Source organism: Phyllobates terribilis, unplaced genomic scaffold (genome assembly GCF_046119375.1).
Source record: "Phyllobates terribilis strain yellow unplaced genomic scaffold, ASM4611937v1 Scaffold_12__6_contigs__length_324123572, whole genome shotgun sequence".
NCBI classification, from domain to species: domain Eukaryota; kingdom Metazoa; phylum Chordata; class Amphibia; order Anura; family Dendrobatidae; genus Phyllobates; species Phyllobates terribilis.
This window is the reverse complement of record NW_027362772.1, coordinates 39952776-40024864: the sequence shown is the minus strand read 5'-3', so window position 1 is coordinate 40024864 and position 72089 is coordinate 39952776. Positions and strand designations below refer to the sequence as shown.

Below are 72089 nucleotides of genomic sequence, written 5' to 3'. Positions count from 1 at the left end.
TACGTAAAGAACAGTTTGGGATTTGATCTACTTTCCCTAGCAATATGTCTCTCTGTTTCCTCCTTTGCTATTTTTATTTGTTTTTTGCAGGTTCTCATTTTTTCCTTGTAACACATTAGTGCCTCCTTGCTGTTTTCCTGTTTTAATCTCTTGAATGCCTCTTTTTTGCTATTTAACGCCCCTTTTACGTTCTTATTCAACCATATTGGTTTCCTCTTATTTCTGGCCCTTTTATTCCCATACGGTATATACCTCTCGCACTGAGTATTCAGAATTATTTTGAAGGTTTCCCATTTACTATTCGTATTTCCTTGATTAAGAACTTTGTCCCAGTCTATAAACTGAAGGTTTTCTTTTGCGCTAGGCTGGTGTTTTTTGTTATGAAGCGTATACTTTTGTTAGCCAGGCGCGCGCCCCATATTTCTATTGCTACCACTATTGGGAATAAAAATTATTTTCAGTGCTAAATGCAGCTAAAAATTATTATTAATTTCAAAGCTGGTGGAGTTTGGTATAGATGGCCTAATATAATGAGTACCACACACTGCTACAAGCCGAAATATATTTTCAGATCTAGATGCAGAAAAAAATTATATTGAATTTGCAACCTGATGGAGGTCAGTATAGATGGACTAATAGACCAAGTACCACACACTGCTAGAAGCCCAATTTTTTTTTCAGAGCTAGATGCAGAAAAAAATTATATTCAAATTGCAACCTGATGGAGGTCAGTATAGATGGACTAATAGAACAAGTCCCACACACTGCTAGTAGACTATTTTTTTCAGAGCTAGATGCAGAAAAAAATTATATTGAATTTGCAACCTGATGGAGGTCAGTATAGATGGACTAATAGAATGATGCTATGCCCCAAAGGTTTTACTTCACTAGGTGCAGTAAAAAAAATGGTATTCTATACACAGGTGGTGTAGCTTGCAACACAGATAGGCTACTCCACTGACTAACACACTCTGCAATAGGCCAAAAAGGATTAGCTTTGCTAGATTTAGCCAAATGCTGTGAAAAAAACTTGCACAGCACTGGCACAGACCTAGGGCAAGGACATGTGACATACACTGCCAATGACACATGCCCTTGCTTGTGTGAAAAAAAGCACTTCGCTTCGTGTGTGCGCTGCTGATAGGCTGACAGATTGCACCTCCCCACTGTAAATGCGGGAAAGAGAAAAAAAAATGGAGATCTTCATTATTCCTGCAGAGATCCATCCCCTGCCCCTCCCCCCCGCCCTGCTGTACACTCAAACTGCATATTAACATTAATTTTCATCATTACTGAGAAAAAATTCAGTTGTGATTATGGTGCACGAACAGTTATCGAACATGACATCGAACAGCCGAATTTTTTTCAAATCGTTTGTGTTCGCCGAACGGCTATAACACCGCCCAAAACAGCTCAAATTTGAGATTGGCAAACAGTTCGAGTCGAACAACGCTCATCTCTATTTAGCACGAGCAACGGTAATCAGAAGATCTGTCGAGGAACGATCAGGTTATGGTGAGGAACACAGAGGACAGAGACGTGAGAGGTTATTTGAGTATACAGGTTTTTTTTACTTTTATTGTGCAGAGGTCAGGAAAGACCCCAGAACATAAGGAAATTTAAAACTTATGTAGAATAACTTCCCTTTAAAACGAATCTCCAAGAAAAATACGAGCGTTTATGGAAATTCAAATCTTGCACGAGTCAGTCATTTCTACACAATACCATTGTAGACTTTTGATGATGGTATACTTAGTAAGAAAATTCTTGCAAGTACGAATATATAATCCAATCTTAGTTTTTACATTAATAAAGCATTTTATAAGTCATCTGACACCAAGAATATTTCAGATGACCCAAATTCTCCACAAAATAAGTTAATCCTTTTTGGTCTATTGCAGAGTGTGTTAGTAAGTGGAGTAGCCTAACTGTGTTGCAAGCTACACCAACTGTGTATAGAATACCAATTTTTTTACTGCACCTAGTGAAGTAAAACAATTTGGGCATAGCATCATTCTATTAGTCCATCTATACTGACCTCCATCAGGTTGCAAATTAAAAATATTTTTTTTCTGCATCTAGCTCTGAAAAAAATATTTGGGCTTCTAGCAGTGTGTGGGACTTGTTCTATTAGTCCATCTATACTGACCTCCATCAGGTTGCAATTTGAATATAATTTTTTTCTGCATCTAGCTCTGAAAAAATATTTGGGCTTCTACCAGTGTGTGGGACTTGTTCTATTAGTCCATCTATACTGACCTCCATCAGGTTGCAAATTGAATATAATTTTTTTCTGCATCTAGCTCTGAAAAAATATTTGAACTTCTAGCAGTATGTGGGACTTGTTCTATTAGTCCATCTATACTGACCTCCATCAGGTTGCAAATTGAATATAATTTTTTTCTGCATCTAGCTCTGAAAAAATATTTGGGCTTCTACCAGTGTGTGGGACTTGTTCTATTAGTCCATCTATACTGACCTCCATCAGGTTGCAAATTGAATATAATTTTTTTCTTCCTTTAGCTCTGAAAAAATATTTGGGCTTCTAGCAGTGTGTGGGACTTGTTCTATTAGTCCATCTATACTGTCCTCCATCAGGTTGCAAATTGAATAGAATTTTTTTCTGCATCTAGCTCTGAAAAAATATTTGGGATTCTAGCAGTGTGTGGAACTTGGTCTATTAGTCCATCTATACTGACCTCCATCAGGATGCAAATTGAATATAATTTTTTTCATCATCTAGCTCTGAAAAAATATTTGATCTTCTAGCAGTGTGTGGGACTTGTTCTATTAGTCCATCTATACTGACCTTCATCAGGTAGCAAATTGAATATAATTTTTTTCTGCATCTAGCTCTGAAAAAATATTTGGGCTTTTAGCAGTGTGTGGGACTTGGTCTATTAGTCCATCAATACTGACCTCCATCAGGTTGGAAATTGAATATAATTTTTTTCTGCATCTAGCTCTGAAAAAATATTTGGGTTTCTAGCAGTGTGTGGGACTTGGTCTATTAGTCCATCTATACTGGCCTCCATCAGGTTGCAAATTGAATATAATTTTTTTCTTCATCTAACCCAGCCAATAGTTTTGGCCTAATACCACAGTTTGGCCACTCAGCTCTGCTCGGTTCCCATCCATTGTTTTTTATGCAAACAATTCCAGAGTTGTGAATTAGTTAACCACCAAAATGAGTTGGAAAAGGTCTGCTGCTGGTGGAAAGTGGAATAGGCGTGTTGTGAAGGGGAAAAAAGGTTGTGTCCGTGGGGTAGATGTTAAAGCAACAGTAACATCTGCAGAAGAAAGACCATCTTCCAGCCAAACTAAAATGTCTACTTCTTTTAGCGGACAATGTGATAAGATCCCTTTCTTACGGCCACGCCAATCGCTACAAATTCCAGTTGAGTCACAAAAACAGCAGGTGCTTCAATGGATATCAAGTGCTCCTTTAAGTGGGCTCTCCTCCACATCGACTTCAACATCACAAATACTCCAGTCCTCAAAGGTGTCACCCCAATCGCACTTGCTTCCTCACAGCTCCCAAATCTCCAGCTGCCCATCTGAGTTTTGGGTAGATCAGATGGTTGAGTCTGCAGAGCTGTTTACTCATACTATAGCCTATCAATCAGAGGTCGGCTCCAGCGCTTCTGTGAATCCAGATGAGGAAATGATCTGCACTGATGCCCAGAATCTTTATGAATCGGATCCAGGACCAGACGCTGAAGGTTCTGACCATAATGTAGATGCTCATTCCCAAACTGTAACTCCTGTTGCTGGAGACAATGAGGAAGACGATGATGAGACTCAAATACCTGATTGGAGTGACAACTTTAGTTTTTTGTCAGGGCAGGAACATGTTGTCTCTGAGGACGATGGGTGTGATAACGCACAGGGTGATGATGATGAGGTTGGAGATCCCACTTACTGTCAACCCACAGTCAGCCAAGAGATGAGGTCAGCAGAGGAGGTGGAGGAGAATGCTAGTGACGACGAGGTCAGGTTGCGCCTTCCTGGACAGAGACGTAGTACTGGAAGCACGTCAACAACTGCATCCTCAAACACAACTCTGCCTCTCACCACAAGTCGTGGTGGCTCTTCAGGTCGCATTGGTGCTAAGCCTTGCATAGCCTGGGCATTTTTTCAGATTGATAAAGATGACCCAACTTGTGTTATCTGTAACATTTGTCAGCAAAAGCTAAGTAGAGGCCAAAAAATACATAGTTTGAGTACTTCATGCATGAACCGGCACATGGACATGAAGCATAAGTTGCAGTGGGAAGCTCACTGTGCTACAATTCGGCCTAGCCGGCCGGGCCAACCACCGTCTGCCATATCTTGTGCATCCGTGGCCTCTTCATCCTCTGTGACTGGTGGGACAGCAGTCACACCTGTTTTGGGGCGCAGACCTGCCACCTCTTTACCCGCAACAGCCAGTATGATTGGCAGGTCATCATTTTCTTTGGAGGTGGTAACACCAGCTTGTGTTGAGCACTGTCCGACATCGATAGCACCACCTTTGGATCAAGGCAACCTAACATGTCCGCTAGTGTTGAGCCACCCCCGTAGTGTTCGAGTTCGGTTCGGTTCGTCGAACACCCGTGTGTTCGCCGAACTGTTCGTCGAACTGTTCGTCGAACACCTTCGAACACCGTTAAAACCAATGGCAGGCAAACAAAAACACATAGAAACACATAGAAAACACCTTCAAAGGTGTCCAAAAGCTGACAAACTGCTCAGAAGACACAACTAACACATGGAAAAGTGACAAGTAAATATAGTCATGCGAAAAGAAAAGAGGTGGAGGAGTAAAAGGAGGGGGAGACACAGATCTAGGCATGTCATGCCCTTCTAAAATCCAAAAAGTGAGAAGCCGAGACGGCCAGTCCGCTCCTGCCCGTGCCACCTCCGTGTCGCCGGGTTTGTGCCAGAGCCGCGGTGAACCCTGACGGCCAGCCCCCCTCTCCCAATACTGGTGCCTGTCCGCTGGTGGGTCGAGAGAGCCCCCCTGTGGTGGAGGCAGCTCTAAGCTTTTTAATTTAAATTGTCCCTCTAATTTGAATGAATACACTTTAAATCCATTTACAAGGATCTATTGGAGGGCAAGTCTCATGCCAGCAGCCGCGTAATTCCAGCTCCAGTAGCGTCCACTAAAGCTGCTGCAGTTAAAAAGCTTTTATAAGGATCGAGCTCGGCTGTCCACCGCAAGGCATCCTAGTGCCAGTCCCAGCCCCTATGAATTGGGGTGCCTCCTGATGCTCTTCACTAAGTATCCCATGGTCCCGAAGCATTTCCTTTGAAAAAATTAAGTGTCCAAACTACAGGTGGTGTAGCTTGCTTAACAGCCAGGATAATCCGCTGACTAGCAGACACTGCTACTAGGCACAAAGTATTTCCTGGGCTAGATGCAGTTAAAAATTTGTAAGTAGATACTCTCGTTGGATGCTGAGAAAGCATTCCATAGAGTCTCCTGGCACGCCATATATGATTCTCTTAAAAAGCTTGGGGTAGGGGTCTAGGGGACCCTTTTATAGCCAAAATCACGGCCCTGTATCACAATACGTCACCTAGGCTGAAGATAAATGGAACTGTAGCACCGAGGGCTCGGTTGCTACAGACGTATTGCACCTCACCCAGAGGTGTGATATCTCACTCTCAGATAAGGATGGAGTGTGGATCAGGACCCAACACCTGCATGCATTACACCACATTGCCGTGGGGCAGGGCGACCAATATGCCTCTGAGATGGGCACGACAGTCCCTGTCCCTGGCTGGAGTGGGGGGAGGGAACACTGAGGAAGGGGAACCCTGCAGTGCAGGAGCAGGGAGGAAGCAGTTCCTGGGTGCATTGAGAAGGGAGTATAAAAGGTGGGCACCATCTTAGTTCAGTGCAGAGAAGTCTGAGCAGAAGTGGCAGGGAGCAGGGGCTCTGCATGAGCTCTGCTCCGGAGGCGGGCCTAGTAACAGAGGCCCAGGCCTGCAAGAGGGAGAAGGAAGGAAGAGGAGCGGAGAAGGCTCCAGGAACGAGGAATGAAGGGATCCCAGGGGTGCGGACGGGCGAGTCGCCACCGCACGCCCGAATCCACCTGCGTGGAGGGGTCAGGCCAAAGGGGGAGACCGGTCCCCGAACTAGTGGAGGCAGGAAACGACCCTCAGCTAGAAACCGGAGGCTCTGACATTTTATGTGGCGCAGCCCCTTGCTCCACCCGCTAGGAAGGCACCACATAGGGTCAGGGAAACTGGTGCCAAGTTTACCAAGAGGAGGCCCGAGGCAGCCGGACAGAAGTGTTGGTAAGAAAGGCCAGACAAAGGACACACAAAGGGGGTTCTGTGAAGCGCTCCAAAGTTATCTGGGAGTTGTCTGAGCCCCTCACCTGGTGAGCACAGTACGACGTGGGCAGCCGTTACCTGCAGACGTGGTCTGGATAATAAGAACTGTGAGTAAAGGCCCTGAACTGCATCACTGACTCCGTGTCGTTACTGCTGCTGCCCTGCACCATCACCCCCATCCTCCGCATACACTGCCCTGAGGCTATACTCCTCCCGTGGGGAGTTATGCTACGCTCTGCTGCACCCACAACACCAGCCTTAGCGGTCTGCCCTGTAGCGGCGGTTCACTCTAACCGCAATCCACGGGTGGCGTAGTCGGACATTTAAACATCAAAACCACATAAATAGTTCCGCCACTGGTTTGACCGCCCTGAGCCACGGAACCGGATCGCCGCCACGAAGACTACAACCACCAGCATCCACCAAAAAGGGTCCGGCTCCGGGTGTCCCAAGGCCCAGGGGGTGCGTCAGAACATTTTCATCACCTTTCACAATCACCAATGGGACAAGTCAGGGATGTCCTCTGTCCCCTCTCTTATACATCCTAGTGACGGAGCACCTGCTCTCATCAATTCGCCATAACCCCAATATTAGGTGGATTGAGGTGGGAGGCACCGAGTACAAGTGCTCTCTATTTGCTGATGATGTCCTAGTATATATCACTCAATCACATATATCCATCCCTGCTGTTATGGCTGAAATAGATCACTTTGTTATATGGTAAAATTTTAAAATCAATGAAGCGAAGTCTGAGGCCCTCGATGTCTCCCTCCCTAAATCCATATAGGATTCCATCCAGTCCAACTTTCCCTTTGCCTGGCCCTCACAGGGTATCAAATACTTAGGAATTCCTATTCATAGAGACCTCTCCCATCTATGTTATCTTAATTTTGGGCCCTTTATTGAACAATTCCATACAGACCACGGTTGGCAAGTTAGAACTGTAAGATTCACTACGTGAACCACTGGTGTTTTGTGGAAAAGCACATGTACACCGCGTTCCAAATTATTATGCAAAAAGTGTTTAGGAGTGATAAGGGAAGAATTTGTTTGTTTGTCAGTTAAACTCATTGATGGTGATGTGTGTCAGGGCTCTTTATATCACTGTAAGCAATTGCAGACACCTGTGCTAATTAGTTTGGCAGGTGTGTCCAATGAAAGGCAAGACTACTTAAGAAGGCTCTCTCACATTATTAAGCAGCCTACATTTTCTGCCAAAATGGGAAAGAAAAAGGATGTGTCGGCTGCTGAGAAGCAACAAATTGTGGAGTGTTTAGGTCAAGGCATGACTACAATCAACATTGTGCGATGATCAGGATGAAGTGTCTTGGCAAACAAGAAGTATGTAGCTGATTCACAGTACACACGTGTGTGTGCTGATAAGGGCAAATTGAGGACTCTTTCCTACAGGCAATTACGTCAGGTTGAAAGAGCAGCGGCAAAAAAGCCTTGTCATAGCAGCAGACAAGTTTTTGAAGCTGCTTGTGCCTCCAACGTCCCCCGAACAACAAGATGCAGGGTCCTTCAGAGGTTTGCAGCTGTGCATACACCATCCTGTCAACCTCCTCTATCCACTTCACACAAGCAGAAACGGCTCCAGTGGGCCAAACATTACATGAAGACTGATTTCAAAACTGCTTTGTTCACGGATGAGTGCCGTGCAGCGCTCGATGGTCCAGATGAATGGAGTGGAGGATGGCTGGTTGATGGACACCCCACGCAAACACGGCTACAGCGCCAACAAGGAGGAGGTGGAGTAATGTTTTGGGCTGGAATCATGGGGAGAGAGATTGTCGGCCCCTTTAGGATCCTTGAAGGCGCTAAAGATGAACTCCATAATGTATGTGGATTTTCTCAAACAGCACTTCCTGCCATGGTTCAAGAAGAAGAACCGTGTATTTCACAGCAAGATCATTTTTCTGCATGATAATGCACCATCTCATGCTGCACATAAAACATCTGCATCTCTGGCTGATATGGGCATAAAAGGGGACAAACTTATGGTGTGACCCCCATGCTCCCCTGACCTCTACCCCATTCAGAACCTTTGGAGCATCATTAAAAGGAGTGTCTATGATGGCGGGAGGCAGTTCACATCTAAGCAACAGCTCTGGGAGGGTATTCTGTCCTCATGCAAAACAATTGAAGCAGAAACCATCCAAAACCTGACAAATTCAATGGACGAGAGAGTTCAGAAGCTCCTTTCGAACAAGGGGTCCTATGTGAAAATGTAACATCACCTAGAATAAAGTTTTGAGTTGAAAACTGTTTGATTTCAGTTTCTAACAACCTGCTAATGCTTATAATTTCAAAAATGACCATTTTTTTGGTCTTTATTAAAATGAAAAGGTTGATCGAAAAGTTTGGGGGATCTAAGAGTGTGGCAACCCAGTAGTCATGATTACTTCGAATTCTGACAATATGAGGGTCATGCTGCAGGTAGTGCAGCAAGAAGGCACTTATGTGTCTTGCGCATCTCGGAGCCCCAAAATTATTTTCCGGGCTAGATGCAGCTAAAAATTATTTTTAATTTTAAATCTGGTGAAGCTTATTATAGATGGCCTAATAGGATCAGTGCTGCACACTGATACAAAGCCCAAATTATTTTCCAGTCAAGATACAGATAAACATGATTAGTAATTTTAAATCTGGTGGAGCTTATTACAGATGGCCTAATAGGATCAGTGCTGCACATTGCTACAAAGCCCAAATTATTTTCCAGCCAAGATACAGATAAACATGATTAGTAATTTGAAAGCTTAAAACGGTTGGTAGGGTGATTTTAACCAATCATCAAGCTTTTACTCTCCCCAGGATGACACAGGGGTAGAAAAGTCGTTTCGGATCCATGATTTGTTCATCTTTATGAACGTGAGTCTGTCTACATTATCAGTGGAGAGCCGCGTTCGCTTATCTGTCAGCACACCACCAGCAGCGCTGAACACACGTTCAGACAGAATGCAGGCTGCGGGGCATGATAAGATCTCCAAGGTGTAAGTGGCTAGCTCCCGCCATTTATCCAGATTGGAAGCCCAAAAAGAGCAAGGGTCCAGTGACACAGTCATGGCTTCAATGTTTACTTGGAGATACTCCTGTACCATCGTCTCTAGGCGTTGACTATGTGTCAGACTTCTTGTCTCCTGTGGCCTTGCAAAGGATGGGCTAAAAAAGTGGTGAAATTATTCCGCAAAATTGATGTTACCAGCAGATACTGTGGTTCTGTTACGGTTTGAGTGCTGAACACTTGACGGTCCCACGGTTGGCAAGTTGGAACTGTGAGATTCACTACATGCACCACTGGTGTTTTGTGGAAAAGCACATGTAAGATTCTGCAACAGTCTGCTGATACTCCTGCATGCTTGCATCCCTTTCTATGGCAGGAATAATTTCTGCAAATTTACTTTTGTACCGGGGATCTAACAGTGTGGCAACCCAGAAGTCAGGATTATTTCTAATTCTCACAATTCGAGGGTCATGTTGCAGGTAGTGCAGCAAGAAGGCACTCATGTGTGTTGCGCATCCAGGAACACCAAGTCCCTGTTGTGTTGGTGGCGAGGTAACAATCATGCTTCCTTCCTCTGTCCTCTCCCCCCAACCTCGCACAACAGAAATGTGATCAAGGTCTCCCTCATCTGATGAGTCTTCCAACAGTTCGTCCTCCACTCCTTCCTGGGCTCCTGCATCTTCCTCACTAGTTTGGCTGCTACCATGCGCCCTGGTAAAACCATCTCCCCCATCCTCACATGCCTGCCGCCTTGGTGATGCCGACCGTCTGGACCTTGCAGATGTTAGCCCTTCCGCATACAACTCCTCCTCCTCTACTTCCTGGCGACGGGGAAAATGGCTTGGTCTTATAGGGCAAGGACATGTGACATACACTGCTAATGACACATGCCCTTGCTTGTGTGAAAAAAAGCACTTCGCTCCGTGTGTGCGCTGCTGATAGGCTGACAGATTGCACCTCCCTACTGTAAATGCGGGAAAGAGAAAAAAAAATGGAGATCTTCATTATTCCTGCAGAGATCCATCCCCTGCCCCTCCCCCCACCCCGCTGTACACTCAAACTGCGTATTAACATTAATTTTCATCATTACTGAGAAAAAATCCAGTTATGATTTTGGTACACAAACAGGTATCGAACATAACCTCGAACAGTCGAATTTTTCTCAAATCATTCGTGTTCACCGAACGGCTCGAACACCGCCCAAAACAGCTCGAATTTGAGATTGGCGAACAGTTCGAGGCGAACAACGCTCATCTCTATCTTTAACTCTTTTTCCAATAATCCAGGTGCCCCTCCTGCTCCGGTTTCCGCTGATGACGTCTTTGAGGTAGAGAGTATTGTGGCCTCCAAGAGGGTAAGAGGAAAAACCTTTTTTCTCATAGATTGGAAGGGGTTTGGTACTGAGGAGAGAACTTGGGAACCCAGGGAGAACATCAACGCCCCGCTTCTCCTTGAAAAATTTCTTTCTGGCCAAAAAAAGAGGGGGCCTAAAGGGGGGGGTACTGTAGCATCGGTGTCTCTGCCCCGTACTAGGCAGAGACGCCGTCCCTCTCACCTCCCCGCTCCTGGCGCGGCGTCCTCCAGCGCTTCTCTCCCCGCTGCTTCCGGCACGCGCTCCTTCCCCGGCAGTGTGCTTAGGGCGCGCGCGCTCCCCCTCTCTTAAAGGGACCGCGCGCGCCATACTAATGCGTCCCCGGCCAATTGCCAGAGGACCTCCCATATATAAGGCACCTCCTCCAAAATGGAGGTGCCCGAGCAATGTTGTTGCAAAGCCTTCACTCTGCTTCAGCCCTCAGGTCCCGTTACCAGTTACCTGCCAGTCACCTGCCAGATTCCTGCTTTTTACCTGCCAGTCACCTGCCAGATTCCTGCTTGATACCTGCCTGATATCCGCTTACCTGCTTGCAAGCCTGCGGTCCGACGGTCTGCTTTCCGACTCCTGTCAGTCTGTCTATGGACCAGCCTGCCTGCTCACCTGGGAGCGCTCACCTACTACCTGTCTGCTAGCCTACCTGGAGGCTCTGCCGTCACGTGCTGTGACCAACCTGCCTGTCAAGAGACTCTTGCCCGCTCACCTGGGAGCGCTCACCTGCTACCTGCCTGCTAGCCTACCTGGAGGCTCTGCCGTCACGTGCTGTGATCACCTGCCTGTCCAGAGACTCTTGCCCGCTCACCTGGGAGCGTCCACCTGCTACCTGCCTGCTAGCCTACCTGTAGGCTCTGCCGTCACTTGCTGTGACCACCCGCCTGTCAAGAGACTGTACCCGTCACTTGCCGTGACCACCTGCCCATTTACCCAGAGACTGTTCCGGTCACTTGCCGTGACCACCTGCCCATTTACCCAGAGACTGTCCCGGTCACTAGCCGTGACTACCTGCCCGCCTTCCCTGGGAGCCACCCGCTCCCTTGCAAGGAATGCCCCCTTGTATAGTTGCTCAGAGGTTCCACCTCCCAGACCCGTTACACTCATCATCTTCACCATTTATGTTAAAATTTTCTTTAAACTGAGAGAAAGTAAGATATCTGAGAGATCTCAGAGATCCTCCAGGATCATCACCGCTGTGATATTGGGTTTCTTTATCTGATGGTTTCCATATTATATCTGGCGACAAACACCTTGGTATGATGAACTTAATCTTGTATTCTCTATATCAAATACTATCATTACCATAATGGCTTGTGTTAACAGTTGCATCAATCCAATCATTTATGTTTGTATGGCCCAAGATTTTAAACAAGGTTTCATCAGATGACTCATTCCCAACCGGACTAGAAAGATCTTTAGGAGGACATCCTAATGATTTATGTAAAGAAAAGAAAGATCTGAAATATACTCGCTCCACAAATATGTAACACATACTCCTCTTATCAATGTGGAAACTTCTTAGACTTTATCTCATAGATTAGTTGAAATATATTAATTTCTGATATTTCTTTTAAGTCAGGTGTGTACTACAAGCACTTATAAAAAAAGTTATCAGTAGGATGAATTGTCCTTGGGCTATGGCTGGCAATCCTGCCTGGCCCAAATAACAGGAAATTCAACAGCAAATACAACTAATGGACGATGGGGGAATAAAAGCAGCCCCTTTATGTTTCATCTCTGACAGCTTAGTTTTACTTATTTTGGCATTTTTCTTTACCACACTTAAAATAAACGATTTACAGTACTCAGAGATTTACACCAATATTTTCATTGTTTTTCTTAATCACTTCGGAGACTGAGAAAACTTTTCTCAAATGTTTCCAGCTTTGTCAATTTAGAAAATCTCTTGATTTTAAAACTTTTTTCTATTCTTACAGTATATATTAGTATACATTTATGTGAAACAGTAAATGGGAAGTAAACTTTTGCCGTTGAATTCTGGAGCAGTAAAAATATGATATATTTACTTGGTAAATATAAATTTTAATTTAGAAATATACATACACGATGTCACAGCACACTGTGATTAATGATTACATGAACTCAAATATTGCTGAAAATGTTAAAAACATAAGGTACTTAGCGATCTTTGATCAAAGAGTACAAAAGCCATCCAAACACTTCAATATGTACCTAAATATGAATTTTCCCTACCACTAATGTCCTACCATGTGCCAAACCAGGCCTGCACACCTTTAGTGTTAGATAAGGTTTTGATTGAGAGCTATGCCTGGTTACTTTCATTTCACATTCAGATGAGATTTCGTTTGGCACTTGGAGAGGAAGAACGATAGTATTTAGGGACTATTCATATTTAGATGCACCTTGACATGGTTGGATGGCTTTTGCGCTCTTTGAACAAAAACACTAAGTACATTGTAAGAGCCTGAATGAAGAGCTTGGCAGAGTGAAATGGCCTTCATTCTTTTTCTGCTGGTGTCCCCCACTTGACATGTAATTAAGGAATAACTTTTTCAACATTAAGGGTCCCAGAAACTGTTCTCTAACATAATGCAAGGCCTCATGTTATTCACGTAACTGTGAGTAGCCTGATGGTCTAAATGAGCTCCCATGGCATCAATGTCTCTGGACTTGTCTCTCATTGAGCACATCTGAGACTTCATTGGTTGGTAATTTCACAGGAGCTGCCAGCAACGGATTTTGAAGATTTTCCCACATGCATTAATTGTAGCAGAGAGTTTGACAGATGATCATTGATGACCTCAATCATAGCTGCCAAGGCTTTAAATGCAGAGCTTCTGTATATGGCGGCACTCATACTTCTTACTGAATAAATCAAGGAATTTTGAACATGTAGTTTTTTATTTTTGCCTCATTTACAGATCAGTAACATGTCTTCATCTTGAAATTTTTGTATATTCTCTGTGCTGATTTGTATGTTACTTGATGATATATTCAATATATTCCGTGATCTTGTGTTTTCATATACTACACATATCCAGCACATCCTTATATCTAGATGGTCACATTAGAGATGAGTGAACCCGAACTTAATAATTTGGGGTTCATAATGGACAATTAGTGTCTGGCGCTAAACGCTGAACATGGACTTGTCCTGGAGGTCCGTTGCAATGTTCAGAGTTCCGTGAAGTAAGAGACATGTTTTCCCAGTTCAAAGTTTGGGTCCCCATTACTTTAATGGGGTTCGTGTTCTGGTTGAGGTTTGGGTACAGTTCTGGTGCCCGAATCAAACTTTCTAATATAGTTAGAGTCTCGTACAAGAACCCAAACTTCCATGAGTCCTGTCATCCCTAGGTCACACACTTCCCTGGTATACTCTCATTTTACCAGTCTCTGTTCAGAAGCAGTTGTGGTATTAAAGAGTCATTCTCCTTACACAGACCTCTTTATCGATCATGTTTTCCATATAATTGTTTTTCGGGTGGACGCTCCCTGTTATCTACATATTAATGGCCGGTGTGTACAGTTGTCTTGGGTTGATCCCATGTATGTGCTCATCTCTTGTCATGCTGAGTTGTTTGCAATGGTGGTAGACTCTCTGCCATCATAGAGATGGTAATGAGTCTGGACTTGTACCTAATGGGATTTCAAGACTCTGGACAGGTGAGGCCTCTGTGGAGTTTGTTGTGTCTCATGGACAATTCTATAACATCAATTACATGTTAACAAAGAGATCTGCATCCCAAAACCAATGCACCAATACCTGACTGGTTTCTGGAGTAGACAAAAAGGAAAGGTTTTTTTTAGGTTAGTGCCTGCAATTAGAAGATTTAAGAAAAAAAACAAGTCGTTATTCCTGGCATTTTGCATAGCAACATGATGAATCCACAGGAGCAAAATGGACAAAAATTCTGTCTATTCAGTAAGTCCTGTAAATTCCATTTGCTATAAAACTATAGAATTTAAACACAGATAAAATAATATCCGAGCAGGTAATGAATGTCTAATATTCCACAGACAAATCTAAAGATACTGAACACACATTTTTCTAAACATGATATCAATAATTAGAGATGAACGGATCGGGCAAAATTTGAATTCTTCTCTTCATGTGTTTTTTTTTCAAAGCAAATTCAATTTGCAGAGACATTCTTCTTTGCAAGTTTAATGCCACTTATTATGGAATGGGGTCTTGCCTTTATCCAGACTATAATAAACTTAAGTTGAGAAAATAAGGAAAAATCCTTTTGCACACGTCAATGCTCTCATCTCCGGACCCATTGCTCCTCACCGTTCACCTCTCTGCTCTTTGATTCATGTTTTGGTCTCTCAGGGCTGAAATCTCTGGACTCTCTCATGATAGGAAGGGATCTTTAGCTCTGATTAGATCACAAATTTTTGATGTCACGATGTGCACCATGACCTCGAGTGCACAGATGCAGAACCATCCAAGCATCTTTAGAGTGGGAAGTCCCAGTCTAGCATGAGAAGACAGAGGTTTTCAAGATGATTGAGGTGATCGAAAGATGCAATGAGGAGCAGAGGGGACAAAGTGTTGAGCTGAAAGGTTAGCAAAAGGATTTTTTTAACCTTTTGCTTGCACTTTGGAAGTAAAAAAATGGCGGACTGTGACTGAAATTTTGCTGAATCCGCATGGAAGTGACCAAAAAAAAGGATGCATTTTGAAGAATGAATAGAGTCAAATTACCCTCAAATGTATTTTCTCATCTCTATTAGTAATAAAAAAATCAAATTGCAGAGATAGAAAGATGTTAGGTGATAGTTAGATAGGCTTGAGAAAGTTCCACATTTCTAATAATACGTTACCACTATGATTTTGTGTCTATAAACTACAGAATTTATTTAGGATTTTGAAATGTTGCCTTTATCTTTTTGTACATATTGGTGAAGAATAAATATGACATAAATATAATAACATATAGATAATAAATTATCTAAAACAAAAAAATATAGAGAATAGACATGAAGATAAATAAATTGGTCATTCTATGAGAGATATGTTACATACAGCAACATAGGCATAAAGAAATACAGTAAATTATTGAAACAGGAATAATCTTGATAAAAATAAAAGATTAAATAAATAGGCATTAGTATATATATATATATACATACAAATTCGAAGAGGGGTAGAGGGACACATTACTTCTTTTCCTTGTTTTTTTTTAACTCATTCAATGACTTGTGTTATGTAAATCAGATGTACACCACCTGATACCTACAATGTTGGAAACAAAGGCAGAAACCAAGTGACCCCTCCCCAGTCTACACTGATATAAAGCAGGGTCTCCTCTCTGCCCTCACACATCTTCTGGTGAAGACCCTCCTGGACTCTAATACTCCACATCCTGCACAGCAAAGATTTTCCCTGAGCTCCTTTTCCTCCATCATCTGTAAGGTAAGTGCACACTGACCATATGGACAAAATTTTTTCACATAGATATAGAAATGTCTCATGGACTGACCGCCCTGATAACCGATCTTACTGGCATATTGTGCTACAGGAGTAGATCGATAGCTGAGGGCATCAATGTTTTTTTTCTTTTGAGACACTTTTTATACATGGGACTCATAGACTACAGATGCTCCCAACCACTAATAACGCTGGCAAACTCTCTTCCAGTAAGACACTGCCTTGACACTCAATTTTTTGCATTTTTTAAACAACTTCTTGTCTTTTCCAATTATACTAGAATAAAAAATGATACAAGTGTAGAGTTAGCCTCCTATTCTTATTAATCACCTTATAACTCTTTGCCTTCTTCCTTTTTCATTATAATAATAACCCCTTCTTGTCATGGATAATTCTCATTGTTGCACTTTCAATTTCTGAAAGTGGAGTATGAGTAGTTTTTTTATGGGCTGAGTTGTTTTATTGTAGGGGCACCATTCAATTTACCAAACAATGTACAGAACGATAATTATTCTGTTTCCAAATGCATTTTGTCTATTTCTATATTTTACCATATATTGGGGTTTCCCATAATTGCTCAAGCACCAAAATGTAATCTATCTGTATCGGGTGATTATACATTTATATTGTTTTTAAATCATATTTAAAAAACAGTTTCATATTTTTTAATAATACTCATTTGTTTATTAGCTTGTTCTGCTATTTTGTTCCTGGCACACACATCTTTTTTGGATGTTATGTATTTTGGTGCTTTGTAGGAGCGTAACAACATACATTGAAATTGGATTGTAATTTTTGGGCAATAACTTTATACTTTGGCTAATCAAACGTTTTGCAGACATGGAGATAACAAACATTTTTTAATGTGTTTTATAGTAAATAGGCAGAAGAGGGAAGCGATACAAATTGTTATGATTTTTTTAAACAATTTTTATGATGTTTGAAACTTTCTTTTTCATTTCGATTTCTTGTTTCTTTCCGAAAATTGAATCTGTGATTGTGTGAACGTTTATTTAATAGATTGAAAAACAGTTGTATTTCTAAAATTTCTTATGTAGAACTAATGGCTGAATTTCAGTGGAGATGGCAGCCATGTTGGCCTCCAATAGTCCCTCTTTCTGCCATGAAAACCCATCTTCTCCACATTGTCATTAATCGGGACACTTGGCTACTGCAGTGATTCCAACCCTGGGACTACATACTTCATTTGTTAATGTCACAGATATACAATCAAATTATAGTGGTTAGATTAAGATATTAGATCTCATCATCAATAAGCTGGTTGCAGGGTGTTTTGTAATCTATTGATATTTTACTTGCCCTTTAAATATCTTGTGGCTGCAGTTTTACCTCTGACACCTCCACCAATCAGGAGCAATTAAAAAAATGTGAATATTATAAACAACACGACTAAAAAACTAACATTTCTCTTTTTTTCTTCTCAGATAAAATGGCTGCAGCAGTAAATTCTATTCCAATAGAGATGAGGCAGGAACTGTTAGCCGGAGTTGACTACATCAAAACTGTGGGCAACAGATTCCAAAAATTGGATTCGGCCATAATGGACATATTTGGGGAGCATTTGTCTGAAATCTTATGCAAAAAGTACACTGGACATTGGTATCCAGAGAACCCGATGAAAGGACAAGCCTACAGGTAAGTCATCAGTGGCATCACCAGATATGTCCAGAAAATATCCATATTGGTCTTGCAGATGCTCTAGAAATTCCCTATGTTGTACTAATGGTATCTCATCTCTTATAACTCATTTTTGTCTTTTAGATGTATCCGAATCAATGGCCAGGACAAGGATGAAAGCATTCAAGAGGCTTGTGCTCTAAGTCAAATAAGATTTTATGACCTTGCACTGCCCAAGGAATTCACCTTGTGGATTGACCCCTTTGAAGTATCTTGCCGGTGAGTAGTCGCTCTGTATATAATATTCAGAAGATTTGGTTCCAATGATTCGCAGGACTGATAACCATACCTTATTGATTTATCTTTGGACAGGTTGGGGGAAGAAAATTTCCCTTACACTGTTGTAAGCTTCGATCCGAGATCCCCTAGAGTAAAAGATGTTTCTGTAGGACCAGAAGAGGATCAACATGAAGCTTCCTCTTCGTGTATGGTTGACTGCGCCATACAGGTTCATGAAAATGTTGAAGATACCATCTCATCATCATCATCATCACCAAGGCTTAGTGATGATGAAGATAGTGGAATTGATGAAGCTCCCAATTTTCCAGTGGAGCAAATATGGAGAAATACTGGACCAGATCAGGTAAGAAATCCTTAACATTTACTGACACTTGGGGTATAGGACAGTGACACTTGCACTAAGGCTACATGACCATAAGACTGACACGTGGGGTTTGGACCAATGACTCTTGGACGCAGGAAAAATTAAATTTTATTGAATTAACCCTTGGTGTTCTTGTATTTTCAGGCATCGACTGCCGTTTTTAGGACCTGGGCTCCGCTCTGGTTTCCCCCATGGAGAGTTCAACTTTTCAGCAACCCCTCAAATGAACTACAGTATCGGCCGTGGTTTTAGATGCTGCAGGATACAGAATTTAGAGACTGAGAATCATATAGAAAAAAATTATCCTTACAATTACTTTTATTTATTTTTTGTACAAATCTGAATTTTTTTCTTGTAATAAAGATCCTGAGATGAATCCACAACTCTGTGATTATTATTATAATTATATGTAATGGAACTGGGAACATCACCAAAATTACAAGAATCCCACATGGTTTATGTTTAAGAGGTGGGAGGGGGCAGTTAAATCAAATGTCACTATGTCCTCTGAAGTGTTTACTGAGCATGCTCTAGCTGTCAATGAGAAACCAGGCAATGTGTCATCATTTACAGACATCCAATATGAAGGCATTTTTACTTTAAATGTTGCACAACAGAAGAACATTTCCACAACTGTGCACCATTTCTGATCTCTCCAGGTGTCTGTGCTTGTGTATGCAGATTCTTCAGACTTGTCAATCATTCCCAGCTTAGGATCTTAACTCTACAGGCCACTTCCCTGGTTTCTCTGTGATGCTTTATTTTATGGCATCATTTCACATGAAGATTTTCTTTCCACCCATATGCTTCAGGCCCTTGTCATCACAACATCTACAACATTTAATAACTTCATAAAAGCACAATAACACATACCGTAAGTGTCCACCTCTTGGACTTGTTCTACCACCTATCCTCTGCATTCACATCATATTTTTAGGAATTCTCTTAACCCAGAAAATTGGAACAATACTTTAATTGTTACACAATAGATTAAGTGTTCTCCACGATGGTGTACAATCTGTGGTCTTTTCTCTGTAGCCTGAACTCAAGTCACAACTATGTCGGTCCCTCAGATGGCTTACATTCCAGTTTTCAATCACTCTCACTGTAAGGCCACATTCACACAATCAATGTTTGATTTGTATTAAACACCAGTATTTTTACTATTATACTTTAACTCTGATTGTTCCACTCTTGGTTTTGGCTTACAAATCCTGATGTAAAATACTGACCAAATACAGAACATGTGAACTTGGACTTTTATATGGACCGACCAGTGGCACGATCCAATTGCTTCTCAGTTGACTTTTTAATTGACAGTCTTTTAAATGCCTGTTAACATTCACAGACCAAAGCAAATGAAGTCTGCTGAGGGATTTATACTACATCTACCTAGATAGCTCATTGAGCATAGGCTGCTATACTTTCGGCAGTGCGGATCTTGTTGATAGACGAAGATGCTCCTCCAAAAATAATCTTTTGTGCTGTGCCAAAAATCATTTCACATGATGGTCTGGCATTTTGCTCATTTACCAGGTGATCAGCATCCTGTTTACACTGCAAGAAAATAGTTAATTGGACAATTTTAACAACACTCTTTCACAATTATCTTGCATTGTAAATGCCCCTTCATTCTAGCAGTTTGGATCATTAATTCTCCAGGTAATCATCTTTTTTAAAAAATTTTGTAGTTGAAGCCCACAAAATGTTGTACAATACAAAGTTATATTGTGGTACCGTGTTAGCCTGAAAAATGGATGTAAATAGTTTTATGCCAAAAATGACAAAAGTATTCTCGGAATGATACCTTTATTGGCTAACCAGAAATATATATATGCAAGCTTTAAGAGCACAGAGGCTTCTTTGACAGGCAAGATTACAAATGAATTCATAAGACAAAAGGCACAACATTTGAGAAATGTTACAGCAAGACATTTGTTCATGAGGAGTAAGTTGTGATGCCTCCTACTGATACGTTAGGAGGATAATGTTTTCCCACAGATGTGTTCAGTTCACCTGTGGGAAAACATTTCTCTGGCCGGGGACTCTGCATGAAAGATTTAAAAGTTTTAATACTGAAAGGTCACTTCAAGGGCAACAGAGAAAGAAAAATTTGGGAATTCAAATTGATAAGGATGTTCAATTCACTGACAACACACCTAGATATAATACCTGTGTTTATGACTCACTATATGGACACAATTCACACCTCCAGATAATTAAACACTCCTAAGACCTCTCATTTTGCAACAAAAAAACTAGTTTGATCTCCCTAACTTATCAGTAGGAGGCATCACAACTTACAACTCATGAACAAATGTCTTGTTGTAACATCTCTCAAATGTTGTGCCTTTTGTCTTATGAATTCATTTGTGTATTTCTGGTTAGCCAACAAAGGTATCACTCCGAGAATACTTTTGTCATTTTTGGCATAAAAGTATTTACATTGAAGCCCAGAAAAACATAATTTAACACTTTCACGACATTCACTGTACATGTATGGCGCAAGTCGGAAGTGGGTGTATGGAATGGGCTGACGGGATACCCAGAAAGTCCTGGCTAATCAATAGAGGTTGTCAAAGAGCTCCGCCTACAATTATTAATCTGTTAAATGCTGCTGCCAAACTCTGATGGTGGCCACACCGGCATGTGGGCTCGTCATTCCATGTGCCCATCAGCATGCCAGTGACATGTTGTCAGATCGCCGATGGGTTGGTATGACAGCTGGAGGTCTATTGGAGACCTCTGTGCTTGTCATTACACCTAGGTAAGAAGGAAATCAACACTAAGACGTAGCAATATAAGTATGTGCAACGTAAACCACTATTCAAGCAGGTAATGCATAACATAAAAAAGAAAAGACTAGTTGAACAAATAATAAATAAAAAAAAAAATATTTTGAATTAATAGCATCATTTTATTTGACATAAAAATAGGACATATAGTTAAAAAGCACAGAACAAGAAGACACGATAAAATAACCAACGGTGAAAAAGAGGAAGTAGAGCAGCAAAAACAGCTCTAACAATTAATGCTAATCTATAGAGATATATTTGTAAAGTGCAAATGTGCAGTAGATTTTAATTAGTACACCTATAACAATGTTGGGTATATGTAAAGGTAATAATAAAAAATATTTATAAGGTTTACATGCACAACAGATTACTATTAACAGACCTGTTATCAAATATATACATAGAAGTAAAGTGTAATGCAAAATAATGGGATAAATACCCAAGCAAAATCTAAGGTGCAAGAATACAGCCGGAATAATCACCAAAACATGCTACAGGATGATCAGGGTAGATTTGAATAGCCTCAAGTAATACGTATATAAGGACATATTATGATATGAAGATTCAAAGATATAGAGTAAATAAAATTCCTGACCTGAATTCATGCTGTGTTTGCTGCCACTACCACCTAACACTCCCAATGCGCGTTTCACACGTTGCTTCCTCAGGGAGTGATGAAACTCCCTTAAAACTCTGCCTGTAGCAAGGCTGCAAGGAAGACCGTTACTTCTGCTATATGCAATGATGCTGTGGCATTTCTGTACATAACAGCACAAGCGATCAGACGATCGCAGCTTCAAGTCCCCTGAGTGAACTAAAAACAAAATTGAAAAGTAAAACAAAATGTTTTATAAAATATAAAAAAAGAAAATGTTAAATTCACTCTCCTTTTTCCCCATGTAAAGTATTAATATATATATATATATATATATATATATATATGAGGTCTCGCAGCATTAACAAAAGTTTGACTCAACAAAATATATAAACAATTAATCCAATCCGTCAACACCGTAAGCAAAAGAAAACAAGAATGCTAAAAAATTGGGGTTTTTTTGTTCTCTGCATCCCACAAAAAAATAGTGCAACAATTGATCAAAACATCATAAATATCTTGAAATGTGATCAATAAATACGTTGTCTTGTTCCACCAAAAATTAGATATAACATCGACAAAAATACTAAAATGTTGCGGGTCTCAGAAAATGGCGACACAACCCTCAAAACATTTTTTTTTACAAACTCTTTTTTTTCCATTACTAAAACAATAAAAAAAACTTGACATGTTTATTATCGCCGTAATACAATTGATGAGCAGAATCCTATTTCAAGGTCATTTTACCACAAAATCTACACCATAAAAATATTTCTGAAAAAAAATTGTCATTTATTTGTTTTTTTCACTATTTATCCTCACTTGGAATTTTTTTTATCTTGATTCCAGTTCACTATATGGTAAAATGAATGATATCACTCAAAAGTACAACTAGTCCGGCGAAAAACAAGTCACCATATGTCTATTTGGACAGAAAAATAAAAAAAAGAAGGTGACAGAAAAAACGAAAATGTAAAAATAGAAATAATAGGCCTCGTCATGAAGGGGCTAACTGTATGACTGCCTCACAAAGTTTGTATGGCACAAACCTTTAAACAGTGATTGCCTCCCGAGTAGAGATGAGCGTTGTTCTACTCGAACTGTTCGCCAATCTCAAATTCGAGCAGTTTTGGGCGGTTTTCGAGCCGTTCGGCGAACACGAACGATTTGAGAAAAATTCGGCTGTTCGAGGTTATGTTCGATAACTGTTCGTGCATCAAAATCATAACTGGATGTTTTCTCAGTAATGATGAAAATTAATGTTAATAAGCAGTTTGAGTGTACAGCGGGGTGGGGGGAGGGGCAGGGGATGGATCTCTGCAGGAATAATGAAGATCTCCATTTTTTTTTCTCTTTCCCGCATTTACAGTGGGGAGGTGCAATCTGTCAGCCTATCAGCAGCGCACACACGGAGCGAAGTGCTTTTTTCACACAAGCAAGGGCATGTGTCATTGGCAGTATATGTCACATGTCCTTGCCCTATAAGACCCAGCCATTTTCCCCGTCGCCACCATTTTCTCACTGCTGCAGCTGCATGTTAGACGGCACCGCTGTTGCTGTGTGCGCTATACCTTGTTAATTTCAAGCCAATTTTCGCGCAAATCTACAGATAGCTTGGGAGTAGGGAATAGTTGTGATTGCAGTCCTTTTAAGGACTAGGTTACAGCATTTCCTACGACTTTTATCAGGCAGGTCTGTGCTCTTAAATAGATAGATTGTGGGAGTAAAGACTAATTGTAATTGCAGTCCTTTTTAGGACTAGGTTACATCAGTTCCTATCAGTTTTTGCCAGGCAGGTCTGTGCCAGTGCTGTGCAAGTTTTTTTCACAGCATTTGGATGAATCTAGCAAAGCTAATCCTTTTTGGCCTATTGCAGAGTGTGTTAGTCAGTGGAGTAGCCTGTCTGTGTTGCAAGATATACCACCTGTGTATAGAATACCAATTTTTTTACTGCACCTAGTGAAGTAAAATCTTTTGGGCATAGCATCATTCTATTAGTCCATCTATACTGACCTCCATCAGGTTGCAAATTGAATAAAAAAATTTTCTGCATCTAGCTCTGAAAAAATATTTGGGCTTCTAGCAGTGTGTGGGACTTGTTCTATTAGTCCATCTATACTGACCTCCATCAGGTTGCAAACAGAATATAATTTTTTTCTGCATCTAGCTCTGAAAAAATATTTGGCCTTCTAGCAGTGTGTGGGACTTTCTCTATTAGTCCATCTATAATGACCTCCATCAGGTTGCAAATTAAAAATAATTTATATCTGCATCTACCTCTGAAAAAATATTTGGGCTTCTAGCTGTGTGTGGGACTTTCTCTATTACTCCATCTATACTGACCTCCATCAGGTTGCAAATTAAAAATTATTTTTTGTCTGCATCTAGCTCTGAAAAAATATTTGGCCTTCTAGCAGTGTGTGGGACTTTCTCTATTAGTCCATCTATACTGACCTCCATCAGGTTGCAAACTGAATATATTTTTTTTCTGCATCTACCTCTGAAAAAATATTGGGCTTCTAGCTGTGTGTGGGACATGTTCTATTAATCCATCTATACAGACCTCCATCAGGTTGCAAACTGAATATAATTTTTTTCTGCATCTACCTCTGAAAAAATATTTGGGCTTCTAGCTGTGTGTGGGACTTGTTCTATTAGTCCATCTATACTGACCTCCATCAGGTTGCAAGCTGAATATAATTTTTTTCTGCATCTACCTCTGAAAAATTATTTGGGCTTCTAGCTGTGTGTGGGACTTTCTCTATTAGTCCATCTATACTGACCTCCATCAGGTTGCAAATTAAAAATAATTTTTTGTCTGCATCCAGCTCTGAAAAAATATTTGGCCTTCTAGCAGTGTGTGGGACTTTCTCTATTAGTCCATCTATACTGACCTCCATCAGGTTGCAATCTGAATATAATTTTTTTCTGCATCTACCTCTGAAAAAATATTTGGGCTTCTAGCTGTGTGTGGGACTTTCTCTATTAGTCCATCAATACTGACCTCCATCAGGTTGCAAATTAAAAATAATTTTTTGTCTGCATCTAGCTCTGAAAAAATATTTGGCCTTCTAGCAGTGTGTGGGACTTTCTCTATTAGTCCATCTATACTGACCTCCATCAGGTTGCAAACTGAATATATTTTTTTTCTGCATCTACCTCTGAAAAAATATTGGGCTTCTAGCTGTGTGTGGGACTTGTTCTATTAATCCATCTATACAGACCTCCATCAGGTTTCAAACTGAATATAATTTTTTTCTGTATCTACCTCTGAAAAAATATTTGGGCTTCTAGCTGTGTGTGGGACTTGTTCTATTAGTCCATCTATACTGACCTCCATCAGGTTGCAAAATGAAAATAATTTTTTGTCTGCATCTAGCTCTGATAAAATATTTGGCCTTTTAGCAGTGTGTGGGACTTTTTCTATTAGTCCATCTATACTGACCTCCATCAGGTTGCAAATTAAAAATAATTTATATCTGCATCTAGCTCTGAAAAAATATTTGGCCTTCTAGCAGTGTGTGGGACTTTCTCTATTAGTCCATCTATACTGACCTCCATCAGGTTGCAAACTGAATATAATTTTTTTCTGCATCTAGCTCTGAAAAAATATTTGGCCTTCTAGCAGTGTGTGGGACTTTCTCTATTAGTCCATCTATAATGACCTCCATCAGGTTGCAAATTAAAAATAATTTATATCTGCATCTACCTCTGAAAAAATATTTGGGCTTCTAGCTGTGTGTGGGACTTTCTCTATTAGTCCATCTATACTGACCTCCATCAGTTTGCAAATTAAAAATAATTTTTTCTCTGCATCTAGCTCTGAAAAAATATTTGGCCTTCTAGCAGTGTGTGGGACTTTCTCTATTAGTCCATCTATACTGACCTCCATCAGGTTGCAAACTGAATATATTTTTTATCTGCATCTACCTCTGAAAAAATATTGGGCTTCTAGCTGTGTGTGGGACATGTTCTATTAATCCATCTATACAGACCTCCATCAGGTTGCAAACTGAATATAATTTTTTTCTGCATCTACCTCTGAAAAAATATTTGGGCTTCTAGCTGTGTGTGGGACTTGTTCTATTAGTCCATCTATACTGACCTCCATCAGGTTGCAAACTGAATATAATTTTTTTCTGCATCTACCTCTGAAAAAATATTTGGGCTTCTAGCTGTGTGTGGGACTTTCTCTATTAGTCCATCTATACTGACCTCCATCAGGTTGCAAATTAAAAATAATTTTTTGTCTGCATCTAGCTCTGAAAAAATATTTGGCCTTCTAGTAGTGTGTGGGACTTTCTCTATTAGTCCATCTATACTGACCTCCATCAGGTTGCAAGCTGAATATAATTTTTTTCTGCATCTACCTCTGAAAAAATATTTGGGCTTCTAGCTGTGTGTGGAACTTTCTCTATTAGTCCATCTATACTGACCTCCATCAGGTTGCAAATTGAAAATAATTTTTTGTCTGCATCTAGCTCTGAAAAAATATTTGGCCTTCTAGCAGTGTGTGGGACTTTCTCTATTAGTCCATCTATACTGACCTCCATCAGGTTGCAAACTGAATATATTTTTTTTCTGCATCTACCTCTGAAAAAATATTGGGCTTCTAGCTGTGTGTGGGACTTGTTCTATTAATCCATCTATACAGACTTCCATCAGGTTGCAAACTGAATATAATTTTTTTCTGCATCTAACTCTGAAAAAATATTTGGGCTTCTAGCTGTGTGTGGGACTTGTTCTATTAGTCCATCTATACTGACCTCCATCAGGTTGCAAACTGAAAAAAATTTTTTGTCTGCATCTAGCTCTGAAAAAATATTTGACCTTCTAGCAGTGTGTGGGACTTTTTCTATTAGTTCATCTATACTGACCTCCATCAGGTTGCAAATTAAAAATAATTTATATCTGCATCTAGCTCTGAAAAAATATTTGGCCTTCTAGCAGTGTGTGGGACTTTCTCTATTAGTCCATCTATACTGACCTCCATCAGGTTGCAAATTAAAAATAATTTTTATCTGCATCTACCTCTGAAAAAATATTTGGGCTTCTAGCTGTGTGTGGGACTTGTTCTATTAGTCCATCTATACTGACCTCTATCAGGTTGCAAACTGAATATAATTTATTTCTGCATCTACCTCTGAAAAAATATTTTGGCTTCTAGCTGTGTGTGGGACTTTCTCTATTAGTCCATCTATACTGACCTCCATCAGGTTGCAAATTAAAAATAATTTTTTGTCTGCATCTAGATCTGAAAAAATATTTGACCTTCTAGCAGTGTGTGGGACTTTCTCTATTAGTCCATCTATACTGACCTCCATCAGGTTGCAAACTGAATATATTTTTTTTCTGCATCTACCTCTGAAAAAATATTGGGCTTCTAGCTGTGTGTGGGACATGTTCTATTATTCCATCTATACAGACCTTCATCAGGTTGCAAACTGAATATAATTTTTTTCTGCATCTACCTCTGAAAAAATATTTGGGCTTCTAGCTGTGTGTGGGACTTGTTCTATTAGTCCATCTATACTGACCTCCATCAGGTTGCAAACTGAATATAATTTTTTTCTTCATCTACCTCTGAAAAAATATTTGGCCTTCTTGCAGTGTGTGCGACTTTCTCTATTAGTCCATCTATACTGACCTCCATCAGGTTGCAAATTAAAAATAATTTTTATCTGCATCTACCTCTGAAAAAATATTTGGGCTTCTAGCTGTGTGTGGGACTTGTTCTATTAGTCCATCTATACTGACCTCCATCAGGTTGCAAACTGAATATAATTTATTTCTGCATCTACCTCTGAAAAAATATTGGGCTTCTAGCTGTGTGTGGGACTTGTTCTATTAATCCATCTATACAGACCTCCATCAGGTTGCAAACTGAATATAATTTTTTTCTGCATCTACCTCTGAAAAAATGTTTGGGCTTCTAGCTGTGTATGGGACTTGTTCTATTAGTCCATCTATACTGACCTCCATCAGGTTGCAAACTGAAAATAATTTTTTGTCTGCATCTAGCTCTGAAAAAATATTTGGCCTTCTAGCAGTTTGTGGGACTTTTTCTATTAGTCCATCTACACTGACCTCCATCAGGTTGCAAATTAAAAATAATTTATATCTGCATCTAGCTCTGAAAAAATATTTGGCCTTCTAGCAGTGTGTGGGACTTTCTCTATTAGTCCATCTATACTGACCTCCATCAGGTTGCAAATTAAAAATAATTTTTATCTGCATCTACCTCAGAAAAAATATTTGGGCTTCTAGCTGTGTGTGGGACTTTCTCTATTAGTCCATCTATACTGACCTCCATTAGGTTGCAAATTAAAAATAATTTTTTGTCTGCATCTAGCTCTGAAAAAATATTTGGCCTTCTAGCAGTGTGTGGGACTTTATCTATTAGTCCATCTATACTGACCTCCATCAGGTTGCAAATTAAAAATAATTTTTTGTCTGCATCTAGCTCTGAAAAAATATTTGGCCTTCTAGCAGTGTGTGGGACTTTCTCTATTAGTCCATCTATACTGACCTCCATCAGGTTGCAAACTGAATATAATTTTTTTCTGCATCTACCTCTGAAAAAATATTTGGGCTTCTAGCTGTGTGTGGGACTTTCTCTATTAGTCCATCTATACTGACCTCCATCAGGTTGCAAATTGAAAATAATTTTTTGTCTGCATCTAGCTCTGAAAAAATATTTGGCCTTCTAGCAGTGTGTGGGACTTTCTCTATTAGTCCATCTATACTGACCTCCATCAGGTTGCAAACTGAATATATTTTTTTTCTGCATCTACCTCTGAAAAAATATTGGGCTTCTAGCTGTGTGTGGGACTTGTTCTATTAATCCATCTATACAGACCTCCATCAGGTTGCAAACTGAATATAATTTTTTTCTGCATCTACTTCTGAAAAAATATTTGGCCTTCTAGCAGTGTGTGGGACATTCTCTATTAGTCCATCTATCCTGACCTCCATCAGGTTGCAAATTAAAAATAATTTTTATCTGCATCTTCCTCTGAAAAAAGATTTGGGCTTCTAGCTGTGTGTGGGACTTGTTCTATTAGTCCATCTATACTGACCTCCATCAGGTTGAAAACTGAATATAATTTTTTTCTGCATCTAGCTCTGAAAAAATATTTGGCCTTCAAGCAGTGTGTGGGACTTTCTCTATTAGTCCATCTATACTGACCTCCATCAGGTTGCAAACTGAATATATTTTTTTTCTGCATCTACCTCTGAAAAAATATTGGGCTTCTAGCTGTGTGTGGGACTTGTTCTATTAATCCATCTATACAGACCTCCATCAGGTTGCAAACTGAATATAATTTTTTTCTGCATCTACCTCTGAAAAAATATTTGGGCTTCTAGCTGTGTGTGGGACTTTCTCTATTAGTCCATCTATACTGACCTCCATCAGGTTGAAAATTAAATATAATTTTTTGTCTGCATCTAGCTCTGAAAAAATATTTGGCCTTCTAGCAGTGTGTGGGACTTTCTCTATTCGTCCATCTATAATGACCTCCATCAGGTTGCAAACTGAATATAATTTTTTTCTGCATCTACCTCTGAAAAAATATTTGGGCTTCTAGCTGTGTGTGGGACTTTCTCTATTAGTCCATCTATACTGACCTCCATCAGGTTGCAAATTGAAAATAATTTTTTGTCTGCATCTAGCTCTGAAAAAATATTTGGCCTTCTAGCAGTGTGTGGGACTTTTTCTATTAGTTCATCTATACTGACCTCCATCAGGTTGTAAATTAAAAATAATTTATATCTGCATCTAGCTCTGAAAAAATATTTGGCCTTCTAGCAGTGTGTGGGACTTTTTCTATTAGTTCATCTATACAGACCTCCATCAGGTTGCAAATTAAAAATAATTTTTTGTCTGCATCTAGATCTGAAAAAATATTTGGCCTTCTAGCAGTGTGTGGGACTTTCTCTATTAGTCCATCTATACTGACCTCCATCAGGTTGCAAACTGAATATATTTTTTTTCTGCATCTACCTCTGAAAAAATATTGGGCTTCTAGCTGTGTGTGGGACATGTTCTATTAATCCATCTATACAGACCTTCAGCAGGTTGCAAACTGAATATAATTTTTTTCTGCATCTACCTCTGAAAAAATATTTGGGCTTCTAGCTGTGTGTGGGACTTGTTCTATTAGTCCATCTATACTGACCTCCATCAGGTTGCAAACTGAATATAATTTTTTTCTGCATCTACCTCTGAAAACATATTGGGCTTCTAGCTGTGTGAGGGACTTGTTCTATTAATCCATCTATACAGACCTCCATCAGGTTGCAAACTGAATATAATTTTTTTCTGCATCTACCTCTGAAAAAATATTTGGGCTTCTAGCTGTGTGTGGGACTTGTACTATTAGTCCATCTATACTGACCTCCATCAGGTTGCAAACTGAAAATAATTTTTTGTCTGCATCTAGCTCTGAAAAAATATTTGGCCTTCTAGCAGTGTGTGGGACTTTTTCTATTAGTCCATCTACACTGACCTCCATCAGGTTGCAAATTAAAAATAATTTATATCTGCACCTAGCTTTGAAAAAATATTTGGCCTTCTAGCAGTGTGTGGGACTTTCTCTATTAGTCCATCTATACTGACCTCCATCAGGTTGCAAATTAAAAATAATTTTTATCTGCATCTACCTCTGAAAAAATATTTGGGCTTCTAGCTGTGTGTGGGACATGTTCTATTAGTCCATCTACACTGACCTTCATCAGGTTGCAAACTGAATATAATTTTTTTCTGCATCTACCTCTGAAAAAATATTTGGGCTTCTAGCTGTGTGTGGGACTTTCTCTATTAGTCCATCTATACTGACCTCCAATAGGTTGCAAATTAAAAATAATTTTTTGTCTGCATCTAACTCTGAAAAAATATTTGGCCTTCTAGCAGTGTGTGGGACTTTCTCTATTAGTCCATCTATACTGACCTCCATCAGGTTGCAAACTGAATATATATTTTTTCTGCATCTACCTCTGAAAAAATGTTGGGCTTCTAGATGTGTGTGGGACTTGTTCTATTAATTCATCTATACAGACCTCCATCAGGTTGCAAACTGAATATAATTTTTTTCTGCATCTACCTCTGAAAAAATATTTGGGCTTCTAGCTGTGTGTGGGACTTGTTCTATTAGTCCATCTATACTGACCTCCATCAGGTTGCAAACTGAAAATAATTTGTTGTCTGCATCTACCTCTGAAAAAATATTTGGCCTTCTAGCAGTGTGTGGGACTTTCTCTATTAGTCCATCTATACTGACCTCCATCAGGTTGCAAATTAAAAATAATTTATATCTGCATCTAGCTCTGAAAAAATATTTGGCCTTCTAGCAGTGTGTGGGACTTTATCTATTAGTCCATCTATACTGACCTCCATCAGGTTGCAAATTAAAAATAATTTTTATCTGCATCTACCTCTGAAAAAATATTTGGGCTTCTAGCTGTGTGTGGGACTTGTTCTATTAGTCCATCTATACTGACCTCCATCAGGTTGCAAACTGAATATAATTTTTTTCTGCATCTACCTCTGAAAAAAATATTTGGGCTTCTAGCTGTGTGTGGGACTTTCTCTATTAGTCCATCTATACTGACCTCCATCAGGTTGCAAATTAAAAATAATTTTTTGTCTGCATCTAGCTCTGAAAAAATATTTGGCCTTCCAGCAGTGTGTGTGACTTTCTCTATTAGTCCATCTATACTGACCTCCATCAGGTTGCAAACTGAATATATTTTTTTTCTGCATCTACCTCTGAAAAAATATTGGGCTTCTAGCTGTGTGTGGGACTTGTTGTATTAATCCATCTATACAGACCTCCATCAGGATGCAAACTGAATATAATTTTTTTCTTCATTTACTACTGAAAAAATATTTGGGCTTCTAGCTGTGTGTGCGACTTGTTCTATTAGTCCATCTATACTGACCTCCATCAGGTTGCAAACTGAAAATAATTTTTTGTCTGCATCTAGCTCTGAAAAAATATTTGGCCTTCTAGCAGTGTGTGGGACTTTCTCTATTAGTCCATCTATCCTGACCTCCATCAGGTTGCAAATTAAAAATAATTTTTATCTGCATCTTACTCTGAAAAAAGATTTGGGCTTCTAGCTGTGTGTGGGACTTGTTCTATTAGTCCATCTATACTGACCTCCATCAGGTTGAAAACTGAATATAATTTTTTTCTGCATCTAGCAATGAAAAAATATTTGGCCTTCTAGCAGTGTGTGGGACTTTCTTTATTAGTCCATCTATACTGACCTCCATCAGGTTGCAAATTAAAAATAATTTTTTGTCTGCATCTAGCTCTGAAAAAATATTTGGCCTTCTAGCAGTGTGTGGGACTTTCTCTATTAGTCCATCTATACTGACCTCCATCAGGTTGCAAACTGAATATATTTTTTTTCTGCATCTACCTCTGAAAAAATATTGGGCTTCTAGCTGTGTGTGGGACTTGTTCTATTAATACATCTATACAGACCTCCATCAGGTTGCAAACTGAATATAATTTTTTTCTGCATCTAGCTCTGAAAAAATATTTGGCCTTCTAGCTGTGTGTGGGACTTGTTCTATTAATCCATCTATACAGACTTCCATCAGGTTGCAAACTGAATATAATTTTTTTCTGCATCTACCTCTGAAAAAATATTTGGGCTTCTAGCTGTGTGTGGGACTTTCTCTATTAGTCCATCTATACTTACCTCCATCAGGTTGCAAATTAAAAATAATTTTTTGTCTGCATCTAGCTCTGAAAAAATATTTGGCCTTCTAGCAGTGTGTGGGACTTTCTCTATTATTCCATCTATACTGACCTCCATCAGGTTGCAAACTGAATATATTTTTTTTCTGCATCTACCTCTGAAAAAATATTGGGCTTCAAGCTGTGTGTGGGACTTGTTCTATTAATCCATCTATACAGACCTCCATCAGGTTCCAAGCTGTATATAATTTTTTTCTGCATCTACCTCTGAAAAAATATTTGGGCTTCTAGCTGTGTGTGGGACTTGTTCTATTAGTCCATCTATACTGACCTCTATCAGGTTGCAAACTGAATATAATTTTTTTCTGCATCTAGCTCTGAAAAAATATTTGGCCTTCTAGCAGTGTGTGGGACTTGTTCTATTAGTCCACCTATACTGACCTCCATCAGGTTGCAAATTCAAAATAATTTTTTGTCTGCATCTAGCTCTGAAAAAATATTTGGCCTTCTAGCAGTGTGTGGGTCTTTCTCTATTAGTCCATCTATACTGACCTCCATCAGGTTGCAAATTAGAAATAATTTTTATCTGCATCTACCTCTGAAAAAATATTTGGGCTTCTAGCTGTGTGTGGGACTTGTTCTATTAGTCCATCTATACTGTCCTCCATCAGGTTGCAAACTGAATATTATTTTTTTCTGCATCTACCTCTGAAAAAATATTTGGGCTTCTAGCTGTGTGTGGGACTTTCTCTATTAGTCCATCTATACTGACCTCCATCAGGTTGCAAATTAAAAATAATTTTTTGTCTGCATCTAGCTCTGAAAACATATTTGGCCTTCTAGCAGTGTGTGGGAATTTCTCTATTAGTCCATCTATACTGACCTCCATCAGGTTGCAAACTGAATATATTTTTTTTCTGCATTTACCTCTGAAAAAATATTGGGCTTCTAGCTGTGTGTGGGACTTGTTCTATTAATTCATCTATACAGACCTCCATCAGGTTGCACACTGAATATAATTTTTTTCTGCATCTACTTCTGAAAAAATATTTGGGCTTCTAGCTGTGTGTGGGACTTGTTCTATTAGTCCATCTATACTGACCTCCATCAGGTTTCAAACTGAAAATAATTTTTTGTCTGCATCTAGCTCTGAAAAAATATTTATCCTTCTAGCAGTGTGTGGGACTTTCTCTATTAGTCCATCTATACTGACCTCCATCAGGTTGCAAATTAAAAATAATTTATATCTGCATCTAGCTCTGAAAAAATATTTGGCCTTCTAGCAGTGTGTGGGACTTTCTCTATTAGTCCATCTATACTGACCTCCATCAGATTGCAAATTAAAAATAATTTTTATCTACATCTACCTCTGAAAAAATATTTGGGCTTCTAGCTGTGTGTGGGACTTGTTCTATTAGTCCATCTATACTGACCTCCATCAGGTTGCAAACTGAATATAATATTTTTCTGCATCTACCTCTGAAAAAATATTTGGGCTTCTAGCTGTGTGTGGGACTTTCTCTATTAGTCCATCTATACTGACCTCCATCAGGTTGCAAATTAAAAATAATTTTTTGTCTGCATCTAGCTCTGAAAAAATATTGGGCCTTCTAGCAGTGTGTGGGACTTTCTCTCTTAGTCCATCTATACTGACCTACATCAGGTTGCAAACTGAATATATTTTTTTTCTGCATCTACCTCTGAAAAAATATTGGGCTTCAAGCTGTGTGTGGGACTTGTTCTATTAGTCCATCTATACTGACCTCTATCAGGTTGCAAACTGAATATAATTTTTTTCTGCATCTAGCTCTGAAAAAATATTTGGCCTTCTAGCAGTGTGTGGGACTTGTTCTATTAGTCCACCTATAATGACCTCCATCAGGTTGCAAATTCAAAATAATTTTTTGTCTGCATCTAGCTCTGAAAAAATATTTGGCCTTCTAGCAGTGTGTGGGACTTTTTCTATTAGTCCATCTATACTGACCTCCATCAGGTTGCAAATTAAAAATAATTTATATCTGCATCTAGCTCTGAAAAAATATTTGGCCTTCTAGCAGTGTGTGGGACTTTCTCTATTAGTCCATCTATACTGACCTCCATCAGGTTGCAAATTAAAAATAATTTTTATCTGCATCTAGCTCTGAAAAAATATTTGGGCTTCTAGCTGTGTGTGGGACTTGTTCTATTAGTCCATCTATACTGTCCTCCATCAGGTTGCAAACTGAATATAATTTTTTTCTGCATCTACCTCTGAAAAAATATTTGGGCTTCTAGCTGTGTGTGGGACTTTCTCTATTAGTCCATCTATACTGACCTCCATCAGGTTGCAAACTGAATATATTTTTTTTCTGCATCTACCTCTGAGAAAATATTGGGCTTCTAGCAGTGTGTGGGACTTGTTCTATTATTCCATCTATACAGACCTCCATCAGGTTGCAAACTGAATATAATTTTTTGTCTGCTTCTAGCTCTGAAAAAATATTTGGCCTACTAGCAGTGTGTGGGACTTGTTCTATTAATCCATCTATACAGACCTCCATCAGGTTGCAAACTGAATATAATTTTTTTCTGCATCTACCTCTGAAAAAATATTTGGGCTTCTAGCTGTGTGTGGGACTTTCTCTATTAGTCCATCTATACTTACCTCCATCAGGTTGTAAATTAAAAATAATTTTTTGTCTGCATCTAGCTCTGAAAAAATATTTGGCCTTCTAGCAGTGTGTGGGACTTTCTCTATTAGTCCATCTATACTGACCTCCATCAGGTTGCAAACTGAATATATTTTTTTTCTGCATCTACCTCTGAAAAAATATTGGGCTTCAAGCTGTGTGTGGGACTTGTTCTATTAATCTATCTATACAGACCTCCATCAGGTTGCAAACTGAATATAATTTTTTTCTGCATCTACCTCTGAAAAAATATTTGGGCTTCTAGCTGTGTGTGGGACTTGTTCTATTAGTCCATCTATACTGACCTCTATCAGGTTGCAAACTGAATATAATTTTTTTCTGCATCTAGCTCTGAAAAAATATTTGGCCTTCTAGCAGTGTGTGGGACTTGTTCTATTAGTCCACCTATACTGACCTCCATCAGGTTGCAAATTCAAAATAATTTTTTGTCTGCATCTAGCTCTGAAAAAATATTTGGCCTTCTAGCAGTGTGTGGGACTTTCTCTATTAGCCCATCTATACTGACCTCCATCAGGCTGCAAATTAAAAATATTTTTTTTCTGCATCTTCCTCTGAAAAAATATTTGGCCTTCTAGCTGTGTGTGGGACTTGTTCTATTAGTCCATCTATACTGACCTCCATCAGGTTGCAAACTGAATATAATTTTTTTCGGCATCTAGCTCTGAAAAAATATTTGGCCTTCTAGCAGTGTGTGGGACTTTCTCTATTAGTCCATCTATACTGACCTCCATCAGGTTGCAAATTAAAAATAATTTATATCTGCATCTAGCTCTGAAAAAATATTTGGCCTTCTAGCTGTGTGTGGGACTTGTTCTATTAGTCCATCTATACTGACCTCCATCAGGTTGCAAACTGAATATAATTTTTTTCTGCATCTACCTCTGAAAAAATATTTGGGCTTCTAGCTGTGTGTAGGACTTGTTCTATTAGTCCATCTATACTGACCTCCATCAGGTTGCAAACTGAATACAATTTTTTTCTGCATCTACCTCTGAAAAAATATTTGGGCTTCTAACTGTGTGTGGGACTTGTTCTATTAGTCCATCTATACTGACCTCCATCAGGTTGCAAATTGAATATAATTTTTTTCTGCATTTAACCCAGCCAATAGTTTTGGCCTAATACCACAGTTTGGCCACTCAGCTCTGCTCGGTTCCCATCCATTGTTTTTTGTGCAAACAACTCCAGAGTTGTGAATTAGTTAACCACCAAAATGAGTGGAAAAAGGCCTGCTGCTGGTGGAAAGGGGAATAGGCGTGTTGGGAAGGGGAAAAAAGGTTGTGTCCGTGGGGTAGGTGTTAAAGAAACAGTAACATCTGCAGAAGAAAGACCATCTTCCAGCCAAACTAAAATGTCTACTTCTTTTAGCGGACAATGTGATAAGATCCCTTTCTTACGGCCACGCCAATCGCTACAAATTCCAGATGAGGCACAAAAACAGCAGGTGCTTCAACGGATATCAAGTGCTCCTTTAAGTGGGCTCTCCTCCACATCAACTTCAACATCACAAATACTCCAGTCCTCAAAGGTGTCACCCCAATCGCACTTGCTTCCTCACAGCTCCCAAATCTCCAGCTGCCCGTCTGAGTATGAGGTAGAACAGATGGTTGAGTCTGCAGAGCTGTTTACTCATACTATAGCCTGGGAATCAGAGGTTGACTCCAGCGCTTCTGTGAATCCAGACGAGGAAATGATCTGCACTGATGCCCAGAATCTTTATGAATCGGATCCAGGACCAGACGCAGAAGGTTCTGACCATAATGTAGACCCTCATTCCCAAACTGTAACTCCTGTTGGTGGAGACAATGAGGAAGACGATGATGAGACTCAAATACCTGATTGGAGCGACAACTTTAGGTTTTTGTCAGGGCAGGAACAGGTTGGCTCTGAGGACGACGGGTGTGATAACGCACAGGGTGATGATGATGAGGTTGGAGATCCCACTTACTGTCAACCCACAGTCAGCCAAGAGATGAGGTCAGCAGAGGAGGTGGAGGAAGATGCTAGTGACGACGAGGTCAGGTTGCGCCTTCCTGGACAGAGACGTAGTACTGGAAGCACGTCAACAACTGCATCCTCAAACACAACTCTGCCTCTCACCACAAGTCGTGGTGGCTCTTCAGGTCGCATGGGTGCTAAGCGTTGCATAGCCTGGGCATTTTTTCAGATCGATAAAGATGACCCAACTCGTGTTATCTGTAACATTTGTCAGCAAAAGCTAAGTAGAGGCCAAAAAATACATAGTTTGAGTACTTCATGCATGAACCGGCACATGGACATGAAGCATAAGTTGCAGTGGGAAGCTCAGTGTGCTACAATGCGGCCTAGCCGGCCGGGCCAAGCACCGTCTGCCATATCTTGTGCATCCGCGGCCTCTTCATCCTCTGTGACTGGGGGGACAGCAGTCACACCTGTTTTGGGGCGCAGACCTGCCACCTCTTTACCCGCAACAGCCAGCGTGATTGGCAAGTCATCATTTTCTTTGGAGATGGTAACACCAGCTGGTGTTGAGCGCTGTCCGACATCGATAGCACCACCTTTGGATCAAGGCAACCTAACATGTCCGCCTGCATCTTCCTCACAGACCGGCAGTTTGCCGGGGACACCCTTATCAACCCCGTCTAAGCACAATAGCCAGCCCTCGGTCCCTCAGATGTGGACAAGTAAAAGACCATTTCCTTCTAGCCATGAGAAAGCTAAGAGGTTGAATTTCACCATCTGCAAGCTCTTGGCTACAGAAATGCTGCCTTTCCGCCTGGTGGACACAGAGGATTTTCGAGACCTTATGTCCGTCGCAGTTCCCCAGTACCAGATGCCCAGTCGGCACTACTTCTCAAAGAAAGGTGTGCCTGCGCTCCACCAGCATGTCGCACACAACATCACCGCTTCTTTGAGAAACTCTGTGTGTGACAGGGTGCATTTCACCACGGACACTTGGACGAGTAGGCATGGACAGGGGCGTTACATGTCGCTGACTGGGCACTGGGTAACTATGGTGACAGCAGGACAAAAGGCTGCTGTCCAAGTCTTGCCGTCCCCACAAGTTGTGCGTCAATCCTCTTTATGTCAAAGTTCCTCCACTGCTTCTGCCTCCTCAACCTCCTCTCGGTCTTCCACCTGCACCCAAAGCCTGTCTGGTCATGCCACAAGCTTTCTAACTGCGCAGAAGGGATCCTGCACACCTCCTTACTATGCTGGCAGTAGGGCTCAACGTTATCAGGCGGTTTTTACATTGAAATGTCTGGGAAATGTGAGTCACACAGCTGAGGAGCTGTGGTCAGCTTTGGAGAACCAATTTCATGAATGGCTGTCTCCACTGGACCTGAAACCAGGGAAGGCCGTGTGCAACAATGCTGCAAACCTGGGTGCGGCCCTTCGCCGGGGCAATGTCACACACGTGCCTTGTATGGCTCACGTGTTGAACCTGGTTGTCCAGCAATTTTTAGCCCACTATCCCAGACTAGATGGCCTTCTGCAGAGGGCACGGTCGCTGTGTGCTCACTTCCGCCGTTCGCATCCCGCAGCTCAGTGACTTACATCTCTACAGAAGTCGTTGGGCCTGCCACTTCACCGGCTAAAATGCGATGTGCCTACCCGGTGGAATTCAACTCTGCACATGTTGCAGCGACTGTGGCAGCACCGACAAGCCCTGGTGCAATACGTTCTGACGTATAGCCTGGGCCAACGAGATCCGGAGGTGGGGCAAATCACGCTGGAGGAGTCGTCTCAGATCAGGGACCTATGCACCCTTCTGCACAGTTTTGAAATGGCGACGAAGATGTTTAGTGCTGACGATGCCATTATCAGCATGACTATTCCGGTGATTTACATGCTGGAGCACATGTTAAACAGAATTCGGAGTCAGGTGTTGGCACAAGAGGAGGTGGAGGAAGTAGAGGAGGAGGAGTTGTATGCGGAAGGGCTAACATCTGCAAGGTCCAGACGGTCGGCAGCACCAAGGCGGCAGGCATGTGAGGGTGGGGGAGATGGTTTTACCAGGGCGCATGGTAGCAGCCAAACTAGTGAGGAAGGTGCAGGAGCCCAGGAAGAAGTGGAGGACGAACTGATGGAAGACTCATCAGATGAGGGAGACCTTGATCACATTTCTGTTGTGCGAGGTTGGGGGGAGAGGACAGAGGAAGGAAGCATGATTGTTACCTCGCCACCAACACAACAGGGACTTGGTGCTCCTGGATGCGCAACACACATGAGTGCCTTCTTGCTGCACTACCTGCAACATGACCCTCGAATTGTGAGAATTAGAAATAATCCTGACTACTGGGTTGCCACACTGTTAGTTTCCCGGTACAAAAGTAAATTTGCAGAAATTATTCCTGCCATAGAAAGGGATGCACGCATGCAGGAGTATCAGCAGAGACTGTTGCAGAATCTTGCATGTGCTTTTCCACAAAATACCAGTGGTGCACGTAGTGAATCTCACAGTTCCAACTTGCCAACCGTGGGACCGTCAAGTGTTCAGCACTCAAACCGTAACAGAACCACAGTATCTGCTGGTAACATCAATTTTGCGGAATCATTTCACCACTTTTTTAGCCAATCCTTTGCAAGGCCACAGGAGACAAGAAGTCTGACACATAGTCAACGCCTAGAGACGATGGTACAGGAGTATCTCCAAGTAAACATTGAAGCCACGACTGTGTCACTGGACCCTTGCTCTTTTTGGGCTTCCAATCTGGATAAATGGCCGGAGCTAGCCACTTACACCTTGGAGATCTTGTCATGCCCCGCAGCCAGCATTCTGTCTGAACGTGTGTTCAGCGCTGCTGGTGGTGTGCTGACAGATAAGCGCACGCGGCTCTCCACTGATAATGTAGACAGACTCACGTTCATAAAGATGAACAAATCATGGATCCGAAACGACTTTTCTACCCCTGTGTCATCCTGGGGAGAGTAAAAGCTTGATGATTGGTTAAAATCACCCTACCAACCGTTTTAAGCTTTCAAATTACTAATCATGTTTATCTGTATCTTGGCTGGAAAATAATTTGGGCTTTGTAGCAGTGTGCAGCACTGATTCTATTAGGCCATCTATAATAAGCTCCACCAGATTTAAAATTACTAATCATGTTTATCTGTATCTTGACTGGAAAATAATTTGGGCTTTGTAGCAGTGTGCAGCACTGATCCTATTAGGCCATCTATACTAAGCTCCACCAGATTTAAAATTAATAATAATTTTTAGCTGCATCTAGCCCGGAAAATAATTTTTGGGGCTCTGAGATGCGCAAGACATATAAGTGCCTTCTTGCTGCACTACCTGCAACATGACCCTCATATTGACAGAATTCGAAGTAATCATGACTACTGGGTTGCCACACTCTTAGATCCCCCAAACTTTTCGATCAACCTTTTCATTTTAATAAAGACCAAAAAAATGGTCATTTTTGAAATTATAAACATTAGCAGGTTATTAGAAACTGAAATCAAACAGTTTTCAACTCAAAACTTTATTCTAGGTGATGTTACATTTTCACATAGGACCCCTTGTTCGAAAGGAGCTTCTGAACTCTCTCGTCCATTGAATTTGTCAGGTTTTGGATGGTTTCTGCTTCAATTGTTTTGCATGAGGACAGAATACCCTCCCAGAGCTGTTGCTTAGATGTGAACTGCCTCCCGCCATCATAGACACTCCTTTTGATGATGCTCCAGAGGTTCTGAATGGGGTAGAGGTCAGGGAAGCATGGGGGTCACACCATAAGTTTGTCCCCTTTTATGCCCATATCAGCCAGAGATGCAGATGTTTTATGTGCAGCATGAGATGGTGCATTATCATGCAAAAAAAATGATCTTGCTGTGAAATACATGGTTCTTCTTCTTGAACCATGGCAGGAAGTGCTGTTTGAGAAAATACACATACATTATGGAGTTCATCTTTAGCGCCTTCAGGGATCCTAAAGGGGCCGACAATATCTCTCCCCATGATTCCAGCCCAAAACATTACTCCACCTCCTCCTTGTTGGCGCTGTAGCCGTGTTTGCGTGGGGTGTCCATCAACCAGCCATCCTCCACTCCATCCATCTGGACCATCGAGCGCTGCACGGCACTCATCCGTGAACAAAACAGTTTTGAAATCAGTCTTCATGTAATGTTTGGCCCACTGGAGCCGTTTCTGCTTGTGTGAAGTGGATAGAGGAGGTCGACAGGATGGCATATGCACAGCTGCAAACCTCTGAAGGACCCTGCATCTCATTGTTCGGGGGACGTTGGAGGCACCAGCAGCTTCAAAAACTTGTCTGCTGCTATGACAAGGCTTTTTTGCCGCTGCTCTTTTAACCTGACGTAATTGCCTGTAGGAAAGAGTCCTCAATTTGCCCTTATCAGGACGCACACGTGTGTACTGTGAATCAGCTACATACTTCTTGATTGCCAAGACACTTCATCCTGATCATCGCACAATGTTGATTGTAGTCATGCCTTGACCTAAACACTCCACAATATGTTGCTTCTCAGCAGCCGACACATCCTTTTTCTTTCCCATTTTGGCAGAAAATGTAGGCTGCTTAATAATGTGAGACAGCCTTCTTAAGTAGTCTTGCCTTTCATTGGACACACCTGCCAAACTAATTAGCACAGGTGTCTGCAATTGCTTACAGTGATATAAAGAGCCCTGACACACATCACCATCAATGAGTTTAACTGACAAACAAACAAATTCTTCCCTTATCACTCCTAAACACTTTTTGCATAATAATTTGGAACACAGTGTACATGTGCTTTTCCACAAAACACCAGTGGTTCACGTTGTGAATCTTACAGTTCTAACTTGCGAAACGTGTCTGTATGGAGTTGTTCAATAAAGGGCCCAAAATTAAGATAACATAGATGGGAGAGGTCTCTATGAATAGGAATTCCTAAGTATTTGATACCCTGTGAGGGCCAGGCAAAGGGAAAGTTGGACTGGATGGAATCCTATATGGATTTGGGGAGGGAGACATCGAGGGCCTCAGACTTCGCTGCATTGATTTTAAAATTTGACCATGTAACAAAGTGATCTATTTCAGCCATAACAGCATGGATGGATATAAGTGATTGAGTGATATATACTAGTACATCATCAGCAAATAGAGAGCACTTGTACTCGGTGCCTCCCACCTCAATCCACCTAATATTGGGGTTATGGCGAATTGATGAGAGCAGGTGCTCCGTCACTAGGATGTATAAGAGAGGGGACAGAGGACATCCCTGCCTTGTCCCATTGGTGATTGTGAAAGGTGATGAAAATGTTCTGATGCACCCCCTGGGCCTTGGGACACCCGGAGCCGGACCCTTTTTGGTGGATGCTGGAGGTTGTAGTCTTCGTGGCGGTGACCCGGTTCCGTGGCTCAGGGTGGTCAAACCAGTGGCGGAACTATTTATGTGGTTTTGATGTTTAAATGTCCGACTACGCCACCCGTGGATTGCGGTCAGAGTGAACCGCCGCTGCAGGGCAGACCGCTGAGGCTGGTGTTGTGGGTGCAGCAGAGCGTAGCATAACTCCCCACGGGAGGAGTATAGCCTCAGGGCAGTGTATGCGGAGGATGGGGGTGATGGTGCAGGGCAGCAGCAGTAACGACACGGAGTCAGTGATGCAGTCCAGGGCCTTTACTCACACTTCTTATTATCCAGACCACGTCTGCAGGTAACGGCAGCCCACGTCGTACTGTGCTCACCAGGTGAGGGGCTCAGACAACTCCCAGATAACTTTGGAGCGCTTCACAGGACCCCCTTTGTGTGTCCTTTGTCTGGCCTTTCTTACCAACCCTTCTGTCCGGCTGCCTCGGGCCTCCTCTTGGTAAACTTGGTGACAGTTTCCCTGACCCTATGTGCTGCCCTCCTAGCGGGTGTAGCGAGGGGCTGCGCCACATAAAATGTCACAGCCTCCGGTTACTAGCTGAGGGTCATTTCCTGCCTCCACTAGTTTCGGGGACTAGTCTCCCCCTTTGGCCTGACCCCTCCATGCAGGTGGATTCGGGCGTGGGGTGGCGACTCGCCCGTCCGCACCGCTGGGATCCCTTCATTCCTCGTTCCTGGAGCCTTCTCCGCTCCTCTTCCTTCCTTCTCCCTCTTCCAGGCCTGGGCCTCTGTTACTAGGCCCGCCTCCGGAGCAGAGCTCATGCAGAGCCCCTGCTCCCTGCCACTTCTGCTCAGACTTCTCTGCACTGAACTAAGATGGTGCCCACCTTTTATACTCCCTTCTCAATGCACCCAGGAACTGCTTCCTCCCTGCTCCTGCACTACAGGGTTCCCCTTCCTCAGTGTTCCCTCCCCCCACTCCAGCCAGGGACAGGGACTGTCGTGCCCATCTCAGGGGCATATTGGTCGGTGGTGTAATGCATGCAGGTGTCGGGTCCTGATCCACACTCCATCCTTACCTGAGAGTGAGATATCACACCTCTGGGTGTTAGAACCTTGCTGTTAGGTTTTTTTTCCTTTGCTGGTCACATGACCTTGTTGGCCTATTTAATCCTGCTCCGCCCTTCTGGCTTTGCTGGACTTCATTGTATATCTACTTTCTAGCTAGCCTGTGCTCTGTATCTAACTCTGTTAGTTTGCTTGGTCTACGGACCTCTATGTTCTATCTATTTTGTTTGTTCGTCTGTCTGCTACTATTTCTGTTAGGAGGTGTCCCATATTCCTCCCAGTCCTTAATACTTGTAGGGATTCCCTCCCCACATCTATAGGTCTCCGTACAGACTAGATTAGGACTTTAGCAGGTCTGATCGCAGGATCAGGTTCCCTGTTACATCGTAGGGATTCAGCTGAGTCCTATAGTAGGGACAGATCTCCTCTCTTTCCTTAGCTTTGGTAGCAGAACATAACAGTAAGTCCAGCCAGCAAATTCTCTAAGGAAAGATTTTTCTGTTCCATCATGGTGTCGGTTCAGGATTTGGCTCATCGCCTGCAGGGACTCTCTCTGGAGGTGGCCGAGCTCCGTCAGCACGTGAGTAACTGTCCTGGAGCACATTTCTTGGAGCCTAAGGTATGTTTGCCGGATTTATTTTTTGGTGAACATCGAGAATTTTTTTCATTTAAAAATGCTTGCTTATTGTATTTTCGTTTGAGACCTAAGTCCTCTGGGGATGAATCCCAGCGCGTAGGGTTCATAATGTCACTTTTGCGCAAAGAGCCTCAGGAGTGGGTCTTTTCTTTGCAACCTAGTGATTCATGCTTCAGATCAGTGGATAGTTTTTTTTCTGCTTTGGGACTATTATATGATGATCCTGACCGTGTCGCATCAGCTGAGACTGAGTTGAGACGTTTAAAACAAGGATCGGGTAATGTGGAAAAATATTGTACACATTTTCGTCGTTGGTCCACTCAAACAGGGTGGAACGATTCTGCTCTGAAAAGTCTATTTCTTGCTGGGCTCAGTGAAAGGGTTAAAGACCTGCTAATTGCTTATCCTACACCTGAGGATTTGCAACAGGCTATGCAATTAGCTATACGGGTGGATAGAAGACTGCGTGCTAGGGTTAATGAGAGCAAATCCTCTGCTATGTCAGTTTCTGGTTATGATAATGTGTGTATTAACAGTGGTGAACCGATGGAGATTGGATCGGTGGCACCTCGCTCTCAAGAAAAAGACTGTCGTTTTTCGGAAGGCTTGTGTTTCTATTGCGGAAAATCTGGTCATTTGATTAAAGGCTGTGAGCTTCGTATGAAGAAAGAAAAAAAAATGGTCAGTCACGCCCGTATTGCCTGTTTAAATTCCAAGGGTATATTTTTAGCTGCTTCCACGATTGCTCAGGAAAAATTGATGGAATTTCGGGTGTTTGTTGATTGCGGGTCTACACTGAATGTAATTGATGGGGGATTCGTGGAAAAACTCAATTTAAAACCTGAACCTTTATCATCCCCCATTGCTGTGGTTTCTGTGGATGGCTCCCCTTTGAAGAATATTACTCTCAAGGTCAGTGAATTTCCTCTCACTATTAATGGTGTTCACCATGAGAAATTGGATTTGGTAGTGTTGAATAACTTGCCTTCTCCAGTAATATTGGGTTTGCCCTGGTTAAAATTTCACAATCCTGTACTGGATTGGTCTACCAGTGAAATTAAATCCTGGAGCCATAAATGTTATGACAAGTGTTGTAACGGGCGTATTGCAGCTTTGGATAGGGGAGAATTGCCTGTTCCTATTCAGGATTTTTGGAGAGTTTTTTCTGAGAAGGAATCGCAGGTTTTGCCTCCCCATAGAGACTATGATTGTTCTATTGAATTTGTCCCTGGAGCGACTCTTCCTAAAAGTCGTTTATTTAACCTTACTATTCCTGAGAGGAAGGCTTTGGAGGAATACATACAGACAAGCTTGGCCGCCGGTCACATTAGGCCCTCTAAGTCTCCTGTGGCGGTTGGATTTTTTTTTGTAAAAAAAAAGGACGGCGGTTTACGTCCTTGTCTGGATTTTCGTGAGATTAACAAAATTACGGTACGCAATCCTTACCCACTGCCATTGATTCCTGATCTGTTTAACCAGTTATTGGGGGCCAAGTGGTTCTCTAAAATTGACCTTAAGGGGGCATACAATCTGTTGCGCATGAAGGAGGGTGATGAATGGAAGACTGCTTTTAACACTCCTGTGGGTCATTTTGAGAATCTGGTTATGCCTTTTGGTCTTACTAATGCTCCTGCATTTTTTCAGAATCTGATTAATGACATCCTTAGACCTTTGATCGGTAAAAATGTGGTTGTGTATTTGGATGACATTTTGATTTATTCGCCAGATCTGGAGTCTCATTGGCGGAGCGTGCGTGAGGTATTACAGTTATTAATGGACAATTCGCTTTTTGCTAAGCTGGAGAAATGTGAGTTCGCTGTATAGAGAATTAGTTTTTTGGGCTACATTATCTCCAGCAAAGGTTTTGAGATGGATCCGGTTAAGGTTCAGGCTGTGCAGGAATGGCCTAGGCCTATTGGTTTGAAATCGATACAGAGGTTTTTGGGTTTCGCCAATTACTATAGAAAATTCATAAAAAAATTTTCTAGTATTGTCAAACCTCTGACTGATCTCACCAGGAAAGGTGCTGATGCGGTTCAGTGGTCTTCTGAGGCTATTGAAGCTTTTGTGTATCTCAAGGAGAGGTTCACCTCTGCTCCCATCCTTATGCAGCCTGATGTTACTAGGCCGTTTTTGGTTGAGGTTGATGCTTCCTCTGTGGGGGTTGGCGCAGTATTGTCTCAGGATAAAGGGGATGGATTACATCCCTGTGCCTTTTTTTCAAAAAAATTTTCGGAGACTGAACTGAATTACGATATTGGTAATCGGGAATTATTGGCTATTAAACTCGCATTTGAACACTGGCGCCACTTCTTGGAAGGTGCGGAATTTCCCGTTCAGGTTCTTACGGATCATAAAAATCTGATATATCTTGATGCTGCCAAGCGCCTGAATGCCCGTCAGGCTAGGTGGGCACTGTTTTTCTCGCGGTTTAATTTCTCCGTTACTTACATCCCTGGTACTAAGAATGTTAAGGCGGATGCCTTGTCTCGCAGTTTTTCTCCCATAGTCGGTGGTGAGAAAGAGGAGAACATTTTACAAGAAGGTGTTGTGATAGCTGCTTTAGACTCCGTTTTGGAAGATGAGATTCTTAAAGTTCAGGAGAATGCCCCATCTAACACTCCTCATGGGAGGTTGTTTGTGCCTGGGACCTTTAGGAGAGATTTGTTTGTTGAGTGTCACGAATCTCGGTTGGCAGGTCATCCCGGAATCTCTGAGACCAAGAGACTGGTGGGTCGCAGTTTTTGGTGGCCTGGATGGCAGAAGGAAGTCATTAAGTGGGTGCGCCAATGTACTATATGTGCTAGATCTAAGTCCTCACATACTCCTGCTGCGGGGTTGCTTTGTCCTTTGGAGGTCCTCAGTGCTCCTTGGACACATTTGGCTATGGACTTTATAACTGACCTTCTCCCCTCTGAGGGTTTTACTGTCATCTGGGTGGTCGTGGACCGTTTTAGCAAGATGTGTCACTTGGTTCCCTTCGTCAAACTGCCCTGCGCTAAAACTCTCGCTAAGGCCTTTGTCAAGGAAATTGTCAGACTTCATGGCGTTCCTACTGACATTGTTTCTGATAGGGGTCCTCAGTTCGTGGCTCATTTTTGGCGTGCCTTTTGTGACAGGTTGGGAATTCATTTGTCGTTTTCGTCCGGATATCATCCTGAATCTAATGGCCAGACAGAAAGGAAAAAACAGGATGTTGAGCAGTTCTTGCATTGTTTTGTGGCAGACAATCAAGAGGGGTGGTCTGAGTTTCTGCCACTTGCCGAATTTGCTCTGAACAATCATACATCTTCTTCTGCTGGTTGTTCGCCTTTTTTTTGTTGTTCTGGGAGACATCCGTCGTTTGGGTCGTTCTCCAAGTTGGGATCTGCCGTGCCTGAGGAGGAGAATTTTTCCGGTGATTTGGAAAGAGTTTGGACGGATGTGCGTGGTAATCTTCAGGAGGCCAACAGAAAATCTAAAGACTACTTTGATAGGAAACGACAGGAGGTTTTGTTCGCTGTTGGTGACATGGTTTGGTTGTCCTCTAGGAATCTGCGGTTGAGGATTCCTTCTAAGAAATTGGGTCCCAAGTTTGTAGGGCCCTTTAAGGTGCTTCAGGTTGTCAACCAATCTGCTGTTAGGTTGGAGGTTCCTACCTCCTGGAGAATTAATCCGGTCTTTCATGTCTCTCTGTTAAAAAAAGCTGTTGTGTCGGATGGTGACGCCTCTGCCTCTGTTCCTCCGGTGGTGGAGGACGGGGAATATGAAATTTCTCGCATCCTTGACTCTAGACGGTAGAGAGGTAGTTTGCAGTATCTTGTGGCCTGGAAAGGTTTCGGACCCGAGGATAACTCTTGGGTGAGGTCAGATGATGTTTCCGCGTCCAGACTTATCAGAGCGTTTCACAGGAGATTTCCTGATAAGCCTGGTCCTAGGGGATCCGGAGGATCCTCTTAGAAGGGGGGGTACTGTTAGAACCTTGCTGTTAGGTTTTTTTCCTTTGCTGGTCACATGACCTTGTTGGCCTATTTAATCCTGCTCCGCCCTTCTGGCTTTGCTGGACTTCATTGTATATCTACTTTCTAGCTAGCCTGTGCTCTGTATCTAACTCTGTTAGTTTGCTTGGTCTACGGACCTCTATGTTCTATCTATTTTGTTTGTTCGTCTGTCTGCTACTATTTCTGTTAGGAGGTGTCCCATATTCCTCCCAGTCCTTAGTACTTGTAGGGATTCCCTCCCCACATCTATAGGTCTCCGTACAGACTAGATTAGGACTTTAGCAGGTCTGATCGCAGGATCAGGTTCCCTGTTACATCGTAGGGATTCAGCTGAGTCCTATAGTAGGGACAGATCTCCTCTCTTTCCTTAGCTTTGGTAGCAGAACATAACACTGGGTGAGTTGCAATACCTCTGTAGCAACCAAGCCCTCAGAGGTGCTACAGTTACATTTATCTTCAGCCTAGGTGACGTATTGCGATACAGGGCCGTGATTTTGGCTATAAAAGGGTCCCCTAGACCCCTACCGCAAAATTTTTAAGAGAATCATATATGGCTTGCCAGGAGACTCTATGGAATGCTTTCTCAGCATCCAACGAGAGTATCTAATTACAAATTTTTAACTGCATCTAGCCCAGGAAATAATTTGTGCCTAGTAGCAGTGTCTGCTAGTCAGCGGATTATCCCGGCTGTTAAGCAAGCTACACCACCTGTAGTTTTGACACTTAATTTTTTCAAAGGAAATGCTTCGGGACCATGGGATACTCAGTGAAGAGCATCAGGAGGCACCCCAAGGCATAGGGGCTGGGACTGGCAGTAGGATGCCTTGCGGTGGACAGCCGAGCTCGATCCTTATAAAAGCTTTTTAACTGCAGCAGCTTTAGTGGACGCTACTGGAGCTGGAATTACGCGGCTGCTGGCATGAGACTTGCCCTCCCATAGATCCTTGTAAATGGATTTAAAGTGTATTCATTCAAATTAGAGAGACAATTTAAATTAAAAAGCTTAGAGCTGCCTCCACCACAGGGGGGCTCGCTCGACCCACCAGCGGACAGGCACCAGTATTGGGAGAGGGGGGCTGGCCGTCAGGTTTCACGGCGGCTCTGGCACAAACCCGGCGACACGGAGGTGGCACGGGCAGGAGCGGACTGAACGTGTCGGCTTCTCACTTTTTGGATTTTAGAAGGGCATGACATGCCTATATCTGTGTCTCCCCCTCCTTTTACTCCTCCACCTCTTTTCTTTTCTCATGACTATATGTACTTGTCACTTTTCCATGTGTTAGTTGTATCTTCTGAGCAGTTTGTCAGCTTTTGGACACCTTTGAAGGTGTTTTCTATGTGTTTCTATGTGTTTTTGTTTGCCTGCCATTGGTTTTAACGGTGTTCGAAGGTGTTCGACGAACAGTTCGACGAACTCACGGGTGTTCGACGAACCGAACCGAACTTGAACACTACGGGGTGGCTCAACACTACTCCCGAGTCTTTTATTTTTTTAAGCCACCATTAAAGGTTGGTTAAGTATCCATCAAGAAACGGTCACCTTGTTGTGGCTGGTAGTCACAAATTGGCCAATTTGAGTCATGAAGAGTACCTCAATGTTATAAGTATAGTTCATTTGACAAGAATGACATTTAAATGAATCAATGAATTCAATGTTAACACAAAATTTGCAGTACACAATGGGCCAAACTCTACAAAGCTTTTTTGGCATAAAAGCTTTGAAAAGTTGCAAAATGTAAGTGAAACTTGGCGTTATGCCTTGATGTTGCCCAACTTTTGTCATTTTCATGGCAGTTTCTTACAGCTTCTCTAAAATAGGTGGAGCTGGGCTGGGGACGCGTGGTGGGGGCATGACACTACAGCTCGTCTAATTCATGACAAGTCACCGCACTTCATACATCAAAAATCTCACCGCAGTCCCTTACTGGAGTGAGATTTCTGGGGTCACGTATGAAGTTGCTCGCTATTAATCAGACACTCCAGATTCAAGAAGAGTCGTACACTTGTTCATGAAACAGGAGCTTCTGACTCCAGCATGCCCTCTTGTCAAAACTGGCATGAATAACACTGGTCTATGACGAATCGGGCTCATTGTGTTGCTGTATTGTTTAGTTTTTACATAATGCAGTCACAGCAGATTGAACCTGTTCACATTTGCTTCATTCTGATAGAAGGAACTGGTCAACTTTAACACTGAAACACCAGAAAAGAAAAGTTACAGAATTATGGAAATCACAATTTTCAAAACATCTGAATATATTCAGTCCGGGGTATGAGACTCATGCAGAAATCCCAACACTTACAGCCTCAGCTTCTATCACTGAGGTTGTTAACACCTTACAAACATGACCAATTTTTGTTTTTTCATTTTTGTTTTTTCCTCTTCTTACAAGAGCCATAACTTTTTTTTATTTTTCTGTCCACCTAGACGTATGAGGACTTCTTTTTGGTGGGACAAGTTGTATTTTGAATGACACCATTCATTTTACCACATAATGTACAGGAAAACAGAAAAAAATTCCAAGTGAGGTGAAATTGTAAAAAAAAAATTCTGATATTGTATTTTGGGAATGGCTTTTGCAGCCTACATTATGTGGTAAAAATGACAAAGTAGATGGTATTCTCCTCATCAGTACGATTACAGGAATACCAAACTTGTCCAATATTTTTTAAATTTTAGTGGTGAAAAAAAAATCAAAACTTTGCAAAAATCTATATTTGTTGGTGTCACCATTTCTAGAGTTTTAAAACGTTTTAATTTTTAATGAGTGGAGCTGTGCAACTGCTTATTTATTGTGGGGTGAGATATCATTTTATTGATACCATTTTGGAATGAACTTGGAATTTTTATTGCTTCTTACAGAATTTGTATGTGATATTGTAGCGACCAAAAAAACCTTAGATTTTGGTGTTTTGAATTTTGTTCTGTTTACGGTGTTTACTGATCTGATTAACGACTTTTATAATTCGATATATCGCACGTTTATTGATGCGTTACTCTACAGATGTGCATTTTGTTAATTAATTTTCTATTAACTTAATTTTTAATTGTGGAAAAGGAGAGTGATTTGAAATTTTATTGACTTTTTTGTTTTTCTTTCATATTTCTAAAACTTTTTTTTTCTTTACTTTTCATTATGTTTTTGCCCCCTAAGTCAATGTGAATCTGCGATTGTCTGATCCCTTGTACTATATGCAGCAATACCACAGGCTAGGTTTCAAAGGAGCTCCATAATGACAGACAAGGGGGTCTTCAATAGAGCCCCATCTGTCATAGCAACCCATCCGTGCCTCGCGATCACATCACAGGCACATACAATGTAGCATCCCCATATTGGTGCGCTATTATTGCCACTTTCAGAAATTGACAGCAGCATTTAATAGGTTGACAGCCACAGGCAGAGCCCGGTTTCCTTCCGACTGTAAGGCTAAGTTCACACAGCTGTATTTGGTCAGTTTTTCACATTAGTATTTAAAATCAGGAGTGGAAGAATCAGAGGAAAAGTAAAGTAGAAACAAATCACCAATTCTACATTTTTCACCCACTCCTGGTTTGGGCTTACAAATACTGATGTGAAATACTGACCAAATACTGAACGTGTGAACGTGGCCTTAGAGGCAGATGATGGTGAATAGCACAGTCATAATCTGCTGGGAAAGATGTTTGGCAAGTCCATATCAAAGTCAGGAAAACGGCATATGTCGTAACAGTACATCTTATGTCGCTAAGGCTACGTTTACACTATCAGTATTTGCTCAGTATTTTACATCAGTATATGTAAGTCATCACCAGGAGTGGGTGAAAAATGCAGATGAAGTGACGTGCTTCTATTATACTTTTCCTCGGATTTTTCATTATCTTGTTTTGGCTTACAAATACTGATGTAAAATGCTGACCAAATACTAAACATGTGTACTTGGCTTAAGGGGTTAATGCTTGTCTGAGGAATGGTAATGGCTTGAATATATCCAACATGCCTTCCAAGCCTCATCTTCACCTGTCTGAAGCTCTAATGGGGTGTCGGCTCCTGTGCATACGTGCTGAGCAGGACTTGCTAATGTGACCGGACAGCTGTCTACACCCCGGCTGTTATATGAGGTATTTATGGGGAACATCTTCTTGTATAGTCACTACCTGTCCCTGATGGAGCAATACTGCTCTTAACTTTACTTATGACTGTTTATTGGTCTATTAACCTCTGACCATTTATTTTGTTTGTGGACACCAAACGACAGGCATCATTTTGTGCTCTAATCATCACTACCATGGTTTATTTAACGTCCGACCGTTCCCCTGGACTGTGGACACCTTGGTTCAGATTTGCCTTTATGGTTATTTTCTATTTGAAATAGCAGTAGGGTGTCACATTTTTTAAGCCATGATAAGATATAGTTTTTAATCATGTCTTATTTCTTTAACCCCTTTACCCCCCCCCCCCCCCAGGGAGGTTTGTACGTTAACTACCAGCCCAATTTTTACAATTCTGACCACTGTCACTTTATGAGGTATTTACTCTGAAACGCTTCAACGGATCCCACTGATTCTGAAACTGTTTTTTCGTGACATATTGTACTTCATGATAGTGGTTAAATTTCCTCCATATCACTTGTGTTTATTTGTGAAAAAAATTGGAAGTTTGGCGAAAATTTAGAAAATATCAAAATTTGAATTTTTATGCTCAGAGATATGTTATACAAAATAGTTAATAAATAGCATTTCCCACATATCTACTTTACTTTACATCAGCACAACTTTGGAACCAATTTTTTTTTTTTTTATTAGTGCTCTTTAAGGGTTAAAAGTTGATCAGTGATTTCTCATTTTTCCAACAAAATTAAAAAAAAAAACACTTTTTTAGGGACCACATCACACTTGAAGTAACTTTGAGGGGCTTTTATGACATAAAATACCCCAAAATGACACCATTCTAAAAACTGCACCCCTCAAGGTGCTCAAAACCACATTCAAGAAGTTTATTAACCCTTCAGGCGCTTCACAGGAATTTTTGAAATGTGGAAGAAAACAATGAACATTTAACTTTTTTTTTTTCACAAAAAAATGTTACTTTAGACCCAATTTTTTTTTTATTTTTGCAAGGGTAACAGGAAAAAATGGACTTCAAAATTTGTTGTTCGATTTCTCTTGAGCACGCCAATGCCTCATATGTTGGGGGGAAATCACTGTTTGGGCACATGGCAGGGCTCGGAAGGGAAGGAGCGCCATTTGACTTTTTGAATGTAAAATTTGCTTGAATAATTAGCGGATGTGCCCCTGATGTGCCTAAACAGTGGAAAACCAACACAAGTTACACCATTTTGGAAACTAGACCCCATCAGGGAACGTAACTAGATTGTGGTGAGCACCCTTAACCCCCAGGTGCTACACAGAAGTTTAGAACATGAAGCTGTGAAAATTAAAAAATCTAACTTTTTCCACAAAAATGATCTTTTAGCCCCAATTTTTTTTAGTTTCACAAGGGTAAGAGGAGAAAATGGAACTTGTGCAATTTCTCTTGAGTACGCCAATACCCCATATGTGGGGAAAATACACTGTTTGGGTGCACATCAGGGTTCAGTAGGGAAGGAGCACTGGGTGACTTTTTGAAAGCAAAATTGGCTGTAATCAAGAGAGAACGCCATGTCGCATTTCGGGAGCCCCTGATGTGCCTAAATAGTGGAAACCCCCCAAAATTGACTCCATTTTGGAAACTAGACCCCTCAAGGATTTAATCAAGGGGTATAGTGTACATTTTGAACCCAGAGGTACGACATAATTTCATAACATTAGGTCATCATATTGAATAAGTTGTCATTAGTCTTGAGCGCAAGCACTCGCTACTTGAATTTTCATCGCTACTCTGGTATGCACCATGTATCATGGGGGCTAGAGTCATATGCTCGAGTCCCTGCCCCGCTTGTTTCACGTTTGTTAGACACCCCAAAAAAACACATGTGGGGATTGCTCGTGCATGACAGGCGATTCCAGCAATGTTTTTTTGGCGACGAAGCATATGGGGCAAAGACTCAAGCATGTCACTCGAACACCCACAATACTCAGTGCATACCCGAGCACCCGATGCAGTCTCAAGTAGCGAGAACTTGCGCTCAACACTGGTCGACATATTGTCATCATATTTTTTTCTTTACATTTGAAAAAATCGCAACCCTAATACGACCCCAACTCTAACCCCAACCCTAAGGCTATATGCCCACAATGCAGAAATGAAGCAAAAAATTTCTGCAGCATTTCTGCATCTCCCTGGCAGAAAAAACGCATGCAGATTGTGCATGCGTTTTTCCTGCAGAATACATGCTGATTCACATGCGTTAACCCATGTGTTTCCGCATGCGGACTGACAAGCACTTTCCAGGCGATAGCATCACTTGGAAAGTGCTTGACAACTAGGTCACACTGTATAAATCCATGCAAACGGCATGGATTTATACAGTGTGACCGTAAAAAATAAAAAAATAAAGCTATACTTACCTCCGATGCCGCCGTGTGTGCTATCGCGCTCCTTCCTGTTTCGTTCCGGGTTGCCGGCATCTCGCGAGACAGCCTGCGGTCACATGACCGCGACGTCATCTCAGGTCCTGGATGGAGAAGCGCTGCCAGCAAGCAGAGAGAGGCCGCTGGACAGGTGTATATAAACTTTATTTATTATTTTATTCTTTTTTTTTACAGGTACAATGGTACCCAGGTCTGGATGAGAGTCTCCTCTCCTCCAGAACTAGGTACCATCCGCACATGTAAACGCATGTTATCCGCTTGTACAAATGTACAGACACGGATTCTATGCGTCTCAATGCAAGTCAATGGCGGTGCTTCCGCTGCGCTTCCGCAAAATTAATGAACATGCTGCGGATTTATGAGCGCTGCAGAAACGCTGCGGAAAAATCCGCAGCATGTGCATTGACATTGCGGAATGCCATTGGGGACCATGGGGTGCGGATTACCATACGTTTTTGATGCGTTTCCGCTGTGGAAATTCCACAGCGGAAACGCATGAAAAACGCATCGTGTGCACACAGCCTAAGGGTATGTGCCCGTGATGCAGAAATGAAGCAGAAAATGTCTGCGTTTCTGCATATTCTTGGCAGTAAAAACGTTTGCGTATTCTACACGCATTTTTGCAGCGTTTTTACATGCAGATTTGACTAGCTTTTTTTTAAATGCATTGGGACCTCAAATCTGCATGCAGAAACACAGAAATAATGGACATGCTGCTGATTTTTTTGCAAGGAAAATCCGCTGTGGAGAATTACGCAGCATGGCCACAGAACATGCTGATTTTCATTGGGGTTCATGGGGCACAGATTATCAAGCGTTTACGCTGCAGAAAATCCACATCAAAAACGCTTGAAAAACGCATAGTGGGCACACATCCTTACTCTATCCCCAACCCTAACCCGTGTGGTATAAATGATTAGGCGACTTTATTTTTCAGGTCGTGGGATTACAGTGATATCAGATTCGTATTGGATCTTTATGATTGACAGCTGTCACACACTAAAAGACGCTTTTTTTGCAAAGACTAGTTTTTGTATTGCCATATTTTGAGAGCTATAATTTATCCATATTTTGGCTGACAGAGTTATTTAAAGGCTTGTTTTTTTGGGGACAAGTTGACTTTTTTATTGGTACCATTTTCAGGCATGTGACATTTTTTGATTGCTTTCCATTCCGATTTTTGGGAGGCAGAATGAAAAAACAGCAATTCTGGAATTGTTAAGGGTTTTTTATGCCGCTGTGCGTGTGGTAAAATTGATAAGGCAGCTTTATTCTTTGGGTCAGTACTAGTGTTGAGCGATACCTTCCGATATCAGGAAATATCGGATCGGATTGGATCGGGCCGATACTCAAAAAGTATCGGATATCGCTGATTCCGATACCGGAAACCAATGCAAGTCAATGGGACACAAATATCGGAATGAAAATAAACCCTTTCTTTCCTTGTAGGTTAATTCTACATGAAGAAAAACTACTAACAATAATGTAGAATGTATTGGGGGAGGTGGTTGCCCAAATCGATGGGAACAGTGCTCACAGTGAAACATGAAAAGCCGGCAATTCAGCAGCGGCATACACCGGTACCCGACAATTTAGAACAGAAAGAATAGAGCTTCACACATAAATTAGATAGATAGAAACATGTCAGTCACATATATATGAAGTACAGTGACAGTGTTGCCTACTGTACTTGTCATTTGGTGTAAAAATAAAGGATTTATTAAAAAAAAAATTGGCGTGGGGTTACTGTACTTGTCATTTAGTGTTAAAATAAAGGATTTATTTTAAAAAAATTGGCGTGAGGTTTCCCGTAATTTTAGTCTCTAGCGGAGGTTAAGCAGACAGCTGGGGCAGATGTTTGAAGTCTGGGAAGGGGGTAATACCCACGGAGCTTCCCAGGCTACTAATATCAGCCCCCAGCTGAATACCTAGCCTTTACTAGCTATTAAAATGGGGGACCCCCCTAAAAATAAAGACACAATTCTTTATTGTTTTAAATTCAACCATACTTACCATCACGCCCATTCCAGCTGAAGCCAAAGATCTCCTGCAATAAAAGAAAAATAATAAAGCAACATCATCCTTACCTTTCATGGTTGCCAGGACAGCTCTATTTCTGCTACATCGAGATGACAGGCTGGAGAATGAACTCACCTCATGCACGTCACCGACAGCGTGGGAAAATTCTCCTGCACTCAGCGCTTCAGCAGGAGAATTTTCCCACGCTGTCGGTGACGTGCATGAGGTGAGCTGAGTTCATTGGACATGAACTTGGCTCATCTGGATGCCGTCACAGCCAGACACCGAGGAGCGCAAGCATGCCTGCGCTTCTCAGTGTCTGCGGCATGGCAAGCAGGATGGCAGCTTTCTGCAGCGATCCAGCCTGTCATGTGAATGTATCAGAGCTGAAGTTGTCGTGGAAACCATGGAAAGGTAAGGATGATGTTGCTTTATTATTTTTCTTTTATTGCAGGAGATCGTTGGCTTCAGCTGGAATGGGCGTGATGGTAAGTATGGTTTAATTTAGAACAATAAAGAATTGTGTTTATTTCAATTAAAGGACTTTATTCTGGGTGTTTGTGTTTTTTTTTTAACTTTGACTATGGGGTTAGTAATGGGGGTGTCTTATAGACGCCTCTCCATTACTAACCTGGGCTTGATGTCAGCTTATAATTCCAGCTGACATCAACCCCAGCCCTATTACCCCACTGCCACCGCTACAGGGCAGTGGGAAGAGCGAGGCTAAGTGCCAGAATTGGTGCGTCCTATGGTTGCGCCATTTCTGGGGCAGCTGAAGGCTAGTGTTTCTAGCCTGGGAGGGGGCCAATAATCATGGCACCCTTCCTGAGCTATTAATATCAGCCCCCAGCTGTCTGCCTAGCCTTTGCTAGCTATTAAAATAGGGGGACCCCACATCATTTTTTTGGGGGGAGTTACCCATTTTAATAGCTAGTAAAGGCTAGGTATTCAGCTGGGGGCTGATATCAGTAGCCTGGGAAGCTCTGTGGGTATTACCCCCTTCCCAGGCTTCCAACATTTGCCCAAGCTGTCTGCTTAACCTCGGCTAGAGACTAAAATTATGGGGAACCCCACGCCAATTTTTTTTTTAATAAATCCTTTATTTTAACACTAAATGACAAGTACAGTAAGCAACACTGTCACTGTACTTCATATATATGTGACTGACATGTTTCTATCTATCTAATCTATGTGTGATACTCTATTCTTTCTATTCTAAATTGTCGGGTACCACTGCTAAATTGCCGGCCGGCTTTTTTTAAGAGACGGTGCATGAAAGCACTATTATTTTTTTTAATAAATCCTTTACACTATATGACAAGTACAGTAAGCTGAGCACTGCCATCCAGCTTGTCATCCTTCAGAGACACTGCAGAGCGCAGGCATTATGGGAACTTCCGATTCCGGTATTCGATATTCTAAAAGTATCGGAACTCAGTATCGGAACTCCAATACCGCGATTATCGGTCAATACCCGATATTTCAGTATCAGAATGCTCAACACTAGTCAGTACGTTTACATCAGTAGTTTAGTCGTCTTTTTGATCGCATGTTATTCCATTTTTTTTTGGCGGTATGATGATAAAGCATTGATTTTTTGCTTCGTTTTTTATTTATTTATTTTTACAGTGTTCACTAAAGGGGTTAACTAGTTGGACAGATTTATAGGTCTGGTCGTTTCGGATGCGGCGATACCAAATATGTGTACTTTTATTGTTTATTTTCATAATAAATATTATGGGTTCAATATATTTTTATTTTTTGGGTATTATATTTTAATTTTTTATATATATATATATATATATATATATATATATATTTACAATTATTATTTATTTTCACTTTTCTACTTTTTTTTTTTTTTTACTCTTACACATTGTCCCACTAAGGGACTTTCACTTTTTGCAGCCTGACCGGCTGCAGCTCCCAACACCATGCAGCCTGTCAGCGCTGCAAACAGGGGAGACATTACTTTGGTCATGCTCTGCGCATTACCAAAGTATCGTCCTGCCTCCTGGTGACCCGGATGTTGTCATGACGACATCGGGTCATCATGATAATATCCGGAAGCCCCTGTAGGCATCGCAGGACACCGGCAGGAGAGTTGAGTATAGTGATCACTTCCCCCCTTGCCACCGCAATGCTGCGATCAACTTCCATCGCAGAACTGTGTGGGTTAAAGTGCAGGGAGCGGTGTGGGACTACTCCCTGCACATAGCATTGGTATCAGCTGTGAGAATCAGCTGACACCGGGCGGCGATCGCAACACACTGCTTGTGTTTGGGTGCAATCGCAGCGCGTGTAATAGTACGTAGCTGGCCCTATAGGCCCAGGGCTCAGCTACATACTATTACTGACAAGGTCGTAAAGGGGTTAATTTTAAAAAAATATATATATCAGTAAAGACCAAAAGTTTGGACACACCTTCTCATTTAAAGATTTTTCTTGACTGTGAAAATCGTACATTCACACTGAAGACATCAAAACTATGAATTTACACATGTGGAATTATATACTTAACAAAAAAGTGTGAAACAACTGAAAATATGTCTTATATTCTAGGTTCTTCAAAGTAGCCACCTTTTGCTTTGATGACTGCTTTGCACACTCTTGCCATTCTCTTGATGAGCTTCAAGAGGTAGCTCACTTGCTGTGTGGTACAAAAACTGTGCTCCTCTTACCACCTCACATAGTAATTCCCACCACTGGACCCTTTGTAAAGTAAAATGCCTCCTCTGTGCCCTTTTAGATGGTTAAATTGCCCCCTAGAAAATTTTAATGTCCTATACGAGTGCCCTAGAGATCAGTGTTCACATTTTGTCCCTAGAATGTAAAAATGCCCCTATATGCACGTTTGACCGTCACAATACTCTAAGTGCCCCTATAACAATGATGCTTAAGTGCCAATTTAACATCTAATAATATCCTCCCCATGTATAGCTCCCCTATGCACAGTATGGAGGGCCCAAAGCTACCCCAAAACAAAGTATAACGGCCCCCATGGTAGCCCTCATGCTCTGAGGGTCTTTCACACTGTATGGTTGCCCCCACAGTAGCCCCCAAATTGTTTAATAGCTCTAACACTTAATGATTCACCCCTGAGCTGTCCCCACACTGTATGATGGCCCTCATAGTAGTCTGTAAATGAACGAGTCCACCAGAGTTGATGTCACCATGCCGGCACATGACGTCAGAGTCCCAACGCAGCACAATGACATCCCCGCTCCGTGCTGTATACTGATGCTGTTGTGTGCAGGTCATTGGTTCCTTGTCTCTGTGGTGATCCGGGAAAAAAGATCAATTCATTTTTTATCATCCATAATTTGCTACTATGTTACATTATTTGTTGTTTGCCTGTTAAATTATATAAATCGGATGTATATGTTTTAGTAATTTCAACTAAAGTAGCCATCCTGCAGACGTGTTTGGAATGTTCTGTAAGCTGACGTGTTCACAGTACCTGGGAATCTAGATGTATTTTGAAGCTAACGTTCCTTGACATGTTTTAATTGTTTGAACTATTACTGAGGTGCAGAATTCTTTAATTTGAGCAGATGCAGAAACTCAATGGCTGTGATCAAGAACAATGAATTAACCCCTTTACGACCTTGGACATATAGGTACGTCCAAAGTCTTCTCCCACCCTTTGATGCGGGCTCCGGCAGTGAAGCCCTGCTATGTGTTGCTCAGGAGATCAGATGATCGCAGCTTCTAGTCTCCCATGGATTGAAGCAAGTATAAAGTAAAAAAAAAATGTTTTAGCCCCACTGAAAATAAAACAATACAAAAATACACACATTTAGATTCACCGCATTCAGAATCTCCCAATCCATCAATATATAAAAATAATTATTCCGATCGGTAAACAGCGTAACAAGAAAAGAAATTAAAACTCCAGAAATATGTTTTTTTGGTCACTACAACATTGCAATAACGGGCGATTAAAACATTGTATCTACCCCAAAATGGTATCAATGAAAACGTCAGCTCGGCACGCAACAAATAAGCACCTCACCTTGCCCCAGATCAAGGAAAATGGAGAGGTTACGGGTCTTGGAAAATGGCAACTCTTTTTTTTTACAAATTTCTGTTTTTTATTTTCACCACTTAAATAAAAAAGAACCTGCACATGTTTGGTATCTACAAACTCATAATGACATGGGGAATCATAATGGCAGGTCATCTTTAGTATTTAGTGAGCATGGAAAAAAGAATTGTGGAAATGCAATTATTTTGCAATTTTTCTGCACTTGTAATTGTTTTCCAATACCCGATCTGATAAAACCAATGGTGTCTCACAAAAAGCAAGCCCTCATACAGCCATGTTGACAGAAAAATAAAAAAGTTATGGCTCTAGGAAGCGGGGGAGCAAAAAAAGAAAATGGAAAAACCCAAGATGCTGAAGGGGTTAAATACTGAACCCGTTTTCAGCAGGTCAAATCTGTCATCTCTTGTACTTTGCAGCACTGTGTGGGTTTTTTTTGCCCCTAATTATAGTCTGGGGTTTCTCCACTTGAGCGAATATAATCATATAGAACTGAATTTTAAAAAAATCTGCGTTCGCCAAAATGTAGATTTATTTATTTATTTTTGTAATTCATTTTGTCCTTCCCTTTTTCCAAGAATTATAGCTTTTTCATTGTTACATTCTCATTTATGAGGGCTTGTATTTTTGAAGGCCATCAATAAATTTATCAAATAATTTACTGAAAAATAAGGGAAAAATTCTATGTGTGGTAACATGGCAATGCAAAATTACACTTTTATCTTGTATTGGCTTTTTTTTGCATTTCATGGAGGCGATGAGGACACCATTATTATTTAGAGTTGCATTCACCATATGGGTTAAACAATTTCACACTTGGGCAAATAAGACTTTTTGCGAATATGGAGTTAGCATTTTTTCTCACACCTTCACGGATCAGAAGTTTTGGAGAAATTTTCATATTTACACAAAACATCTATAAATGTAACATTTCTCTTTTCTCCCTTCAGATAAAATGGCTGCAGTAACTTTTATCCCAATAGTGATGAGGCAAAAATTATTGGTCAGAGCGGACTACGTCAAAACTGTGGCCAACAGATTCCAGGTCTTGGATTCAGCCATAGCTGGAGTGTTTACAGAAAAATTGTCAGATATATTTTGCAAATAGAAAATGGCCATTGGTATCCAGAGAAACTCCTGAAAGGTCAAGCCAACAATTAAGCCATTGGGGTCTTCACCAGATTTAATGCATTTCTGATATTTCACAGAATATAAACAGATTCTGAACATACTAATATCATGATTAGATAAATATTTTAAGTGTATCAGGAACATTAAAATTTGCATGTTCGTCATATTTTTTTTCAGGACCATTTTGATTCGCAGACAAATTATTGTCCACAAATTTAATGTCCCATATTATGGTGTGGTGTATCCCCAAAAAGCAGACTTTAATAAATGTATGATGAAAAAATAAAATAAAAATACTTACACTCCCTCCTCCACCCACCATGCATCACGTTCACCCATCTGGTCCATTCCACAAAATTTTTTGCATCTCTATTTGTAAATAATTAAATTACCGAAATAGATAGATGAGAGGGGAAATCAAAGACACAAGGTAAAGACTAAGGGTCTGAGGGCCAGAATCGCGTAACCTGTATTTCTTCCCTATGTGATTTTATGTGCACACTGCTTGGTGGCTTTAACTCTTGTACAAAGAATTCAACAATAAATCTAGGAATTTTATTGCAAGCCCTTCTGCTGTTCGATTTTTTTTTGGACTTACTTATGCTGGCTTTGGGATCGTGCAGTAAAACAGGTGAGCTGAAATACTAACTCTTTCTTCAAGGAGAATATACTATATGCATATATCTACACATAATAAAATTATACAAGATTAATTTTAACTGATGAATTAATAAATACATTTTAAATATGTGTGCACAGGACTAACATTTATGATCCTCAGTGAAAATTAAGCAATACATACCTAAGAAAAAAAAAACACGAGATTACGGTCAATGGATACAATAGAAATAATTAAAATATCTGCAGTGGGTATGTAACAAAAGCTATAAAGAAGCGCAAATCAAATCAGAGATAGGATAACCATAATAAAAATGATACTGGAATGGATATGAGATATGGGAAGAACTGCTGTAATATGGTATACAGTTGTAAATCTATGATGCATGATGTATAAATAAAGTATAATTGTTAATATTAAAGTACAATTATGCTGTCATTATAAATAGAATGCATGCATAAATGGTTTACCCACTGGGATCAAGGAAGTTTTTTTTTCTTCCTCGGGTCGTATTACATTCCTAATATTGTGGATTTTTTTGAGGCTTACACAATATCCAAATCTCAACCTGTTGGTAGAGTAGATCAAAAATTGGAAGATAGTGGTGGTAATAGCCTCGTATAGCTGAGCTAAATAATTGACTTATACTAGTGGGAGGTAGAATTTTTTTTTTTTTTTTTTACAGAGATCATATCTAACTATCTAATAATCTATAGATATATCTACATCTTCTATTTCTCTTATTTCTATTTGCCTATGCAACTGTTTGTTAGGTCAATTAATGAATTATAATTAGCATTTATCTTCAAGACTTTTTTAAAGTTTACATGTACTACAGTGATATTAAAGGTAAAGTACAATTCATGATTTACCTTTTTTTTTCTTTTACTGGAAGAGATCTTTGTTTCATTTACTTTTTTTTAAGCTATATTTTTTTCCCCATATGGTACGTAGATGATCTTTCCCAACTAAAGCAACTTAATACATTTAATAAATCTATATCAAAGGTCTCACATTAGAGCTGCTTCTGATACCAGGAATTTAAAACATGACTACCAGTAGATGTTGAAACGATGAATTGTACTTGGTCTATGGCTGGCAATCCTGACTGGTCTGATTAACAGGAAATTCAATAGCAAATAAAATTAATGGGCGAAAGGGGGAATAAAAGCAGCCCCATTTTGTCTTATCTCTGACCGATAAGTCAGTGGATTGGTTTTACTTACTTCAGTGTTTTTTCTTTTGCCAAACTATAAATAAAGAGCATCCAATATTTTCACTATTTTTTCAGTCACTTTGGAGACTGATCCAAACTTTTAGAAAATTTATCAATTTAAAATTGTTCTTGACTTTTCAACCATTTTTATATTCTTGCATTGTATATATTTGAAACCATAAAAGAGAACTTTTATCCTGGAATACTGGAGCAGTAATAATATTAGACAATTTCTAAGAGAATATACATTTTATGATAATCACAGAGTTTATTAACCCCTTTGCAACCCTGGGATTTTCCGTTTTTGCATTTTCGTTTTTTGCTCCCCTTGTTCTCAGAGCCATAGCGTTTTTATTTTTTGGTCAGTATGAGGGCTTATTTTTTGCAGGACAAGTTGTACTTTTCAATGCCATTACTAGTTTTACCGTATCGTATACGGGAAAATGGGAAAAAAATTCCAAGTGCGGTGAAATTGCTAGTCTCCTATGGAATTACGTACCAGAGGAATCCAAGTCGATGTAATGATGAAATAGACTATTTCATCATTACATCGACTTGGATTCCTCTGGTACGTAATTCTGACAGGCAAGCAGCGCAGTTTGATGCCCCATTCTCTTCACCCAACAAAGGATCATTGCTTCGGAGTTTGCAGCAGCCTCCAATGTTAAGTACAGTGGTTGTGTCTTGCACAACCCTAATAGGTGAGTGAATTTAATTGATCTTTCACTTATATTCCTTTTATCTCGGATAAGACCCTATGTGCGCTCTATATTTCTTCTAGTTACCATGTGCAGATTTTTATGATACTTGTTGGTATATTCCATTATCTTGTGTTTTTTGTATTCTACATAGATATCAAAACACATCTTTATATCTAGATGGTCACATACTTCCCTGATAGACTCTCATTTTACAAGTCTTTATGCAGGAGCAGTTGTGGGAATAAAGACTCATTCTACTTACACACCGCTTTTACCTAACTTTCCATATAATTGTTTTTTCCAGTGAATGTTCCCTGTCATCTACATTTGAATGGCCGGTGTGTACAGTTTTCTTGGGTGGATCCCATGTATGTACTCATGTGTTCTCATGCTGAGTTGTTGGCAATGGTGGGAGATTCTCTGCCATCATAGAGATGGTAATGAGTCTGGACTAGTACATAATGAGATTTCAAGGCTCTGGACAGGTGAGACCTCTGTGGAGCTTGCTGTGTCTCGTAGACTATTCTTTAACATCAATACATAATAACAAATGGCACTGTTGCCCAAACCAATACACAAACACCTGACTTGTTTCTGGGGAAGACGAAGAGGAAATTTAAGGTTTATTTAATTTAGAGCTTGAAATTAGAAGAATTAACATATTAACCAAGTCTTTATCAGTTTGCATTGCATCATTATTAAGAGTCCACAGGAGTAAAATGGACAAAATTCCATCTATTCAGTAAATTTTATTTGTTACAAAACAATATATTTTTAATTCAGACAAAATAAGAGCTGAGCGAGTAATGAACATCTGATATTCCACAGACAGATATAATTGGATACTGACCACGTATTTATCTAATTGTGATATGAGTAATTAGAGATGAGTGAATCTGGCAAAACTGGAATTAATTCACTTGTTCATATATATTTTTTAAGGTAAATTCAATTTGCAGAGACTTTCTTCTTCGCAAGTTTAATGTCACTTATTATTGCATGGGGTCTTGCCAATATCCAGATTATAATAAACTTTAAGATGTGTGTAAAAGGATTTTTTTTTTCATCAGTGCTCACATCTCCGGACCCTCCGCTCCTCACCGTCCACCGCTCTGGTCCTCGATTCATGTTTTGATCTCTAGCACCAGGGCTGAAATCCCTTGACTCTCTCATGCTCTGACAAAATCACAAATTTTTGATGTTATCATGACCTCAAGTGCACAAGTGCAGAACCGTCCTGGCATCTTTAGAGCGGGAAGTCCCAGTCCAACATGAGAGGACCGAGGCTTTCAATGCAATCATTGGCGATTGAAAGATGCAATGAGGAGCGGAGGGGACCCAGTGGTAAGCTGTAAGGTGGGTATAAGGATTTTTTTAACCTTTTGCTTGCACTTTAGAGGTAAAAAAAATGGCAGACAGTTGCTAACATTTTGCTGAATCCGTATGGAAGCGAATAATTGAAGTATGCATTTTGACTAATTAATAGAATCTTCTTTCCTCAAATTTATTCACTCATCTCTATTATTAAATTAACAAATTGCAGAGAATGAAGGATGTTGGATACAAAAAAATTCTGTCTAAACAGTAGTGTTGAGCCACCGTAGTGTTCGAGTTCGGTTCGGTTCGTCGACCACCCATGTGTTCGCCGAACTGTTCGTCGAACACCTTCGAACAAAGTTAAAACCAATGGCAGGCAAACAAAAACAGATAGAAACACATAGAAAACACCTTCAATGGTGTCCAAAAGCTGACAAACTTCTCAGAAGACATAAATAACACATGGAAAAGTGACAAGTACATATAGTCATGCGAAAAGAAAAGAGGTGGACGAGTAAAAGGAGGGGGAGACACAGATATAGGCATGTCAAGCCCTTCTAAAATCCAAAAAGTGAGAAGCCTACACGGCTAGTCCGTTCCTGCCCGTGCCACTTCCGTGTCGCCGGGTTTGTGCCAGAGCCGCGGTGGACCCTGACGGCCAGCCCCCCTCTCCCAATACTGGTGCCTGTCCGCTGGTGGGTCAAGCCCCCCCGCGGTGGGGGGGGAGTAACAACTGCAGAAGAAAGACCATCTTCCAGCCAAACTAAGATGTCGACTTATTTTCGTGGACAATGTGATCCGATCCCTTTGTTACGGACATGCCCATCACTACAAATTCCATATGAGGCACAAAAACAGCAGGTGCTTCAGCGGATATCAAGTGCTCCTTCAAGTGGGCTCTCCTCCACCTCAATTTCGACATCACAAATACTCCAGCTCTCAGAGGTGTCACCCCAATCACACTTGCTTCCTCACAGCTCCCAAGTCTCCAGCTGCCCGTCTGAGTATGGGGTAACACAGATGGTTGAGTCTGCACAGCTGTTTACTCATACTATAGCCTGGGAAACGGAGGTCTGCTCCAGAGCTTCTGTTAATCCAGATGAGGAAATGATCTGCACTGATGCCCAGAATCTTTATAAGTCGGATCTAAGACCAGATGAAGAAGGTTCTGAGCATAATGTAGACCCTCGTTCCCAAATTGTAACTCCTGTTGGTGGAGACAATGATGAAGACGATGATGAGACTCAAATACCTGATTGGAGCGACAACTTGACTTTTCGGTCAGGGCAGGAAGAGGTTGGCTTTGCGGACGACGGGTGTGATAACACACAGGGTGATGATGACAAGGTTGGAGATCCCACTTACTGTCAACCCACAGTCAGCCAGTCGATGAGGTCACCCGGGCCTATGCCTGGCCTTGGGGATGTCACGGTGGTCAGCTCCCTGGCCCGTACCCTGGGGTCACTCTTTAAAAGGGTGGATAATTGTTCATTTTATAAGAGTTCGTGACGCCACCTGTGGTATCTGGTGAGAAGCACCAGCGCTGCAGTAGTCCACTGAGGCCCGTGATAAGGCAGCTCGATGGTATAGCTCCCCACAGTTGGAGCTAGGTCTCAGGGCAGCGTATGCACGGGGAATGCAGGACAGGCGAGACCCAGCTGGGTCAGAGCAAGAGCGGGAACGGACACGGTAGTCACTTCAGTACCTTTTACTGGAGGAAATTCAGGCACATCCTGGAGCACTGTAGGGTGAAGGGTGCATATCAGGATCCTCCCCAATGAGCGGGTGTACGGCCTCCTGTTTCTTGCCTCTGCGTAAGTTTCTGACCTGCCTGTAGCTAGGCCAAACTTTGTCTCTGTCCTGCGCTGGCTGACTTTGTGGTAGGGCCTTCTCTTGGAGTTCACGCTCCCAGTATGCGGGGCCTAAGCGTCTCCTGGTTCTGTTACGTATCAGCACCTTAGCGATCCTGGGACTCGTAGTTCTCCAGGGATTCCGGTTATGCCTTACTGGGTCATAGAGATCCCGGTAAGCTCAGATCCAGTGTCCGTTAAATGCTTTGGGGTGAGCTGGTTAAGCTCCTCTGCCCCTAATGAACTAACTCGCCACTTGCCTTCGGCCTACTCGGGCCTTCACTAGGCTATACACACTAATGGCAGCTTGCCGCGCTTCACCGATCTTATGGCGCCGGCACACCTTAAGCTTTATCTGGGCTCCCTGAATCTATCTAGCAGGAACCTCGTGCTCCACTGCTGAACTATTAACTGAGTTCTCTAGACTAGACTGAGCTCCACTGCAGACTGACCTCTCTTAGGCTTCTCTACTGCAGGAACTCTTCAGAGGAACTGAACTGCCTAGCTCCACCTTCCCTATTTGTATCCCTAACGGGCTCCCTCTGCTGTTCTGAGGTGGAAGGTGGAGATGTGTGAATGTTTATCAGGGCCTCTTGTGGAGAGTTCCATCAATACACTCTTCTAGGATCTGTGATACCAAGCGCAGCGGGGCTTCACAGATGCTATTGACGACGAGGTTAGGTTGCGCCTTCCTGGACAGAGACGGAGTACTGGAAGCATGTCAACAACTGCATCCTCAACCACAACTCTGCCTCTGACCACAAGTCATAGTGGCTCTTCAGGTCGCATGGGCTCTAAGCCTTGCATAGCCTGGGCATTTATTCAGATCGATAAGGTTGACCCAACTCGTATTATCTGTAATATTTGTCACCAAAAGCTAAGTAGAGGCCAAAAAATCCATACTTTGAGTACTTCATGCATGTACCGTCACATGGATATGAAGCATAAGTTGCAGTGTGAAGCTCACTGTGCTACAATGCGGCCTAGCGGGCCGGGCCAACCACTATCTGCCCCATCTTGTGCATCCGCAGCCTCTTCATCCTCTGTGACAGGGGACAGCAGTCACACATGATTTTGGACGCAGACCTGCCACCTCTTTACCCGCAACAGCCAGTGTGATTGGCAGGTCATCAGATCACTGGGAAGTGGAAACACCTGCTGTTGTTGAGCGCTCTCCGACATCGAGAGCACCACCTTTGGATCAAGGCAACCTAACATGTCCGCCTGCATTTTCCTCACAGACCGGCAGTTTCCCGGGGACACCCTTCTCAACCCTGTCTAAGCACAACAGCCAGCCCTCAGTCCCTCAGATGTGAACAAGTAAAAGACCATTTCCTCCTAGCCATGAAAAAGCGAAGAGGTTGAATTTCACCATCTGCAAGCTGTTGGCAACAGAAATGCTGCCTTTCCGCCTTGAGGACACAGTGGATTTTCAAGACCTTATGTCCGTCGCAGTGCCCCAGTCCCAGATGCCCAGTCGGCACTACTTCTCAAAGAAAGGTGTGCCTGCGCTCCACCAGCATGTCGCACAAAACATCACCGCTTCTTTGAGAAACTCTGTGTGTGACAGGGTGCATTTCACCACAGACACTTGGATGAGTATGCATGGACAGGGGCGTTACATGTCGCTGACTGGGCACTGGGTAACTATGGTGACAGCAGGACATGGGGCTGGTGTCCAAGTCTTACAGTCCCCACGAGTTTTGCGTCAATCCTCTTTATCTCGAAGTTCCTCCAATGCTTCTGCCTCCTCAACCTCCTCTCGGTCCTCCACCTGCACCCAAAGCCTGTCTGGTAATGCCACCTGTTTTCTAACTGCGCAGAAGGAATCCTGCACACCTCCTTACTATGCTGGCAGCAGGGCTCAACAGCATCAGTGTTTACTTTGAAATGTCAGGGAAATGTGAGTCACACAGCTGAGGACTTGTGGTCAGCTCTGGAGACCCAGTTTCATGAATGGTTGTCTCCACTGGACCTGCAACCAGGGAAGGCCGTGTGCGACAATGCTGCAAACCTGGGTGCGGCCCTTCGCCGGGGCAATGTCACACACGTGCCTTGTATGGCTCACGTGTTGAACCTGGTTGTCCATAAATTTTTAGCCCACTATCCCAGACTAGATGGCCTTCTGCAGAGGGCACGGTCGCTGTGTGCTCACATCCGCCATTCGCATCCCGCAGCTCAACGACTTACATCTCTATAGAAGTCCTTGGGCCTGCCAGTTCACCGGCTGAAATGCGATGTGCCGACATGGTGGAATTCAACTCTGCACATGTTGCAGCGACTGTGGCAGCACCGACAAGCCCTGGTGCAATAGGTTCTGATGTATAGCCTGGGCCAACGAGATCCAGAGGTGAGGTAAATCACGCTGCAGGAGTGGTCTCAGATCAGGGACCTATGAAGTTGACGCGCCCCCTGGGCCGTGGGGTACCCGGAGCCGGGCCGGTAGACGCTGAGGGTTGTAGTCACTGTGGCGGTGACCCTGTCCATGACCCAGGGCAGTCAATCCAAGGGTAATTTGTATATATGGAATTTATAATGTATGACTACGCCACCTGTGGAGTGCGGCCAAAGGGTCCGCCGCTGTGGAACAGTCCTCTGAAGCTGGTGGTTTTGCAGCAATGGTATTATTACTCACCACAGGAAGAGTGTAGCTTCAGGGCAGTGTGGGTGGATGATGGTGGTTGTAGTGCAGGGAGTCAGTAATGAACACACAGTCCGTGTGATGCAGTCCCAAGATCTTTACTCACAGTTGTTGCAGTAGAGATTACAGGTACCAGAGCAATCTCACCTGTCGTGCTGTGCGTACTCAGTGAGGGGCTCAGTCCACCCCCAGATAGCTCCGGAGTACTTAGCAGGACCCCCTTCTGTGTTTCCTTTCTCTGGCCTTCTCCCTGCACCTCACACCCAGTGACACTTCTATCCGGTATCCTCGGGCCTTGGCGGGCGACTTGTGTTCTGTCCTCTGGGTCTTATGTGGCTACCTTCTTAGTGAGACTTGTGTGGACTTTTGCCTGCAGTACATGAAATGCTGCAGCCTCCGGTTTCTAGTTAAGCCTTGCTGTTTCTCCTCTAGTTGAGGGACCGGTTCCCCTTATCTGGCCTGACCCCTCTACCTCCTAGTAGCAGCGGGAGTACAGGTGGCCTTCTGCATGGCCCGTAGCCCTAGGGTCCCTTCGGTTCCTGGAGCCTTCCTGCTCCCACTCCTCTCTTCTCTCCTTCAGTCCTGGGCCTCCCAGGCTAGGCCTGCCTCCGGAGCAGAGCTCATGCCGAGCCTCTGCTCCTGTCACTTTTACTCCTCTGACTGGCTTGCTCTTTCTAAGATGGCTTCCTATTTATACTCTCCCTGTCATGTGCTCCCTTAAGCTGCTCCCCTAAGCACTCACTACATAGGACCCTCCCACCAGCTAGGGACCTGTGACTGTGCTCTCCCTTAGGAGCAATCTCGCCCTACCCCCACTGCGGGTATGTGTTGGATGCAGGTGTTAGGGTCCCGAGCCATACGCCTTCCTTATCTGAGGGTGAGATACCACACCTCTGGGTGAGATGCAGTAACTCTGTGGCGACTGAACCCTCAGGGGCGCCACACACCCTTCTGCACAGTTTTGCAATGGCGACGAAGATGTTTAGTGCTGATGACGATGCCATTATCAGCATGACTATTCCGGTGATTTACATGCTGGAGCACACATTAAACAGAATTCAGAGTCAGGTGGTGGGACAAGAGGAGATGGAGGAAGTAGAGGAGGAGTCGCATGCGGAAGGGATAACATCTCCAAGGTCCAGACGGTTGGCAGCACCAAGGCGGCAGGCATGGGAGGGTGGGGGAGAGGGATTAACCAGGGCGCATGGTAGCAGCCAAACTGTTGAGGAAGGTGCAGGAGCCGAGGAAGAAGTGGAGGATGAACTGGCGATGGGCATAGAAGACTTATCAGATGAGGGAGACCTTGATCACATTTCTGTTGTGCGAGGTTGGGGGGAGAGGGCAGAGGAAGGAAGCATGATTCTTACTTTGCTACCAACACAGCAAGGACTTGGTCCTCCTGGATGCGCTAGACACATGAGTGCCTTCTTGCTGCACTACCTGCAACATGACCCTCAGATTGCAGAATTCGAAGTAATCCCGACTACTGGGTTGCCACTCTCTTAGATCCCCGGTATAAAAGTAAATTTGCTGAAATAATTCCTGCCATAAAAAGGGATTGACGCATGCAGGAGTATCTGAAGATGCTGTTGCAGAATCTTACATGTGCTTTTCCACAAAACCCCAGTGGTGCACGAAGTGAATCTCACAGTTCTAACTTGCCAACCGTGGGACTGTCGAGTCTTCATCACTCAAACCGTAACAGTAACATAGTATCTGCTGGTAACAGCAATTTTGTGGAATCGTTTCACCACTTTTTAGACTATCCTTTGCAAGGCCACAGGAGACAAGAAGTCTGACACATAGTCAATGCCTAGAGAGGATGGTGCAGGAGTATCTCCAAGTGAACATCGAAGC

General features: G+C 41.8%; 1 protein-coding gene across 1 annotated transcript; it reads left to right on the top strand.

Moving 5' to 3' along the window:
• Positions 1-17593: 17593 nt before the first annotated feature.
• LOC141171663 (maternal B9.10 protein-like) lies at positions 17594-65566 on the top strand. The gene is made up of 4 exons (XM_073655325.1): positions 17594-17766; positions 17893-18027; positions 18121-18391; positions 65495-65566. Exons 1-4 carry the CDS (start codon positions 17594-17596, stop codon positions 65564-65566), a joined length of 651 nt encoding a protein of 216 aa, XP_073511426.1.
• Positions 65567-72089: the final 6523 nt, after the last annotated feature.

Bases quoted from the DNA above. Each gene is read 5' to 3' on its own strand.
- LOC141171663 (XM_073655325.1), top strand. From the start codon at position 17,594: ATGAGGCAGGAACTGTTAGCCGGAGTTGACTACATCAAAACTGTGGGC. The intron at 17,767-17,892 runs GTAAGTCATCAG...TTTGTCTTTTAG, and splicing joins ATGAAAGGACAAGCCTACAG to ATGTATCCGAATCAATGGCC. The intron at 18,392-65,494 runs GTAAGAAATCCT...TTTTTTCATCAG, and splicing joins GAAATACTGGACCAGATCAG to TGCTCACATCTCCGGACCCT.